This window comes from Raphanus sativus, chromosome 1 (assembly GCF_000801105.2).
Source record: "Raphanus sativus cultivar WK10039 chromosome 1, ASM80110v3, whole genome shotgun sequence".
NCBI lineage: Eukaryota > Viridiplantae > Streptophyta > Magnoliopsida > Brassicales > Brassicaceae > Raphanus > Raphanus sativus.
In genome coordinates, this window is record NC_079511.1 from 18,552,878 (window position 1) to 18,624,966 (window position 72,089).

Consider the following 72,089-nt stretch of genomic DNA (forward strand, 5'->3'; position numbering starts at 1 on the left):
ATTTTGCCAATGTGTTGTAGATGTGGATATATAAATTACGGATAAGAATTTTGTTTGTTGAAGAAAATATGGATGAAAGAGTTGTGTACATGTAAATTGTATATTTTTTTGAACACGAATACATGTATGTTGTATAAAAATTCAAATTTCATAGAACCTCTAACTTGGATTGATTATATGTTGATCGAATTGCATATGTTTGTTCAAAGGTTAACATATCATCTTTTAATTCAAGAGTGTGGATTTAGTTAGAACATTAATCTGAGAAAATATGGATTGTAAACATGTAAATAGAAAAAAAATGATTGAAGAAACGTTGGCAGTTGAACATGGATATAAATTTTATCATATAAAATAGGATTTCTATCATGAAAACTATAGATCCTAGAATTGAGTGTTTTTTTAATATTTTGGAACAAAAAAATGTGGATGGTTATTAATAGACAATGAATGTACAAAAACAAATTGTGGAGCAGAAAAATGTAGTTGTTAATAGTTGATTATTAAGACTTTAAAATATTTAGCCTCTTATTTTAGTATATTTAGACCAGATATGACTGTGGACAAAAATTATGAGCTAAAAGCATTAAACATGCAGATGGTTTCCTATAGATCACGAGCATGTAATTAATTTGTAAAATTTGCATATACGAGAGGGTGCATCCACTTGTAAATTTTGTAAAATTTGCATACACAAGAGGGCTTGTAGTGATAATCAGAAAATATGGGGCAAAACATAGGACCACTATTCATGATAGGAGGTTATAAGGGTGAATTCGTAGAGGTCCAAAAGTTCAGGGACCAAACTTGCAAAAAAACTTAAAGCTGTTGATATCTTGCATATTTTCATGGTTTTAACCATCATTTCTTGTTCATAATGATCATGTAGATTAGGTATTAGGCATCTTTAGGATCCATAGTGTATTCATATGTCTTTATCAGGTGATGGAGTGTCTTATGGATTGACTGGAGATGTTTGGGAACTTTGTGATCCAAATTGGGGTGAAGAATGGAGTTTAGTCAAGCCACACATGAAGTTGGATGAGTCGGACCCGGGTAGAATGACCCGGGATAGCTTACCCGGGCGCAGGCCTCACCATTGGTCGACTCGGGTTGGAGTGCTCGGGATACCTTACCCGGGCGCACGAGCTGGACGTGTCGAGGCCAATCTGACGCGGGTAGAAGGACGCGGGCTGCCCTACCCAGGCGGCATTGCAAGAAGCTGGTCGATTACTGACACGGGTTGGATGACCCGGGTTGTCGACCATGATTCCTACCCGGGTCAAGTCATTTACTTGCTCGAATTTAGACATTTTAAAAGGGTATTTTAGACATTTTAAAAGGGAACCATTAGGTTTTCTGAAGATCAGATTGATACTTTTGTAATCAAAGGAGGAAAACATCTTTTATCTATTGAAGAACACAAACTCTCTCAAGAAAAACATATCTCTTTGGCTTGATTTGTTATTGTTCTTGTGATCTCTCATCTATTTCTCTACATGATTAATCTGAAATCTATCATGGGTTTAAGAGGAATCATGGAGATTAGTGAGTAATCACCTTTTGGATTCATGGGTTAGGGTGATTAAGGGTGATTAGGCTAGTTCTAGGATATTTTAGGTATAGATCATACTTGTTCCTTGCTAGTAGAGTGATCTTAATGCATCATTTGAGTAGGCCACTCAAAGGGTGATCTCTAGGCATTTCTCACCCGACAGGTGTTTGATGAAATGCCTGAGTCAACTTTCATAGGCTTTTAGTGTACTTGCCAAAGACATTTGTTGTTAAAGATGCTAAGATAGCTAATAGACTTGTTAGTAATGATTGCTTGCATGTTATTCAACCAAGACATTTGATGTTTGAGATATGTTAGCAAATGAGCATTCATCTAGACATAGAGCTTGCTTAGAATTGTGTCTAGGCTTAAGGTTGATAGTTTGATTTATCATTTGCATTCCTTAGATCGAAACCTGATCACCCAAGGTCTAAATACCCATGAGTTCTCCTTTCCAATAGCTTAAGAGTATCATTTTACTGTTTTGCATTAGCTTTAATCATTAGTTTAGAATTCATCAAATCACTGGTTGCACTTAGATTAGGCAAATACTTGCATTCTCTCTGATTTTAAATCCCTCAGATCTGGTTCGACAGCATCTTTCACTATACTATCATTTGACTTAGGAGCCTCAAAACTCCTAACATCAAATTGGCACCGTTGCCAAATTCTGAGTTTGATTTGAACATTGAGATTTAGTAATTTCCTTGAGACTAAGTCATTTTTATTTTTGTAATTTACTAATTCTCTTCTTCACTCTTTGTGATTTTCAGGTGTATGAACTTGAGGAGCAAGGGTACATCAAACCTTGTTCCAAGAGCCGCAGACATCAGAGCTTTAGAGAGAGAGTGTTCTAGAAAGAGAAGACAAGAAGAGCAACAGGCTCAACTGCAGACACTGGAAGCTGCAATGGAAGAACAACAAAATCCTCAGAACCCCAATGGAGTCAACAATGTTCCACCACAAGGGCCTCAACAGCAACCAGCTCGCCCCATTGGCACTTATGACTGCCCCAACATCCACGGCCCTAAACTCACCGGTTGTGGCTGCTAACAACTTTGAGATCAAGTCAGGGCTGCTCAACTGCATAGAGAACAACAAGTATCATGGTCTGGCTGTGGAGGATCCATTTGATCACTTGGATAAGTTTGACAGCTACTGTGGTATGTCAAAGACTAATGGTGTGTCGGAGGATGCTTTAAAGCTCAAGCTATTCCCCTTCTCTTTGGGGGATAAGGCACGTCAGTGGGAGAAGTCTCAACCAAGTGACTCCATCACTACTTGGGAAGACTGCAAAAAGGCATTCTTGGAGAAGTTCTTCTCTACCTCAAGAACTGCTAAGTTGAGGAACGAGATCTCCAGCTTCCAACAGAAGAACTTGGAAGGATTCAGTGAAGCTTGGGAGAGATTCAATGGTTACCAAGCTCAGTGCCCACACCATGGTTTTTCAAAGGAGAGCTTGCTGAGCACATTCTACGGAGGTGCTCTTCCTAAGTACAGAGCCAGACTGGATACAGTTAGCAATTGGTTCTTTTTGGGGAGAACTGAGGAAGAAGCAGAGGCTCTGGTTGACAACATGGTTAAGAGTGATGCAGTCTACAGTGGAGACCATGACAGAAGCAGTAGAGGTGATGACAAGCACACAAGGAATGAGATAAAGGCTCTTCAGGAGAAGATTGACACACTCATTGCTGATAAGGCCACACAAGCGCATGTGAACTTTGTTGGTAACCCACAACAGGAGATACCTTCTACTGTCAATGAGGTTGAGGGTTTGGAAGGGCAAGAAGAATTGTGTTTCATCAACAACAATGGTAGCTGGTACAAGAAAGAACCCAACTTTCAGTAAAACAACTACCAACAAAAGCCCTATTCAAATAACCAGCAGAGTGGTTATCAGCCTAGAAACAACCAGCAGAGCAACTATCAGCCTCAGCAAAATCCCTCTCCTAGCTCATCTGCCCCTCAAGAGAGCAGCACTGATGCCTTACTGAAACAAATCTTAGAGTCTCAGACTAGAAGTGAGAAACATGTGGCTATGAGCTGAAGAACCTTCACTCCAAGATTGATGGGAGCTACAATGAGCTCAACAAAAAATTCTCCCACCTTGCTTCTTCTGTCAAGAATTTGGAGAATCAGTTTGCTTCCATGAGCACCCACCAGAATCGCCAGCCAGGATCTCTACCTGGAAAATCTGATCAAAACCCCAAGGAAGCAAAAGCTGTCACACTCAGGAGTGGTAAGCAAATACCTCCTAGAACCCTCACCGAAGCTGCTGAGAAACAAGGTGAGGAGGTAGCCATCAATCTAGATGATGAAGTGGTCATTGTTGATGAGAAGACAGATGATGAGATCTTGGAGAAGATTGAGAAAGATAAGGGTAAAGGAAAGGTTGGAGAAGAGAAGAAGACAACAAAAGATGGTGAATCTGCTGCTCCTGCAGGTGAGAGCTCTTCTGTCCCTCCTCCCTATGAACCCAAGCTTCCATTCCCTGGTAGATTCAAGAAGCAGCTGCTACAGAAGTACAAGGCTTTGTTTCAGAAGCAGATGAGTAAAGCTCAGGTTACAATGCCCATCATTGATGCTTTCATGCTGATTCCTCAATACAGCAAGTTCTTGAAAGATGCTGTAGCTGCTAAGAAGAAAGAGATGGAGGGCATGATGGTTCTGAGTCATGAGTGCAATGCCATCATTCAGAGGCTTGATGCTCCAGAGAAGCTAGAGGATCCATGATGCTTCACACTACCTTGTGCTCTTGGACCTATGGTATTTGAGAAATGTCTCTTCGATTTGGGAGCTAGTTGATAGTGCTCAAATTACCCAGTAGAGCTTACTCTCTCAAAAAAGAGGTACATCTGTAGTACTTAGGGATCGAATCACGAGGAGCTAGGGAACCAATTAAATAAAATCTACTAATCAATCCTAGGCAAGGTTGGTTTATATGATAGAAATGAAAATAACAATTCCTAAAATGAGCAAGGTAGTTGCTCTAACTAACAATATGATGGGTTGTTTATATGGGATAAAGAGTGCTAGACATAGGGTTTCTATTCAGGAATGGAGATTATAATCTCTATAAATGCTTTAACAAGTTGCTTGCATGATACTATAGATCTCAGCCGCTTAACATATGTGATGAATCACTGGTTAAAATATCTAGATCTCTGGCCACACCTTTCGCATGATGACACAGAAAAAGAGTCGGTCGATGTCCTTTTGAGATATCGAGCGATACACCTTTCGCGGCGCCGATTGATACACCAGTAGGGTTATCGATCGACGGCTTCTAGATCTGCCTAGGCGCGAACCGAATATGACCACAAGGTCTCAAGGAGGAACTGTCGTTCTTCTCAACGGGAAACATGCATCGCTCAAATGGATAATTCAAGATAATCTAAGATCCTAGTGATCTATGTTCTAGTTAGCTAATCTAAAACAAGCATAGGGTACAATCCATTTGATGAGTATCACAACTTAGCAATTATAGTTTGGGGCTAATCCCACAAACCTATTTAAACCCTAAATCTAACAAGTAGACTACTCAGACATAGCTAAGCAATTCGTAACAATAGATAGATGAAAGAATTGCATAGATAGAATAAAGTAGAAATACAAAAGGAGATGAGAAATCTCTCCAATCTCTCTCAAACAAATAAAACTCTAGTCTCTCTCTCACACTCTCTGCTTTGGAGTTGTTAAAAGCTTCAAGCTTCAAGGTTTCAAAACTTGCCGTCAAAAGCACTTAGCAGGAGTATTTAAGCATTTCCATTAGGTTAAAAACTCGTCAGGGGCAATCTTGTAATTTCGTGAAGTCTTGGTGAAGTAGTCGGCTAAACCATTTCGTCCTCGATATCAATCGACAACACTGAATGTGTATCGATCGATTATAATCTTCTAGTACGCGGATCTTCTCAGCTACATCGATCGACAACTCAAGATGAGTATCAATCGATTATAATCGCAATGTTGACTTCCGACTTAGTCTTGAATGGTTAGCTCGTGTGTATCATCTCTTGCACTCCAAATATGCTCCAAAAACATCACTTTCTCACAAAATGCTCCTGAACCTGAAAACATACCTAACAGGCTAGAAAACAGATTAAATATATAATAAAATACTAGTATACCATTGTTAAAAATGGGTAAAATCCATGGTATATCAACTCCCCCAGACTTACTCCTTTGCTTGTCCTCAAGCAAAAACAGTAGTCTTTGGAAAAGGTTTGGAAATAGCAGGAACTCAAGGATTCAATATATTGAAGTCATCACTCTATGGGTTTGCAATCCATGTCTAAACATCCTAATCACAGAAGTTCATCATGCCTTATCCTAGCTTAGCAACTAAACTCATCTAGTCAACAACTTAGCAATTCTCATCTGACATTCCCCTCTACTAACCTCATTTCTTAACATAAAATAAAAGTGCAGGCTTTACCTTGGGAGTATCGATCAAAAGACACATGGATTCAACTCAAACAAGTATTTGAACACACAGGTAGTCTTCTCTAATCCCTTTCTCCCCTCTACTCTCTTCACTGAATCTCTTATTAGTTTCAATTTCAACAGGTTTCGATGCCACATAGGTTAGCTAGTCCATCTCATTGACATTTGCATTGTAACTCATACATTTTTGACAAAGTGTAGCGAATAATGGGGTCGCAGGAATCACTCCTACCCCTCGTTTCCACAATGTGTGATCATTCTTGAGATTTAGAATACTGGGATCGCAGGAGTCACTCCTACCCCTCTGCCTCTCAAGAAATCATTTCAATCTTTTATAACATAAATTTAGATCTCGAGATGCTGAAGAGAGAGAAGGAAGGGAACTAGAAACATACAGACTTTTTACCTTCCAGAATTGTAGGAGGATTCCGATCCAGTGATTTCCAAGCCCCAAGACAAGCAAATAAGTCAATATTAGTGTTGGATGTCAGCTTTGGTTCCTTCAAACAATCTTAACTAGTGAATATAGATGGCAAGTTGATCCACTTTAGCATCTTTAGTACTATCTGCAATCAGTAATCTAGAATGGTGCTAAAGAGTGGTCAGACGATCAAATATAAATCCATATCAATGTTCCTATAATACTTATGCGAAAAACAATTTTGAAAAACAATTTAAATAAAAACCAAAATAAAAACACATATTAGTAAACTCCTCCCAGACTTAAATTACACTGTCCCAGTGTAACACAGCCGGTGGCGAGGTAAATAAATAAAACCTAATTAATAAATATAACAAGTTAGAATGAATAAACCTGATCGACAAGATGTCGATCGATTCATAGTGGTATACGTCGATCGTTAGAAATGGTCGTGTGGTGTCGAGCGATATGAATGATGAATGTCAGTCGATGGAATTATCATTCTACTTGGATCTAATAAAAACTGCAAAATAAATCAAAAAAAATAAAAGCAAAAATGAAAAATAAATAAAATAAAGAAAAATAAAAGAAAACCTAATAGTGGGTTGTCTCCCACTCAGCGCTTGGTTATAGTCATTTAGCTTGACTGTGGTAGGTGAGTGACTCATGGTGTGCAGAAACTGCTGATTACCGGACAGCAATCATCAATCTTGTGTCTCCTACTATTGAACCATTTGGCGACGAAGCTTCTTGTGGCATCATCCGCTTGTAGTTGTTTCTTATCTATCTGGAGGACTGTATCTTGAAGTTTCCTCACAGAATTCTCGATGTATTCGATTTTGTCAACTTTCCTGTCGATGGTCTGGTAGGTATGTACGGACAATAATTTCAGCTCACTCTGTAATGCATCGATCCTGTCCAGAATAAACTGATCTCGGTCTGCTAAAGACTCGGTGTCGATCGATGCTACGAGATGCGCGTCAGTCATTTCGCTGAGGGGTCTGTCGGTCGACTCGGAATCCACTGTGTCGATCGACTGTGAGCATTGTCCTTGGTACTGCAGAGCACGTATATTGCCCTTCATATGGCGAGTAGTTCTCCAGAGGCTGTTAACTCATTCGTTAATAGTGTAGTCAATGGTAATCACAGGTCCCGTTGAGTCTCCTCTCCATAGCATCCATAGCCTCGTACAGCTCATGTTTAAGTTCATCAACTTCTGCTGTAGTGACTGCTCTTCTCGCTGGTGGTGGTTCGGTGTCGATCGATGTTGGTCGAGGCCTGTCGATCGATGCTTCGTTGCTGTCACGAAGATCAATATAAGCCTTAATGATGCTCATATCTCTTTCTAGCTTGTCCAGCTGTCGTGAAAGCGTATCCAGGAATCGCATGATAGGTGAACTTAAAAGATCATGCTTCTCTTCGTACGATTTCATCATATCTTCCAGTTCTGCGAACCTCATGTCGATCGACGACAAAGGATGTGTGTCGATCGATGGAAAAGTAGCATTCTGAGCTTGGTCATTCTAGCGAATTGTGTCCAACTCTTTCTGTAGAAGATCGATCCTCTTGCTCAACCATTCGACATTGTTGTTGAGAGGGCTGTAGACGTCTCCAATCCGTGTATTGATGTAGGCAACTTCCCATTCATCTTTCTTAGGTGATGAACATTCTGGTCGGTCCATGGATGTAGTCTTGCCAATGTCGATCGATGGTACAGGTACTCTGTCGGTCGATACTGGTGGCGTAGCCTCTTTCTCAAGCATGGTCAATATGTTTCCAAGTTCCACTCTTATCCCAGCCATATCATTCTGGAAGTCCTTGTAACTGACATCCAAAGGCTGGAAAGTGTCTTCCACCAATGTTTGCATGTTTGCCTCAAGGTGCGCCTGAGCTCTCCATACATCAGTCACCATATCATCCACCTCCTCTCTACTGTAGGGCACTGGTGATGGTGTGTATGCATGGTAAGGGCGTGTGTGTATTGGAAGTCGTAAGCAACCTCTGTGAAAAAGGGATGCTCTATCCAAAAGTCTCTTTACTTGCTCCTTGGTAACATGGATGATCCCCGGCAACGGCGCCAAATTTGATAGTGCTCAAATTACCCAGTAGAGCTTACTCTCTCAAATAAGAGGTACAGCTGTAGTACTTAGGGATCGAATCACGAGGAGCTAGGGAACCAATTAAATAAAATCTACTAATCAATCCTAGGCAAGGTTGGTTTATATGATAGAAATAAAAATAACAATTCCTAAAATGAGTAAGGTAGTTGCTCTAACTAACAATATGATGGGTTGTTTATATGGGATAAAGAGTGCTAGACATAGGGTTTCTATTCAGGAATGGAGATTATAATCTCTATAAATGCTTTAACAAGTTGCTTGCATGATACTATAGATCTCAGCCGCTTAACATATGTGATGAATCACTGGTTAAAATATCTAGATCTCTGGCCACACCTTTCGCATGATGACACAGAAAAAGAGTCGGTCGATATCCTTTTGAGATATCGAGTGATACACCTTTCACGGCGCCGATCGATTCACCAGTAGGGTTATCGATCGACGGCTTCTAGATCTGCCTAAGCGCGAACCGAATATGACCACAAGGTCTCAAGGAGGAACTGTCGTTTTTCTCAACGGGAAACAGGTATCGCTCAAATGGATAATTCAAGATAATCTAAGATCCTAGTGATCTATGTTCTAGTTAGCTAATCTAAAACAAGCATAGGGTACAATCCATTTGATGAGTATCACAACTTAGCAATTATAGTTTGGGGCTAATCCCACAAACCTATTTAAACCCTAGATCTAACAAGTAGACTACTCAGACATAGCTAAGCAATTCATAACAATAGATAGATGAAATAATTACATAGATAGAATAAAGTAGAAATACAAAAGGAGATGAGAAATCTCTCCAATCTCTCTCAAACAAATAAAACTCTAGTCTCTCTCTCACACTCTCTGCTTTGGGGTTGTTAAAAGCTTCAAGCTTCAAGGTTTCAAAACTTGCCGTCAAAAGCACTTAGCAGGAGTATTTAAGCATTTCCATTAGGTTAAAAACTCGTCAGGGGCAATCTTGTAATTTTGTGAAGTCTTGGTGAAGTAGTCGGCTAAACCATTTCGTCCTCGATATCGATCGACAACACTGAATGTGTATCGATCGATTATAATCTTCTAGTACGCGGATCTTCTCAGTTACATCGATCGACAACTCAAGATGAGTATCGATCGATTATAATCGCAATGTTGACTTCCGACTTAGTCTTGAATGGTCAACTCGTGTGTATCATCTCTTGCACTCCAAATATGCTCCAAAAACAACACTTTGTCACAAAATTCTCCTGAACCTGAAAACATACCTAACAGACTAGAAAACAGATTAAATATATAATAAAATACTAGTATACCATGATTAAAAACGGGTAAAATCCATGGTATATCACTAGTGTCAGCTTGATGCCTTTGTCTGTGGCAAAGAAGCTTGGCTTCACTCAATACAAGAAGTGTAGACTCTCTCTGGTGTTGGCTGATCGTTCAGTGAAGTACCCTGTGGGCATCCTAGAGAACCTCCCTGTGAAGATTGGAGGGTATGAGATACCTACAGATTTTGTGGTGCTTGAAATGGGTGAGGAGGCTCAAGACCCATTGATTCTTGGAAGGCCATTCTTAGCTACAGCAGGAGCTATTGTGAATGTGAAAGAAGGCAAGATTGACCTCCATTTGGGTAAGGAGAACATCCTCCACTTTGACATCAAGGAGAAAATGAGGAACCCAACTGTGTTTGGACAAGCCTTCATCATTGAAGAAATGGCCCCTCCATCTGATGATCACCTTGGTTAGCTACCACTGAGGAAGATGGGGTGTTAACTCCACTTTCTGCACCTACTCCAGCCTGATCCAAAGGAGGCAAAGTCAAGCTAGAGACTTAAAACAAGCTCACTTGGGGACTTAAAACAAGCTCACTTGGGAGGAAGTCTCATGAGTATCCTTGTATATATTGCATTAGCATTTACATTTTCATCTTACTGCATAAAACAATGGGAAAATGAAGTTGTGTGCAGGTGTGGAGCAGAAAATCGGACATCAGAGCGAGGTCATGGAGCGAGGGAGAGAAGTCGCTCCAGCTGGGAGCGACTTGCCCACAGCGACCCCTCCACCTCGCTCCCGTCTCAGGTAACTGGAAACTTCCCTTCTCACAGTTTTTCTTTGCATTTTAGAATTTCATTGGGTACCTCACTCACACAGAGACTATGTGATTTAAGTGTGGGGGAGGTGCCAAGCATTTGATCATGTTTGTTATGATGATTTTGAGTCTCATGCATTGCATATTACATTCTTATTTGCATAGAAAAAACCAAAAAAAATAAAAATTTTGAAAAACACAAGAAGAATCATTTAATTTGCATCATTTGCACTTTTAGGAGAGTCTAGAGCATATAGGTTGCATTCATTTGCATTGGGAGCAATGATTTAAAATGCCTTGTAGAGAGCACTGTCTAGCCTCGTATAGTTCATGCACCTCTCTTGAAAACCTTGTAAGCTTCGTGCCTCGAAAACTCTTCCTGAAACTCGATCTTTTAAGCCAACTGCAACCTTGAATGAACTGAATGAACTTAATTTCTTGCTCATGGTCCCTTGTGTGCTAAGTCATGGATATACACAATAGAATTGTCGCGCCTTTTATGCCGATCTTTTTGACAATCTCTAGTGGCACTCCACTCCCTAAAACCCTCTCCTCCTTTTAAGCCTTAATTGATTGTTGAGTGAGGCTTTTTTCGGAAAGTCTTACATGTGCATAATCTTGAGAGTATTGGGAACGACAATGCTCAGTCTTCATTCTTGCTAGATTGGATACCATATTGTCTAGCCATAGTTGGGGGGTGAGTGTTGTAAAGTTTGACTTGGGAACGTGAAAGTTGAATGGGAATGAATGAACTCTTGTGCTTAATTGTCTTATTGGGAATTGTATAAACCTCTAGCTCAAAGTTATGAAAGTCTTGGTCCCCAAATAAAAAGAAAAAAAAAGATAAAGAAAAGGGGGCTAGCAAGTGAGAATGAGTTTAGAGGTTGTGTTTTAAAAGTTTAAGTCTTTCCCTTGATTAAAGAGTTTCTGGATGTGTTCTTGAGATTTTTTGGGTGGGAGATGTGAGAGGGGTGTAACTTGGGGAATAATTGTGTCACTTGTATGTTTGAAAAAGGGTAGAACAATGAAGATTGAGCATTGTATGCATTAGTTGATCCCTTTATTAGATATATTATGTGCAATGTCAAGGCTACTTGTTTTGAGAGTGAAACCTTGAAGATAATGAGTTGTGAACCCCTTGATCACTAGAATGAAAAAAAAAGCCTTCCCTTACCCAAATGACTTGGACCAATTGACTATTTGCATAGAGCTCACTTGTTGTATTGCTTAATGAATGTGAGAGTTGGCTGAATTGAATGTGTGAATGAATAATGTTGAGTTGAGATAGGCCTAGAGAAGCTAGAGGATAATAAGAGAGAGTGTGCTCGTGCTGAATTCTTATGTTGAAGCGAGTGCTTGTGTGTTTCTCTTGGCTATGAGCTCCGACTTTCAAACTTCTTCCCCTATGAGTCCTAGAAAGTTCACTTGAGGACAAGTAAAGGACAAGTTTGGGGGAGTTGATATCTTGCATATTTTCATGGTTTTAACCATCATTTCTTGTTCATAATGATCATGTAGATTAGGTATTAGGCATCTTTAGGATCCATAGTGCATTCATATGTTTTTATCAGGTGATGGAGTGTCTTATGGATTGACTGGAGATGTTTAGGAACTTTGTGATTTAAATTGGGGTGAAGAATGGAGTTTAGTCAAGCCACACATGAAGTTGGATGAGTCGGACCCTGGTAGAATGACCCGGGATAGCTTACCCGGGCGCAGGCCTCACCATTGGTCCACTCGGGTTGGAGTGCTCGGGATACCTTACCCAGGCGCACGAGCTGGACGTGTCGAGGCCAATCTGACGCGGGTAGAAGGACGCGGGCTGCCCTAACCGGGCTGCATTGCAAGAAGCTGGGCGATTACTAACGCGGGTTGGATGACCCGGGTTGTCGACCACGATTCCTACCCGGGTCAAGTCATTTACTTGCTCGAATTTAGACATTTTAAAAGGATATTTTAGACATTTTAAAAGGGAACCATTAGGTTTTCTGAAGATCAGATTGATACTTTTGTAATATAAGGAGGAAAACATCTTTTATCTATTGAAGAACACAAACTCTCTCAAGAAAAACATATCTTTTTGGCTTGATTTGTTATTGTTCTTGTGATCTCTCATCTATTTCTCTACATGATTAATCTGAAATCCATCATGGGTTTAAGAGGAATCATGGAGATTAGTGAGTAATCACCTTTTGGATTCATGGGTTAGGGTGATTAAGGGTGATTAGACTAGTTCTAGGATGTTTTAGGTATAAACCATACTTGTTCCTTGCTAGTAGAGTGATCTTAATGCATCATTTGAGTAGGCCACTCAAAAGGGTGATCTCTAGGCATTTCTCACCCGACAGGTGTTTGATGAAATGCATGAGTCAACTCTCCTAGGCTTTTAGTGTACTTTGCCAAAAACATTTGTTGTTAAAGATGCTAAGATAGTTAATAGACTTGTTAGTAATGATTGCTTGCATGTTATTCAACCAAGACATTTGATGTTTGAGATATGTTAGCAAATGAGCATTCATCTAGACATAGAGCTTGCTTAGAATTGTGTCTAGGCTTAAGGTTGATAGTTTGATTTATCATTTGTATTCCTTAGATCGAAACCTGATCACCCAAGGTCTAAATCCCTATACCCATGAGTTCTCCTTTCCAATAGCTTAAGAGTATCATTTTACTGTTTTGCATTAGCTTTAATCATTAGTTTAGAATTCATCAAATCACTGGTTGCACTTAGATTAGGCAAATACTTGCATTCTCTCTGATTTTAAATCCCTCAGATCTGGTTCGACAGCATCTTCCACTATACTATCATTTGACTTAGGAGCCTAAAAACTCCTAACATCAGCTGTGCAACAATGGCTCTGTCGGCAACAATGAGCTCCAATCGATCAAAGACCTAACCACTTGATTTGATGCTCTCGATCCAAGTTTAGATCTGTGCTCGATCCAACTCTCATGTTTTCCGATTGAGAAAACTTGGATGAAGGAGATGGCTCTTCACGGTACGGAGATGAGGCGGAACGACGACATGAAAACCCGGTGTAGTCACGGAGGTGCAGTTGCAGAGGAGGAGACTCTTCTTCTTCTTCTTACGATGTGGCGGTTTACAGGCCGAGGATGAGACGCCGTCACGAGAATTAGCTATGGTTGCTCGAGCTTCACTCTACGACTCCAAACGGCCACCACGGCGGATTCCAAGCTCAAATTGATTCGACGATGGCTTTTGATGGTTGACTGTAGATGAGATATCTATGGTTGGTGAATTGGACTTGAGCTTTCATGAGGAAGAAGAAGCCGTACGAAAACACAGTAACCGCGAGGTTCAGAGAATAGCATGGGCCATGGCAATTGAGATGTAGATCACGACAGTTTGAGGTGTGACGAAGGAGAAAAATGTACCAAGTCTCTTGCTTTGGTAGACTGCATCAAATAGATTCAAAGGAAAATTATCATGAATGTGTATATGAAATAGGGATTTTATATTAGTTATAATTTTTTGTTTGCTTAAAATTTGCAGAAACTCTTGATATTATGATTTGAACAGAAGACTGATAAAGACAAAGGATTTCAAAACAAAAATAATTGGATTAGAGTAAAAAAGATAAGATGGACAAATCAGCACTAAAAAGTGTGTCTCAAGTGCAATGTGTCTCTTGATGTAATAGAGAAGTCATAATATGTCTTTGAGTGTAAAAAAAAACCATTTTTTTCATCCCACTCATGTTTTTCTTTTTATTTTTCAATTCTTCTTCATCCAGAAGGCCCAGAAACAAAAAAAAAAAAATTAAACAAGAAACATAATTTGACTCTACAATAATTCTGATACAATTTATAATTGAATCAGCTCTGTAATAGACTAATAGACACAGCAACACAAACGAGGATAAGCTTCACGTTGCTGATCTCAAGAAATACATGATTGATCAAACATGAAGAAAAAACAATGGTACATGAAGAACGCAAGATAAAGCTCGTGAATCACAAATTCCAAATTTGAGGAAAATCTTCAAACTTTACTGACTGTGCTCACAAATCATCTGAGCAATACCTTCTATACAGTATCAAAATTTGGTTTTAAATTATTATAACCTAAAACATGCTCAATCTAAACACACAAGAACCCAATTTTTTTTTTTCAACCATCAAACCCCAGAAATAAAAAATCCACCTTTGCGAACAGAAAATGAGCAATCCATTTGGTAATCAAATATTCCAATGCACCCAAACAAGCGGCCAGGGAGATGAACTTAACCCAAAACCAGATAGACGTCGCTGACCCTAGTGAACATCCTGAATCCCGATGATATGCTTCATTTACTTGTTCTTTTTAGTTTCGGTTGAAGAAGAAAGAAACCAGGCCGGATAATTTTATTTATATATTTAAAATTATATTTTATTTGGTTTAATTAATTTTAACTGGTTAAAATTAGATTTTAGCTTGTCATCTTATATATGTTAATTGTTAAATGGACATGTGGCAGTGACGAGAAATTTAGTAAGGCTTAATATGAGATGTGATAACTACTGCCCAAGATGTGGTGAACCAGAGGAATCAGTAGCACATGCTATTTTTGAATGTCCACCTGCTCTATAAGTTTGGACTCTATCATCAACCCCAATGATTCCAGATATATTTCCAGTACCAAGCATCTATACGAACATGGATTATCTATTCTGGAGAAAGAATATTATAATGGTACCTGAACAAGATAGAGACCCTTATCCATGGATAATCTGGTTTATTTGGAAGGCTTAGAATGACAAACTCTTTAGGGGGATAGATAGGGATCCACTGGAACTAGCACGATATTAGTGAATGTCAGGCTTGATTTGATGCAAACGAGGTGGTACCATCAGTGATACAAGAGAACAATGTTGAGGAACCCCAAGTCATAAGCTTGGGTAATATTTGCTTGCTAGATGGATCCTGGACAGCCAATGATCAGTTTAGTGGTTGTGGATGGGTTTGGATGGATAGTGGTGGGAATACTAAACTCATGGGAACAAGAAATTTACCTTGACGAGAATCAGCTTTGCACTCGGAACTAGAAGCATTGCAATGGGCGATGGAGAATATGCTACAATACTCGACATGTCAGAGCTTCGGAACATACTTTAAGGAGATGATTGCTATGATCAAGGAGCCTCAAGCTTGGCCAAGCTTTTCCACGGAATAGGAGAGGATAGAAGCTACTAATATGTTTCCCAGACTTTGACATCTCTTATGTTCCTCGAGCACGCAATCAGTTTTCAGATTTTTTAGCTAAGACAGCTAGATCCTTCCATACGGAGTTACTTTTTATTGGTTGTTTTATTCCGGTCCGGTTACCTAGGCCACCTCAAGTTTGAGTGATAGAATAGCTGTTTGCCGTATGAAAAAAACAACATACCAGCTAAAACCATGGTCTATTGGTAGTTACGTTTGGAACTATCGATTAATGGAGAAATAAGTATGTTATTTTCAGTTTGGGGAGAAATAAATTTGTAACATTGATCTCATGGAGATCTAACACTAGGTTATAGTTTGATGGAGATCTGATACTATATGATAGTTTTGATGGGAAAATAGATTGTCGACCCTTTAAATTTTTGATCTAAACTTCAATTTGTTGCATAAAAACCTACCTTGACTAACACCGCGTTATTCAACCGTTATATTAGTTAAAACGACGTCGCTTTGTAATGGAAGAAATTTTAAAAAGGTTGTGTTTGCTGGGAATCAAACCTTGTCCTCTGAACTTAATACAATCTTAATTACCACTGTGCTATGACACTCCAATTATTTTTTTTATTAGATTTAAAAGATTTATATTTTGATTGGTATATTCTAAGGAAAAAAATTCTTTTGTTTACAAAAATTATTTAGTACAAATTATTATTGAGTCACTAATTTATATATTTCAAATTTGTACATTCTTAAAGTACTAAATAAAACTAAAAAATATATTTCACAAATTATTCATCTAATTTAAGAAATGAAATTTTAAATATTTATCTAATTTTAAATATTTAAACTTAAAAGTCTATTTACAATAGTTATTTGAATTATATAAACCTATATAATTTTAATTATATAAACCTATATAATTTTAATTATATAAACATATATAATTTTATAACTTTAAAATAAAAACTTATGTTTATTATATAACCATTACAGTGATTTTAATTATATAAACCTGTAATTTTTATAATTTTTTATAACTTTAAAATAAAATTTATGTTTTGTAAAATAAACATAAATTTTTATTTAGTTGTATATAATTTTATTTAGATTTGTGTACATATTTATTTTAAAATTTAATTTTTTATTTTTAAGATAAAATTACAGTCGTTACTATATATAGATTTTTAAAATTTAAATATTTAAAATTAGATAAGAATTTGAAAATTTTCATTTTAAAATTAGATTGAATAATCTATGAAATATCATTTTTGTATTGTAAGAGTGTAAAAAACTTGAAATATATAAATTATTGATGCAATTATAATTTGTACTAAATTAAAATTGTAAACAAGAATAATTTTTCCCTTAGAATATAAAAACGAAAATATAGATGTTTTAAATATAATAAGAAATCAATTGAACTGTCATAGCACAGTGGTAATTAAGATTGTATTATGTCTACGGGACCATGATTTGATTCCCAGTAAATGTAACTTTTTAAAATTTTCTTTTACAAAACTACGTCGTTTTAACTAATATAACAACTGACTAACGCGGTGTAAGTCAAGGTAGATTTTTATGCAACGGACTGAAGTTTGGGTCGAAAGTTTAAATAAATTTTTAGTTCAGGTATGATTCTGCACTTATGATTTGTTTGGGTATAAAAAGATACGACGAGAAATGTTAGGGTCGAAAAGGACCATTTTCCCTCAATAGTTCATCCCTTTGAACCAGCTGATAAAACCAGAAAGAATAAAATGAGCGAATGGAAAATGAAAAACAAAAACAAGTAAGTTTTATTTTCTAGGGTCTTATATATTTAATGCAGTGAAAAATTTATAAGGTCGTAATATTTTATAAGTATGAGTTTTCAATGTAGGAAACTGATGATCAATAAATAGAGAGTAAACATAAAGTGGTTCTCAGATCTTGAAACTCAAGGAAGAAATCTTTCAAAGATGGTTAGACTACATGAAAAAAACTTCTTTATAGACACTTATAAATTTATCTTAGTCTTCTTTGTAAGAATATATGATCTTTTTCCATGCATATTTGTTTCTTTGTTTGTCTCAGCATATTAAAATAGGTTTGGAGTTGGTGAAATTGAGGAAGAGAAACAATTCAGATTTGTTTCTGAACAAAATTGCCTTAGTTGTTGGAGTGAAATTCCTCAAAGAAATAGACGAATTTATGATGATTTTTAGATGACAAGGAAGGTTTCCAGTTCAGAAGTAGGTTTGACAAGTACAATATAAAGAAGAATATCAGCTTCCTTTATTCAGCAATTGCAGTTGAAGAATATTATCGGCTTGGAATTGTAGTCAACCTGGAGAAGAGAAGCATCACAACATTCAATTGTGCAGCATTGGAGTACACAGATGCGAGTGTGGGCAACATGGATACATGTAAATTTGCTGTAAATCTCGTGTCTGAAGGTTTCCCACAGGTAACATGTTTATAGCTGTTTATAAATATTTAAATTTTAAATGTTATATTTGTATTTATAGATGAAAAGGTTAAATTATAAGTTTTCTCCTATGTTCTTAGACCTAGACTACTCACAACTTTTTGTTTTAGGTTCTTAAAATAGAAGACAGTGGGGTTTATGCATTGAAGTTAATAGAATGCCATGCAATGCGTATAGTAGACTTGACAAAGCTGTGTGAAGAAAAGATTGCATACATCAGAAAAAGTTGGCCGTTGATATCTTCTCGGAGTTACAGTGAGTATACATAGGATGATGAATAACATTTATCGTTGCTTCTAGTAATGTGTGAACAACAATCTGTTTTTCAAGTATTTAATGAACTGTTTGTAGAAATTCGAATGTTATATGAGTGCATGAGAATATAACTTCGATTTATGAACTTCTCTTTATGCTTCTGCTTTAATTTATCAAGAACTATAAATAAGTAATGATAGTTACATTACAAAAAATAATGATATGTAAAGAAGCAAAAATAACTGGTTCACAGATTATAACTCCTTATAAAACTTAGATACTATAATACTATAATGGCTTATGAAGTTTTATAAAATTAGTGACAAGGAAATAATGTATTAGAATTTATTTTACATTCATGTTGTAATGTATAAGGATTTATAAAAAAATGCATTATAATTATGAAAAATCACTTATAACCCATTATAAAACTCAATTATATGATATTATAAGGATTTATAAAATGTTGTAAAATGAGTAATAAGGTTTTATAAGTCCCTAATTAGTAAATGGTTATAAACTTGTAAGTATTGAACCAAGAAGTAACATAATAGATATTGCATGGGGGCCCATAAAAATACATAGGCTTTTTCTTTACTAAAATGCTGATGGAAAAAGCAATATAAGAAAACTCGTTTTTATTAACAAGAATGTGATGTGGTCTAGTGGTGATTTGAGGCACCTCAAGCCTTCAGTTTCGTCTAAGCCCAGGTTCAAACCAATTTTCATACAATTAATCTGATTTTAATCATTTAACAACGAAATAGCAAAACATTAAATTTAATCTTCATCATCTTCGTACACGTCTTTTAACAACGAAATAGCAAAACATTAAATTTAATCTTCATCATCTTTGTACACGTCTTCCCCGACATGGTAACACTTGTCTCCATTTTTAGATTTTATTTACTTTATTTTCTTCAATGCTTTCTTCATCATTCTCTATGTTAGGAAATTCCAAGAAGAAGAATCAACACTTATCGGTTTCATTTTGAATCATTATCATGGAGAAGGTAATTGAGTTTCATTTCCCCTTATCTATTTTATCTTTGCTTTTGTATATACACTCTAAATCTAATTGAATTTTTCTTTGGAACCTAATTGATTTACCTAAAATCTCAATTTGTTTCAGTTTGTTGGATGGATGTCTAATTTGATATGAATTCACCTCCCTTCTTTCTTTTCATGATTTTTTTTTTGTTTTCTCCATCAAAAGCTTTGAAATTGTTACTTGTAAGTCACCATGATATGAGATTCAAAGTCGAGATTCTTACTTGTGTGTATTAATCTTGTCTTTTTAATTGATTTTAGTTGATTCATCTTTTTGAATCGAGTTTTGACAAATAGGGTTTAAACCAAGATGAAAATAATTTATAATACCTAAAAAAGATTATGACACTTACGGTATGACTAATCTTTTCCTTATGTTGTAGTTTTGTCTCTTAAGGTTTCAGGAGAAGAAGAGAGTGTGTGAAGTAGAAGTCTATCCTAAAGAAGAAGGGTTCAAAGGTTCTTGGTTTAGAGCTATCTTCGAGAAAAATCCGACGAACATGAAAGGAGAAAAGCTTCAAGTTTGTTACAAAACTTTGCTCAACGAAGAAAGTGCAAATCGTTTCAGGGAAACTACTGAAAGATGCTTTATCCAGCAGGTTCCACCAGAGCGTCTGAGTGAGGGTGTCGTATTCAAGGAAGGGTCGGTGGTAGATGCTTATTTTAGTGATGGATGGTGGAATGGTGTTATCGTAGTTGAAGTGCCGGAATTGTAGTTTTTTGGTTTACTTTGATGATCCACTAAACATAATTAAATTCAACAGAAGCCAATTGAGACTTCATGCTGATTGGACTGGCTCTGAATTGGTCAACATCAAAAACAAGGAATTGTTTTCATTGTATGTTTTAAGTTTTAAAAAATTTAACTGTTGAGCGCTTTAGCTTATATATGGTTGTTTTGGAATTGAAGGAATTGAGTAAAGATATATTTAGCACAGGGAAGTTGGTGGAAATGACTCGTAAGACATTTTGAAAGGAAAGATATTTGGGTCCAAGCATTAGTAGTTAAAGAGATCCAAGGGGGTGATAAAAGAAATTTATGCTCGAAAGATTTACTCGCTCACAGACTTTGAGTGATGATGAGAAAGAAATAATTACAACAGTTGATGTTTGCAAAATCAGGCCATCTCCTCCTCGAAATCTTCTTGCGTTGTTAGACATTGTTGAAGTGTTTGTTGGATATGGGTGGCACAAAGGTCTAGTGAAGGAAATTCTCAATGACAACCAGTACAAAATGTGTTTCGAGGCCACAAAAGAGGAGGTGGTTTTTTAAAACTCTGAAATTAGGCGGGTAATGGAGTGGAAAGATGGTGTTTGGATTCACGCACATATGATAATTTCTCACACATAATTTGTGTTCCATTTTTTTATTGTGAAATTGATACATTCCTTCATAATTTTTCAGGGAAATCTGAAAAGAGGAAGCCAATAAGAATGTTGTTACCCCAGCCATAACCCCTCAAGCACGCCACAGTAACACAACTTTTGTTTTTGAAACCACAGAGGATGATATGATGAGTGATGCTCCCACCGAAATCATAAAACCTCAAGAGAACCCCAACTACACTCATGTAATGAATGATGGTATAAATAATGATGCTGACACCCAAAATATAAACCGTCAGGACTCCTGTCAGGAAACACCAATAGGTAATCACACTTTTCTAACAAAGAATTAGGAATTATAAAGGCTTATAAAATCTTTATAAGGACCTATAAATCTATATAAAATAATTAATAAAGACCTAAAAAAACTTTTTATAAAGACTTGTAAATCTGTATGAAATAATTTACAAAGGTTTATAAATTTATATAAAATCATTTATAAAGGCCTATAAATAAATTATAAAGGTTTATAAATCAATATAATATAATTTATAAAGACGTATAAATAATTTACAAAAACTTTTAAATATATAAAATGATTTATAAAAGCCTATAAACTATTTATAAAGACTTGTAAATCTATATAAAATAATTTATAAAGGTTATAAACTCTTTTAAAAGGCTTATAAATCTATTGAAATAATTTATACAGTTATATAAATAATATATAAAGGTTTATTAATCTATTTTATAAACAATAATTTAGGATTTATAAAAGTTTATATAAACTAATTAGCCAAATCTTATAAATTTTAAAGCGTTACTTGCACTGGGTTTATAAATGGTCCTTAAAATAGGGTTTTCATCATATTCGCCGTTTCTCCGACTCTTCGGTAATCTCTTCCGTTTTTATTCTGTCGTTTTCATAGAAGCTTCGGTGATCTGATATCTTTTCATTGGTTTTTATTGGTGCTATTTCTCTTCGATTTTTATCGACGTGGTAATGTGGCGCTTCTTCTCTTCTATTCTTCTTCTCATTTCCGCCTAAAATAGATTTATTCATGATATCAGATTTGATTAATGTGATTGTTTCTTCTTGGTGATTCTTCTTCTCACTTTTGTATAAATAGATGTATACTGGAATATCATAGTAAGATTTGACTGATTGGAGGTGATTGGTTGGACTTTATCTCCTTGCTTTAGCTTTATTTATTTTTAAATCACTAAATTTTACCAATCATGTTGTAGCTTTATTTTTAGTAGGTAAAGCCTACATTAAATTTGTATAATTTTTTATCAGTCGTGCTTTAGCTTTATTTTTAAAGCTACAATAAAAAAATTAAAGCAAAATGTTTCTTATGTATTTTAGGTATAAAACCTAAAGCTTTCTTTTTATAGGGTGTAGAATATGTAAAGTAAAAGAATATCTGTAATATCAAATAAATTAGATAATAATAATTAAAACATTTTAAATATTTAATTTAATTTTGGGTGTTTTTAAAATTTATGAAATATTTTAAATGACATCGTTATTATTTATAGATCACATTTTAAATAACAGTAAACTTTGATAATTTTTTTTTTGATGAAATTTCAAATTTATTCATCCATATAGGGAAGAGACATTTACAAAAGAATTGGGAAGACTGCTATGCCTATTTTAAAGTGTGGAAGTGAAGAGAAAAAAAAAACTAACAACTACATGGTATGATAGAACCATCTTTGAAGTAATCCTGAGTATTTATGCCCCGCCTTGTACTTGAGTGATGAAATGCGATTCCTCATTGATTTATCTATCAATGTGCGCATTGCATCAGTAGAAATCCAGCTTGTGTGGTGTCTTCGCGCGTTGCGTTCTCTCCATATATGATAGACTGTCGCCTGGAATAGCAGTTTGAGGAGGATATTATCGAGCGTACCGGTTCTCATCCCCTGCAGATGATCAAGAGTTACTGCCAATCAGGGTCAGTGTGAGCTTCAGGAATACGATTTGCCATGCTGTGCCATACTGTGAAAGAGTATGGGCAAGCAAAGAACAAATGGTCCCTTGTCTCATTAATCTCTCCACAGAGCGTGCAACATTGAATCATTCCCCAAGAACGCATCCTATCACCAGTGGATAGCCTGTTCTTGACCGCTAACCAGGTAATGAACGAGAATCTAGGAATCCCTTGTGCAAACCATACAACCTTGCTCCACACTGTTTCCTTCCGCAATCTGATTTGATCCCATGTCTTAGCACTTGAGAAACTGTCTCGATAATCATCTTCACCATGTTTCCATAAGACCACATCCCTGCCAAGGTGAGGATCAGGGAGTGGCTGTGCAACAACTTCCGCATAAAGATCATGGTGATGACGACTGCGCTGTCCTCTTATAGCCCAACCAGTCTGATTCATTGCCTCACTAACAGTGGCTCTACGAGGTAGTCCTAGGTAAGTGGTACCTACTGCTCCAGTGATATCAATCAATCTCCCCTTTCCAAGCCAGTCATCAAACCAAAAGTGCGTTGATTTCCCGTCCTTAACCTCCATCCTGAAAAAATCATACGCCACCTCCCTTAGCTTTAGCAGTTTCCTCCACATCCAAGACCCCTTGTTTGTGTCCTTTATATCCCAAAAGGAGGAGTTACGAAGAAGATAATACTTGATCCAACAGACCCACAATGACGTATGTTGAGTAAACAGCCGCCAAATAAGTTTTAAGGCAGAGACTTTGGATGAGTCTCTCATCTTCCTTACCCCCAAGCCACCCTCGTTTTTTGGGTAGGTAAGTTCAGCCCAGCTTACCTTTGCTTTATGAGTCTGAGTGGGAGAGCCTGACCATAAAAAAGCGCAGCACATAGACTCTATTGTATCAAGGCACTTAGCGGGTAGTATGAATGCAGAGCTCCAGAAGTTCACTGTACTTACAATGACTGAGTTAATATGCTGCCACATAAAACTCTTTCGTGAACCCATCAGGACCAGATACTTTATCGTTTGGCAGTGATATCAACGCAGCATAAATTTCATGTGCTGTAACAGGTGCTACCAAGGAGGCTGAAGCTGTAGTAGGACATCGATAGGTCAGTAATTGCTGCAGTGCACTAATAGATATCTCCTCTGTTTGCTCCTGAGCCTGTAAGAACCTTTGAAAGTGCCCCACAGCTTCCCTTTTAATATCCACTGGAGTAGTTAGCACTTCCCCTCGCTCAGTTACCAGTCTACGGATCATGTTACGAGCAGCTCTAGACTGAACTGATCTGTGGAAAAAGGTGGTATTTTGATCCCCTGCCTGGAGCCAGCGAATACAAGACTTCTGCCAGTAGAACTTCTCCTCAATACGAGTCAGTTTATTCCACCTATCAGACGCTGCAGCTGCCTGCACGACGTTCTCAGTAGAAGGGTCAGCTAGAACTTTATTCTGACACTCACACAGATCCTCGAAAGCTTGCTTGGTTCTGTTGGGAAGGTCACCATAGTGCTCACGATTGAGAGCTCGGAGTACTGGTTTCAGCTGTTTGAGTTTCCTGTGAAAATCAGTGAGAGCAGTACGTGAGTGATACAGCCGGGTTGTAAAGTTCCATGACTCCTGAATTCTTGGGAGAAATTCGTCATCCTCTGCGAGAAAATTAAAGAACCGGAAAGGTTTCCTCGTTTCCTCTTGCTCGCTAGACAGCTTGATCAGCTCGTTTATAAACTTTGATAATTTATAAAAAAAATATTAGTATATAGTCTTTAATTGATAAAAATTAATTATTTTATATATACATTACATATTTCACATATTTTATTTTAAAATATTTAGAGTCTATAACTTACAGGTACAGCAAATTTAACTATAGCAAAAGTCTCTGCAAAAATATTACAGCAACAAATTTACAGTTACAACCAATTTACCTACAGCTAAATTTTTTTAAAAAAAGTCGAACCAATCATCACATTTGTTAGAGTTTGAAGGTATCACCTGGATTGCTCTCACCTGCTCTGGGTTAGCTTCAGTGCCCCTCTGAGTGACTATGTACCCTAGGAACTTTCCAGAGCTTACTCCGAACGAGCATTTTGAAGGGTTTAGCTTCATATTGTATCTCCTGAGAGTGGTGAAGGCTTGTTGAAGATGTTAAATATGATCTTCGACGTCTAGGGACTTTACCAACATGTCATCAATGTAGACTTCCATGGTCTGCCCTATCTGGTCGGCGAACATCATGTTGATAAGCCTTTGGTAGGTCAAGCCGGCGTTCTTCAACCCGAAAGGCATAACCTTGTAATAGTAGATACCCCTTGAGATCATGAATGAGGTCTTCTCTTGATCGTCAGGGTGCATTAGGATCTAGTTATATCCAGAGAACGCATCCATGAAAATCATCAGCTCGTGGCCTGCTGTTGCGTTGACCAGCTTGTCAATGTGAGGCAGAGGGAAAGGATCTTTAGGACAGGACTTATTAAGGTCCGTGAAATCGATGCAGACTCTCCACTTCCCATTCTTCTTCCTGACGACCACCACGTTGGCTAACCATTCCGGGTATTGCACCTCTCGTATGAATCCAGCATCTAGTAGGTTCTTGACCTCTTCGTTGATTATCTCATCCCTTTCAGGGGCGAATTTTCTCCTCTTCTGTCTGACAGGAGGATGCATTAGATCCACCTTGAGTTGATGCATGATAACATCGGGATCAATTATAGGCATGTCTTCGTGAGACCAGGCAAAGCAATTGGAGTTGGATCTTAAGAAATCGACCAGTCTCCTTCTAAAGCCTTACGGCAGCTTGGAGCCTATCTTTAAGTTTCGACTCGAGTTCCCTTCCGTGAGTGGGACCTCATCCATTTCTTCCACTTCCGGCTCTTCGGTATGTGGGGCCGGAAGCTTCTTCTGTAATTGCTATAAGACCTGAGTCTTTTTCCCCTAAGGGTAGTCTGATAGCAAGACCTAGCATTCTCCCGATCCCCCTTGACCGCTCTGATGCCCCAAGGGGTTGGGAACTTGACTAGCTGGTGCAAAGTTGAAGGTACAGCTCCCATGTCATGGATCCAAGGCCTTCCCAATATCACGTTATATGATGAGGGGCAGTCGACGACCAGGAACTTCATGGCTTGGGTTACCCCTTCGGCATACACAGGAAGAAAGACTTCTCCCAAGGTTTATTTGACTTCTCCACTGAAGCCTACGCGAGGAGTTGCCTTTCTGGTTAGAGCTGTAGGTTCCAAACCCTGGTCAGTGAAAGCCGAATGGAAGATTATGTTGCTGGAGCTCCCATTATCTACTAGTATCCGCTTAACCAAGCAGTTTGCTATGGTAAGTGAAATGACGAGAGCATCATGATGAGGGGTGAGGACCTTCTCCTGCTCCCTTGTAGTGAAACTGATCTCATCTGTTCCAAGGAGTAGGCCCTTGGGACCCTCGGCCTCTTGGCTGTTCCTGGCATTACGAGTACTTTTCTTGGCTGCGGCACTGCTAATTCCGCTCACCTCTGATCCGCCGGTGATGACGTGGATCACCCGATCTTGCTGTGGTGGCAGTGCATGAGCTACTTCGATAGGGAGACTGGGACCTTCTTTATTTATAAGTTTCTTGGCTTTATCCAAGAGGAATTCCCGTAGGTAGCCTTTCTTGAGGAGCTCGGCGACTTCCATCTTTAGGGCTATGCAATCCTCCGTAGTATGACCATGATCGCTATGGAACTCGCACCATCGCTTGGGATTTCGATTAGCCTCCGCGGCCTTCATCTTAGGAAGGCCACTTGACTTGAGGACCCATTTGTCGTAAGACACCGATCAGCTCCGGTTTGGATATCGCGAGATGGGAGATGTCAGGCCAAGTAGACACCATCATCCCTTCGGATCAAGGCAAAGGTCGATGCTGATACCTGCCCTTGTTCGGGTTACCAGTCTCCCTAGCGGGTTTAGAGTGAGAAGGCTTGTCGCGTTCACTCCTTGTAGGCTTTGATGTCTTCTGATCATACTTCGCACAGGCTTTAGCCCTACTAGCGACATCTTCTTCCCATCTTACTTGAGCCCAAGCACGAGACAGCACATCTTCCATAATTCTGCATTTGTATTTGGTCAGCTCCTTGTAAAGGTCTCCCTCTGGAAGTAGACCCCTCTTGAAGGCTGAGATAGCCGTATCAGCGTTGCACTCAGGAATAGCTACCTTCGCCTGGTTGAAGCGAGCTATGTAAGAACGAAGGGGATCATTCCTATGCTGGAGGATCTCATAGAGATCATCCGAATTCTTCTCAAGGTCACGGCTGCTAGCGAACTGCTCCATGAATTTATCGCTAAGGGCCGCAAAGGATTTGATGGATTTGGTGGGCAAGTTGGTATACCACTGAAGAGCAGGGCCGGTCAAGGTCGATCCGAATCCTTTACACATGGTAGCTTCCCGTGCATCACGAGGGATTGCTACTGCTAGCATGTGTTGCTTGTACTGAGCAATGTGATTGTCGGGATCCCCAGTACCTTCGTACATCTTTATGCTTGGGAAAGAGAACTTTCGCGGCATCTCTACCGAGGCAATCTCTTCCACGAAATGTGTATCGGAGTAGGACCCCTGATTGCTTCTTCGAATGGGAGGAGCTGCTCCTGGGAGCCTTTCTACCATAGATTGAATGGTGCCGAACCTTTCGGAGACCACTCTTTCTAAGTAGGCTGCTAGGGCTGGATCAGAGATCTCGAGATCATTGGGTGAATATTCCTCGTCCTCCGTATCGGAATCGCTATCTACTTGTACTCGGGTCCTATCGTTCGCGGCTCCTCGGCTCTCGGGTTCGTCTTCGGTTAAGGCGGGTCAACGAGGTACCTCTTCACTGTCTCGCGGAGTGTAGAGTGAAGCCATGTGTCGTATCTTGGTCCGGAACCGCTTTTGCTTGTTGCTAGCTTCACCAAGGGTATGGTTCTCTTATCGGAGGATAAGATTCTCCGTCTCTATGGCGTCTAGCGGCGCTTTGCTGTAGTTGCTCTCCAAGTTGGTCTTTTAGGGTTTGAACTTCGAGGAGAAGTTCAGGACCTCCGGATGTTGCCTCCCGACCTTTGTGAAGGTCGGTGACTTGACTCTAAAGAGACTCAAGCCTGTTGAGGAGCTCGATCTCTCTCGGAGTCATCTCCGTCTGGTTAGCGTCGTCCTCTAATGCCATCGTCACGTAGTTGGATCACTCCCCTCCTTCTAGCGCCACACTGTTAGGGTATTTTTGTGTAGGATCGTTTAAGTGCTACGGAACACTAGAGGATTTGTATGAAGACAAGAGAAATCGTAAACTAGAAGATGTTATTGAGTGTTTTGATCGGGACTACAATGTTTGGGTGTATAAACCCTAGTTCTAGTCGCCTAAACTCTAATCTTCTAGTCTCCGAAAGTCGATCCCTTATTCTAGGGTTTGGGCTCCCCTTTTATAGTTGTAGATGTCGGCTTCAAGTAATAGAACTCTTCCATAATCAGAAAAATGAAAGTTTCCCCTTAGGTAGAAAACTTCTATTTTACTCCAAGGGATCGGTCTGATCGAGGGGTCGGACCCAAGGCAGGGGTCAGTTTCTGGTTTCTTCTTGAGCAAGGGTCCGGAAGTCGAGGACCTAGCCGGAAGCTGGAGAAAACTCATGCCTGGATATTTTTCTCCAACAACCAACATAAACCACAAAGTAATCATATGTACATGTTACCTTATACTTGATCTTACTAGATCTTGTGCTTCCTGTATCATGTCTGGCCATACTCCTCCATTGCACGCCTCTATCAAGTCTTATCATATACTTCTAGTATTGATAAGAACCAATCATGGATCGCACCCATCATCCATTTTATGGAACTTCCATGAAACCAGTTTCTGCACTGCATCCACCTTCAAGGCTGTTCATGCCTTTGAGAGTGGAGTCCGGCCTTCTCCATTCTCTTCTGGCCATTTGCGTGTGTCCCTAAGACACAGAGGAAGCCTAGGTTGTGTTCATCCATGATTAAACACCACACAAGGGTCGTCCATCACTTCTCACTTCAGTGCCCATGAAACTGCCTTTTTACACACCACTGCCCTTAAGGCTGCTCCTGGCCTTTTTCGTGTGTTGTAAGGATGTAGAGGAAGCCTATGGCGTGTCAAACCACAATTAAAACACACCAGAGGGTCGTTCTCAACTCCCCTCTTGATTGCCATCAAAACTGCCTCTTTGCTGCCTTCAAGCCTCTCTTGGTCTTGGATTGTGTAATCTGACCATCTCTCTGTTTTTCTCTGTTTTTCTTTGTGTTTCAGGAAGAAGAATGAAGCCATGGCGTGTCTGCAAAGGCACGGACTTGCCCTCCTTTAATAGAAGAATGGGCAGTTGCCTTTCCAAGAGTTGCACCTTTTCGGTATCATTTCTGGCCATTGATTTAATCAATGGTCCAGATCACACCTGTTCGCCTAGGGCAGTTACCAGACGTCCCTGACAGCCCTAACTGCTCCTAGACACATCACACACAAGCCTAGGCTGGTTGCCCAAGCCCCTGGTTCAACCACAAGTGCCCACCGGCTCACCGGCACACCCGGGTGGTCCACATAGTCCGACCACTGTCTGGACCTGACCAACTGCCCAAGACTTGAACACTCAGTCCAGCTGAGTTGAGCTGATCCCCAGCTGACCCAACTGAGTGAGTTAGTCCATCCAGCTCAGGAAGCTGACACATACTTCAGTGAGTTACACTGAGCTGCACTACACTTCTCTTAGCTCGTCGAGCTTGCTCACCGCATCGCCCAGCTGCCATACACTTGTACAGTTCCTTTATACTTGTCTCCTTCTTGGTTTAGCTGAATCTTAGATTCCTGATGCCTTTAACCTTACTTCCAGGCCATGATACCCTTGTGTTTAGGTCACATGACCTGACTGGTGCGTCTCCTCGCACAATGGCTGATCCTAACGATCATTTCCAGGAACGGGGACATGACACATTAAGTCTGAAAATCAATCATATTAAAACACAAATACATCAATCGGATACATTTTCGTCATTACTAGGAACATCTTCATCTTCATTAAACTCGTCTTCAACAGCTTCGTCTGTGCCATCGTCGGTAAGATCTTCGTACTCATGATTATGCGGATCAATGAGAAGAATGTCATCAATTTGTTGTTCAGGTTCCTCGACTTCATTTATCTGTTAGTCTTGCAATGGTGGTTTTTCTCCACTAATGATTCGTCCTCGAGGTGTAACTTTGATCACGGATAACCAAATTATTCTCGATTCTCTCATCCGAGGGTATGGAAGGTAGCTAACTTGATCTGCTTGTGAAGCTAAGATGAAATGATCGAATTTGTTGTACCTGCAAAAATAAAGAAAACATAGAAGTAAGCTTATTCTGCTCATGTATGCCAAATAAAGAATTTGTTGTACCTTCGTCCACCATTGACATCAACTACATCGAATTTGTTAAACCGAACACCTCTGTTGACGACAAGGTCGAACCATTCACATTTGAAGAGGACGCATTTCAGCTTCAATATCCCTGAAAATTCCACTTCAATAATCTCCGTCAAGATACCATAGAAATCGGTTTCCCCTTTCACACATATTCCATAGTTACTGGTCGCCCGCTGTCTACCATACTCATATGTGTAAAAAGTATAGCCTCGTGTGAAATACATATGTGAGGTGGTGACCTTTACATGTGGAGATTGAATTACTTCATGTAACCACTTAGGATAATCTGCATCGTGGTCACAATCAACCTGCAAAAACAAAGTGAACGTTAAAATACAGATCATTTATGAATAAGAGTTTGAGTAATTAATACATGATTCTTCAACCACTTTATAAAGTGTTGATCTTTACTTTTGTCTACGTCACTTGTGGATATACGTGGGAATGTTTCTTCGACTTATGAAACAAATAGGCTGTAAAATCACATTTTATACTAATTAATATTTGGAAATTATATATATATATATATATGTGTGTTAATTTAGAAGTGTCCATATATGTTACCTTTCAAAATAACGAATCAATGGATCCTCCCAATTGAGTAGAATATAGGTGTGTGCACTATGAGCGTCTTCTTCACTCGACCACCAAACCTCTTTTGATTTTCCACCCAGTCGCCCAATCTGGCTAAAGATGTCTGGAACACCAGCAACTGCGTATGTTGGCGCGACACCACCATCATTATATCTCCTTGGAGCTCTTTTCCGGGTACGTACTTTTGACGCAAAGTAGTACGATGTGAAGTGAGAAGTTTTTTCCGTCAAACTTCCATCAATTATAGAACCTTCAAATTTTGCAAGGTTCTTTGTTTTTCACTTCAAATATTTCATGGCTCGCTCATACTGATACATCCATCCGTAATGTACAGGTCCACAAAGCAATGCCTCATATGGGAGGTGGACAGCTAGATGCTCCATGACGTCAAAAAACCCAGGAGGAAATATCTTCTCCAAGTTGCACAATAAGATGGGAATGTTCTCTTGAAGTTGTTCCACGACTTCTACTTTAAGACTGCGCGTGCTCAGATCCCTGAAAAATGTTCCAATGCCTTATATATTCCAAAAACAATTATACACATTATTAGTCATATATTATTGCAAACTAAATCATTATATATAAAATTACTGCAATATATAATATAGTACCTGCAAGTGCTTCATGTACGTTTGTAGGAACTAGCTCCGCAAATGCAAAGGGAAGTAGTCGTTGCATAAAAACATGACAGTCATGACTCTTCATCCCGGAGAACTTTTGACCCTTTTCAACGCATCTAGACAGATTTGAAACATACCCATCGGGGAATTTCACTTCTGATGCTACCCAATTGAACAACACCGATTTTTTTTCTGAAGACAATCTGAATATCGGAACAGAAACTTGCCCATTGCTGTTTATATGTAACTCAGTTCTTGAGAAAATATCCGGCAAGTTTAACCTCGATTTTATGTTGTCTTTTGTATTCCCCGGGACATTCAATATTGTATTCATGATGTTCTCAAAGAAATTCTTCTCTATATGCATCACATCAAGGTTGTGGCCCAGAGGAAGATCCTTCCAATATGGCAACTCCCAAAATATACTCTTCTTGTGCCAGCTGTGATGAACACCGTAAGAATCAGGCATATTAGGGGGGACATGCCAATTACCACCACGAGGAACTGTTTCCAAAGCTCCATAGTAATTGAGTTGCTTTTCAGTTTCTTCTCCAGTTAAATATGGAGGAGGAGTGTCTCTCATAACCCTTTTGTGCCTAAACAATGTCTTGTTTCTTCGGTACGGATGGCAAATGGGAAGAAATCGATGATGACAATCGAACCAACTTGTCTTCCTCCCATTCTTCAGTTGAAACGCATCTGTCGCTCCATTACAATATGGACAAGCTAATCTCCCATGTGTAGGTCCATCCCGACAACATCCCATAGGCAAGAAAGTCACTTATGGTCCACAAAAGCATCGCTCGCATCGTGAAATTCGTCTTCGTTGAGCAGTCATACGTCCTCACCCCTGTTGACTACAAATCCTTCACATCTTTTATCAGTGGTTGCAGGAAAACATCCAGTGACCTTTTTGGATGTTTCGGACCAGGTATTAATATGGTCAAGAATAGCAACTCCCGTTGCATGCACATCTCCGGTGGTAGGTTGTATGGCGTAAGAAAGACTGGCCACAATGAATATTGTCTCCCTGACATTCCGAATGAACTAAATCCATCTGTGCATAATCCGAGATACACATTGTGGATATTGCTAGCGAATTCCGGATATACTTTGTTAAAATGTTTACAGGCTCTTGCATCTGATGGATGTGTCATCTCACCATCCGTCTGAGTCTGCTCGGCATGACATCTCATCTTTCCAGCAGTCTGCTCTGATTGGTACAATCTTTTTAATCTGTCTGTAATTGGTAGGTACCCCATCCTTTGGTACGGTACCCTATTACGTCCCCGTCCTTGCGGCTTGAATCGTGGCTTCTTGCAGAATCGACATTCTTCTAACTTCTCATCATTTCCCCAGTAGATCATGCAGTTGTCGATACAAACATCTATCATCTCCGAAGGCAACCCAAGACTATAAACCAGTTTCTGAATTCATAATACGAATCAGCAGACACATTGTCTTCCGGCAAATACTCTTTAAACAAGTCTACCCATTCATTCATGCAACTTTTAGGTTGATTGTGATCAGTTTTAATATTCATCATTCTAGCAGCCAACGACAATTTAGAGAGACCTTCTCTACAACCACTGTAAAGTGGTGGATTCACCGTATTTAACATTTCATAAAACTTTTTTGCGTCTATGTTAGGTTCTTCATCTTCATCATGAGCTACGAATGCATCAATTACCATATCATGAACCCTATCAGAATCTACCATCTGCTCCTCCTGATGGTAACTATGTTCATTATGCAAATGATGAGCAACCGGTTCTTCCTGAAAATTGTTGTTACAACTACTAGCTTTATTCTAATCATAATTATTATAACCTTCTCCATGTTGAAACCAGATATAGTAATTTGGCGTGAAACTTCTATTTATTAAATGCTTCCAAACATTTTCACGATTTGCCAATTTCGAATTGTTGCATTTCCGACATGGACAGAACATCTTACCGCTTTCTAGGGCGAGCGGTGTGGAATCTGCTTGATGCATAAATGTCTCCAGTCCCGCAATGTATTATTTCGTCACTCTCCCGTTAGCATCTCTATGCATATACATCCACCTCCGCAACTCGTAGACATTCCCGGAGCCTGACATTTTTTTTCCTTTCACGTTTTTCTTTTTTTTTCTTGTTGGTGTGTTTAAAATGATGTTCAAACTTCCATATTTATAGAAAAATTTTGAATCTGGTAGTTGAAGTTTTGCGAGGAATTTACGAGGAATATAGGTAGGTAGCCAAAAAAAAAAACGTGCTTCATAATTCCTCGTTAAAGCCACGTAAATCATTTCCTCGTAAAGAAGACGCAACATTTATGTTGAGTTTACGAGGAAAGAAGATTTCCTCGTTAGAACCACGTAAATTTACGTTTACTTTACGAGGAAATACTTTCTTCGTTACTTTACGAGGAAATAACGACGTTTTCTTTTTTCCTTGTAATTTCCTCGTAATGTCGACGTAAATTTACGAGGTTTATATTTTCTCGTTAATTTTCCTCGTCAAAGTGTTGTTTTCTTGTAGTGCTTGTTCATGGCGTTCAGTGAACCACCTAGTCATAATCATCCTAATAATGTCAAAAGACAGACTATCGGATACTCAAGACTCACTTACAGAAAAGAATTAATAGATTCAACTTCTTGAAGTCTGCTTTACGAAGATAATCTGATACTTCAATTTCGGACGCCTAAATCTCATAAAAATAATAATCAAAATCCTCCTTGGTATAGGCATAAGCAGCCTAGAAAATCAATGGGATAAGTGTTGAACTCTTAAACTTTTCCAGCACATTCTTTCCAAAGTGGAAGATGCAAATTCCATGGTGAGCAAGCGGATAATGCTGTAAAATAGTATTTTCAATAGAGGATGTACGATCAGAGACAAAAACCAGATCCTCTTCATCAGGAATGATGGTTTTCAGACACATCATAAACAACCTCCATGAGGCTTCATTCTCAGAATCTACTATAGCAAAAGCTATAGGATACAAGCGAAAATTACAATCTTGTGCTGTGGCAGCAAGTAAAGTCCCTTTATTCTTGGATTTCAGATGGGCGCCATCAATAGAAAGTACCTTCTTCATCAACTTAAACCCTCTGATAGATGGACCAAATGACAAAAATGCATATTTAAATTTCCCCACAGAATCAACATCGGAAAAGTCACAGAACCTGGATTCTTTTCTTTTAACATGTGAAACCAGGTGGGCGTGCTCTTGACACCTCCAAGCCTTTTAATATGAAATCACAACACCATGATAATTTTTTGCTTTCTCCATGATCTGTTTAGGTCTCAGCCCAATCTTTCCTCCTTCATAATTATTTCTGACCATACTTCCCAACAATTTTTCAGTAGCTTGCCGATAACACTTCTCAGAGAAGTTTCACATGTATGTTTTGATATATAATGGCGCACAACAAAACTCTGAGATCCATTGACTGATTTTGCACGAAAAATCCAACTGCGTCTTTCAGCCACACAACTAAGAATATAGCGACTTCTGTCTGAATACTCTGTGTGGAAATCAAAGCTTTGACTAACTTCTTGTAATCTCAACTTTGTGCTCATTTCCTTTTTATCATTGAAAAACTTCCCGCATAACAAATCTTCATCATCATCACATTGATTTGTAAAACAAATTGGAGACAATATTTCTGAATGGGAATGTGAATCCTCTCCCATGCTTTCTCTACCACATCTACTAGAAAAAGATGACAATTTTGACTTTTCAGATCCATATACAACAGGTCCGGTTGAGTACAATGCTCTCTAAAAAAACATGAAACATTTACACTAAACTAGAATTTATAAACCATTATAAGAATTTGATTAAAATCATATGTATTTATGTTAAAGAAAGTTATATGTACCTTATTGCTAACACGACCACTTGAAGGAGAAATAAGGCTATCTCTTATACGAGTATCATCAAATCTCTGAATGTTGGTCCATTCAGTATCAGGGTGAGGTTTTATAAATGTAAAAGTTGTAATAAATACTGCTAGAACATACTTCCAGCAAAAAAAAAAGCAAATTATGACTACTACATACGACCTTGTAAAATAACTGATAACTCTTATAAACGAAATTGTTAGCAAAGAGTTTCATGTAGTTGCCTTACTGGTTACACATAGATGAATACATCAATTCTCTTGAATTTTTTTCACATATGATGTTACTTGACGATCATTCCTAATAAATACTAGAGGAAGCTCTTTTGAACCAAAGTTTAATTTTGAAGGTGAGACATAGCTAACATTTACACTATTTCTGTTGTCATAAATTTCAAAATCTTCTAAAACAACCCCAATCAAATCATTGTAGCTTATGTCTTCACGAATCATACTAAGAGAAGATCCTCGTTCATTATCGACTATGAAATTCCAGTGAATTCCATTTATTAGTTTCCATTCTCCAAATATATAACACGTTTCGAACATCATAACAAGATATATAAAAAATGATAATAGATAACACTATGTTCCTCATCGATAAAAATATATAAGGTTTAATAAATTTGAGATTTAAAAACTTCATGAGAAAATCTTCGTCTTCCTTCCCAAAAACTGATCGATTATGAGAAATCAACCCAAAATTACAGAAAGAGACGAAAATCACCATATATTATCCTCTCAATTTTGTTACGCGTTTGTGGTGAAAGACCATCTTGTTCTGTTCGTTTGAACTTGTAGTTTTCGCCAAATCTCGTCGGAGATCAACGTCGTCAAATCTCGCCGGAGAAATCGTCGGAGTCGTCAAATCTCACCAGAGAAATCGTCATAATCGTCGAATCTCACTGGAGAAATCGCCGGAGTCATCGAATCTCGTCGTTAAATTTGAAAAAAAATTAAATCGTGTGGGACAAAGACATAGGTTTATGTTTGATTAGTTAGGGGTACAAAAGTACTTTACCTACTAAAATTTTAATAGTAAAGTTGTTAAGGTATAGATGAAATGTGATATTAAAGAGTGGTATTTTTGACAAATTCCCATAAATAAACCCTAAATTATACGAATAAGTTTGTTTAGTGTTAAAAAATACTAGATATACAAATATATTGTGTGAGGCTTTAATATAAAATATATATGAAATTATTAGCGAAAATTTTCTTTTGGTTTATTATTTTGATGTTAGGACTGGGGACGAGTACTCGCTATTTTACATCTACTTGCTACTTTACTTGCCTTGTACGAGATGAAATTTTCGACTTGTACTTGACTTGTTAAAAATGAGTACTTGCTATTTTGAGTACTTGATCAAAAATTAATTTATTGCAAGTTACTTGCCCCGCTCTATTACTTACTATTTACGAATACTTGTAAACTATTTACGAGTGTTTGTGAACTATTTACGAGTTTATCTAACTATTTAAGAACTACTTACTAAATAATTTTATTTTAGAAATAGACATGAAAGTTTGTTTTGTTATTATACTTAAAATAACATGTGAATTACTTTAAACAAAATATTTGTTCATATTATAAAGAAGAAAAATAAATATATGTGAATACTTTGATATATAAGCATTGTTTAATGATGAAAAAAGGTCTTCTCTAAGCAAATAACAAGTAATAACAAGTCATATAGCTAATTTCATAAATGTTCTTACTATAAAATACTTGACTAGATGCCGATGAGTATTTAAAAATCAAAATGGATATGAAACAAGTAATGACTATAAGAAGAGTAATGAGTATTTTTGTCCAATATTAAATGCAAGTAAAACAAAAGACAAACATGAACAAGTATTTAATAGATCATATAACAAATATCAAGTAATGAAGCAAGTAACGGGTACGTAACGAGTCAAGTCCTAAAATAATAATGATACTTGATATTTGATTTGGTCTTGCAATTAATGAAAATTGTTTACTTGTTACTTCCCATGACAACACGGAGTATTTGTATTTTCAAGGCGGGTAGGTCAAGTAGCAAGTTTAAACCTATTAGAATTTTATAATTCTCCACATTTGTGCTATGAAGATTGATATTTCTAAGAGCATCTCCAACAGCACTTCATCCCTTCATTTTTTAAAGGTTTTTGCACTCCAACAGCCCTTTATCCCTTCAAATTTTAAAGGGGTGAACAGTACACCTTCAAATATGAAGGGGCACTGTACAGACCTTTAAAACACTGTTTACTTTTCACTTTAGTCCTTCTATTTATATATGTTTAATGATTGTGTACTTATTGTTTTTTATTTGGCATTCTACTATTATAATTATATTGACACTTAAATATTATGATTTTGGTCTTATAAATTTATTTTAAAATAATAGTAATATATTAATAAATATTATATACCAATATATACTAATATTCAATAAAAAAATATAAACATATTATTTCACACATTATATTTTGGAAAATTTTACACAAATACAAAATTATATTACAATCATAATATTTTACATCAAATAAAAGTTACATAAACTGAAATATTACACATTAAAATATATCTTACAATACTAATATTCAGATAAATCCATAAGCTGAAAAATTACACATTGAATATATATTACTAATATTAAGGTAAATTTGGTCTTGAACCTCCAAAATCACCAAAGTATTCTCGATATGAATTTTGAGCATTCTCTTCGGTTTGTTGTTGCTGAGTTCTTTTTGTATATATATATATATGCATTATAATGCATAACATGATAATTGAAGATGAACGAGATATCAATGCACCGATTCGAGATGCAAGACCGGCTCTGCCAATAAATGTTGAGATGGCCATAAACGAAGATATGCGTTTTCAAAAAATTTTAGCATGTAATCTTCGAATAAAAAATAAGGATGCTCATTTAGCACTTAAAATGCTTTGATTGAGCATATTTGGGAGCATTACGGAAATAATCGTATTGATTAGTTTTGTATTTTTAAATATATATATATATATATATATATATATATATATATATATATATATATATATATATATATTGTAATTTGAATTGTTTATGTTTATTATTATATGTAATTTTATGTTTTTATGTTTTTTATGTTTTTTATCTTTTATTATAAGTAATTTGATGTTATAATTAAATATTTTTACTAAATATGTCAATAATAAATATTAATATATGTTTACTGTTAATTTATAAAAATTTAATGACTATAATGAACTATTACTGAAATTGAGGACTAAAGTGTAAAATATAAGCTTTCAAGAAAAAAAATTTGAAGGTCATCATTGGAGAATCACCCCTTCAACCCTTTATTTTGAAGGTGGACCCTACAAAAAATGAAGAGGCTTGTTGGAGATGCTCTAAGGCTTTTGATTATGTACAATAGGACTTTCTTCTACCCGATGGAATTTGTGATGGCTTTTATTCACTTGATAAGGCTATGAATCCCCACTCCTTCCTTCTTTGTCAAAGTTAATCTAGACCTTGCAGATTATTTTTAAAGTGGCAGAGGTCTGAGACAGGTCTGCTCATTCTCCCCATACTTGTTCGTAATTATTATGAATTTTATATTTCTTAAGATTGATAAAGCTGCGAAAGAGAAACAATTTGACTATCATCTTGATATTTGATTTGGTCTTGCAATTAATGAAAATTGTTTACTTGTTACTTCCCATGACAACACGGAGTATTTGTATTTTCAAGGCGGGTAGGTCAAGTAGCAAGTTTAAACCTATTAGAATTTTATAATTCTCCATGTTTGTGCTATGAAGATTGATATTTCTAAGGCTTTTGATTATGTACAATAGGACTTTCTTCTACCCGATGGAATTTGTGATGGCTTTTATTCACTTGATAAGGCTATGAATCCCCACTCCTTCCTTCTTTGTCAAAGTTAATCTAGACCTTGCAGATTATTTTTAAAGTGGCAGAGGTGTGAGACAAGTCTGCTCATTCTCCCCATACTTGTTCGTAATTATTATGAATTTTATATCTCTTAAGATTGATAAAGCTGCGAAAGAGAAACAATTTGACTATCATCCTCGACGTAAATCTCTCTCTCTCTCTCTCTCTCTCTCTCTCTCTCTCTCTCTCTCTCTCTCTCTCTCTCTCTCTCTCTCTCTCTCTCTCTCTCTCTCTCTCTCTCTCTCTCTCTCTCTCTCTCTCTCTCTCTCTCTCTCTCTCTCTCTCCTCTCTCTCTCTCTCTCTCTCTCTCTCTCTCTCTCTCTCTCTCTTTTTTTTTCTGATGATCTGATGGTTTTTGCTCAGAGTTCTCAGAAATCTATAAAAGACGTTATTTCGGTCTTTGGTGATTTCGTGAGATGGTCAAGCTTACAGATCAGTGTGGATAAATCCACTCTATACATGGCAGGTGTACAAGAAGCAGCAAGACACTTAGTCCTTCAAAATTTTCCATTTTACAGAAGGTGAACTCTCGGTTAGTTACTTAGGCTTTTTTGTTGCTAACTAAATAAATGGGGAAACAAGATTATCTTCCGTTGGTAGAAAAGATTCGAGCTAGAATTAATACATGGACCAGCCGGTCTTCGACTCATTTGTTGTGTTCTTTTGAGTATAGTTAACTTTTGGGCCACAACAGACAGATTCCCAAGGCAATGTATGAAAGAAATAGAACAACTATGTTCTGCATTTTTGTGGTCGGGTCCGGAGCTGAAAAGTATAGGGGAGAAAGTATCAGGGAAGATGTTTGTATTCTAAAATCAACGGTGGATTGGGTCTAAAGCCACTAAAAGAAGTCAATCTGATGAATGGTCTGAAGTTACTTTGGAGAATTCTATCATCCTCTTCCCTTTAGGGACAATAGGTGCATATGAATCTGCTCAAAAAGAAGAGTTTCTGGGAGTTAGGTGAAAAAAACAAGTCAAGGGTCTTGGATGTGGAGAAAAATCTTAAAGTTAAGGAACACTGCCAAAACTTTTCATAAAAAAAAAGAAATTGGAAATGGAAGGCATACATCCTTTTGGTTCGAACGATGTGTGAGATAAGTTTTTTGCATGACACCTTAGGAGATCATGGTATTATCAAGTTGGGTATAAGGAGGTGTGCAACTGTCGAGGAAGTGATGAACATTCTGAGAAGGATCTGTCACCGTTGGTCTATTATTTTGAAAAATGTGGAAACAGAGATTGGGTATGTTCGGAAAAACCAGAGGAATGAGGTTTCAGAAAGGGACCTTTGGAAGAGACATTCAGGTTTCAAAGCAGAATTTCTCAGCCAAGAAACTTGGAACTTATTGCGAGAAGACTGAGCACAATGTGCTTGGACAAAGGGAGTATGGTGCAGGCTAAACTAAAATACTCCTCATACTCTGGATTACATTGCTGGACAGACTCGACTATGGATAAGGTGAGAAAGTGGAGCATAGGAGTTAATACATTGGACCAGCCGGTCTTCAACTCATTTGTTGTGTTCTTTTGAGTATAGTTAACTTTTGGGCCACAACAGACAGATTCCCAAGGCAATGTATGAAAGAAATAGAACAACTATGTTCTGCATTTTTGTGGTCGGGTCCGGAGCTGAAAAGTATAGGGAGAAAGTATCAAGGGAAGATGTTTGTATTCTAAAATCAACGGTGGATTGGGTCTAAAGCCACTAAAAGAAGTCAATCTGATGAATGGTCTGAAGTTACTTTGGAGAATTCTATCATCCTCTTCCCTTTAGGGACAATAGGTGCATATGAATCTGCTCAAAAAGAAGAGTTTCTGGGAGTTAGGTGAAAAAACAAGTCAAGAGTCTTGGATGTGGAGAAAAATCTTAAAGTTAAGGAACACTGCCAAAACTTTTCATAAAAAAAAAAAGAAATTGGAAATGGAAGGCATACATCCTTTTGGTTCGAACGATGTGTGAGATAAGTTTTGTGCATGACACCTTAGGAGATCATGGCATTATCAAGTTGGGTATAAGGAGATGTGCAACTGTGGAGGAAGTGATGAACATTCTGAGAAGGATCCGTCACCGTTAGTCTATTATTTTGAAAAATGTGGAAACAGAGATTGGGTATGTTCGGAAAAACCAGAGGAATGAGGTTTCAGAAAGGGACCTTTGGAAGAGACATTCAGGTTTCAAAGCAGAATTTCTCAGCCAAGAAACTTGGAACTTATTGCGAGAAGACCGAGCACAATGTGCTTGGACGAAGGGAGTATGGTGCAGGCTACACTAAAATACTCCTCATACTCTGGATTGCATTGCTGGACAGACTCGACTATGGATAAGGTGAGAAAGTGGAGCATAGGAGTTAATGTAACCTGCATACTCTACCATAACACTGTTAATGCACCTATACATCTCATATATGGGAGATGCTTTCTAAAGGAATTATGCAGAGGCATTATGCAACAGATTGGCAAAGCTTCAGCACTATAATTGTCGATCAGAGTATGGTTCCAACAAAAAAAATTATGTCTTCATTATACTTTTCAATGTTCAGTCCATGCACTGTGGAGAGAAATGTTTAATCTTAGACATGGGAAAGCTATATATATATATATATATGTCTTTAGGGTTTTATCTATTCTGTAGCATGGATCGTACTCTTGAAAGCTCGCCTCCATCAATAAAGTACTCTCTTTGCTCGTGGACGTAACCCTAGGGGTGAACCACGTTTAATCTCGTTGTCTTTTTTATTGTTCATCTAATCTGTTAATATGTTTCTTCTTCACATCCGTCATAACAAACTGGTATCAGATCTTCGGGTTCAACCTGATGAGAAAATGTTTGGCATCAACATAAAGATCGACAAGTTTTCTTGAAGGGACAGTTTCAGTCTCTGGAAAATCAAGATGAAGATGTTGCTAAAGCAACAAGGTCTTTGGGAACGGTTTTCAAGGAAGAAGGTCGAACCTGTTACAACTCAGATGGAGGTTGCTGGAGAGAAGGTGTATTCAACGATTTTGTTGAGTCTGGTAGATGAGATCATCTTCGAGGTTTCTGGTGTTGATACTGTAGCTGGTTTGTGGTCGAAGTTAGAGAGTCTGCATATGATGAAGTCTCTGACTAAGAAGCTACTTCTGAAAGCGTCTTTTTGCTCTGAGGATGCAGGAAGGTACACAACTTCAAGATCATCTTGATAGTCTAAATTTCATTATATTGGATCTGAGGAATATTGATGTTAAGGTGGAGGATGAGGATGCGTCATTGTTGGTATCACTGCCAGCTCTTATGAGAACTTTGTTCATTCATCTATAGGGAGTAGGGATACAGTGAGTTTGGAGGAAGTCAGGTTGGCAATTCACAAAAAGGAGTTGCGACACAAGGCATCAGGTTCTGGTACAGATGACCAAGCTTATGGGTTGTGTGTAGGTGGTCGAAAAAACTTTGGAAAAGACAAAAGGTCGAAAGAAAAAAGGTCATTCTCAAGGGGTCCTAAGCCAACTAATATTTGCAATTATTGTAATGAAAAAGGATACTTGAAATCTGATTGTTTTAAGAAGAAGAAGAAGAAGCAATCTGATTTTGCTGCTCTAGCAGAAAATGAAACTAATTTTTATGATGATATTTCTCTAGTTTCTCATGGAAAACACATTCTAGAAATGTGTGGGTTCTAGACACATGAGCATCTTATCATATGTGTCTAAGGAGGGAGTAGTTCTTAGAGTATGAGAAAGTGATTTATTCGATGGCAAATAACTTTGCTTGCGATGTTGCAGGTCCTATAAATCTCAGGACACATGGTGGTAGAGTTTGCACATTGACCAGAGTTAAACATGTTCCATCTATGTCCAATAACTTGATCTCAATTAGTCTTTTCGATAATAGAGGTTTCAAATATTTATGTGGAGATGGGTTCTGAGTATCTACATGAGTTCATATGTGATCCTGAGAGATTTCATTTATGGTACTTTGTATTTGCAAGAAGGTTCTACATTTCAGCGAATAATCTGGAATTCTATTTATCAGAGTTCAATCAATTTTGTAAGGATTGTCCAGCTACTAAACATCTTACAGTTAGGGATTATGTGTAGCAGAGTGAAGTGCATGCTTTCAAATGATGGTTTGGAGAAGAAGTTGATTTCGACAAGCAGGTGTAACATCTTACAGTTGGGGATTCTGTGTAGTAGAGTGCGGTGCATGCTTTCAAATGATGGTTTGGAGAAGAAGTTGATTTCGACAAGCAGGTGTAGCTCCAAAAAATCTAGTCAGATTATCCAGGATCGATTGACCAGTTATACTGATGTAGACCAGATGGGGGATCGATCGACCAGTTATACTGATGTAGACCAGATGGTTCGAACATCAGTATAACAATGTTCGAATTTTTCATTCGGTTTAATTATATGCAACAATTGAGCATATTCATTTGTTTCAAATAATGTTTAATCTCAACAAATAACAAAAGTTCTATATTTAATACAACAAAAGGAAAAACGGACAACGCACAGAAAGTTCAAACGCGTCTAAACCACCAAATCAAATCAGCAGTTTCCCGGTTTTTTCCCATAATATAACATTCTTCAGACAATACTTGGAGGATCCCCAGCCCAACTACAAGTGGCTCGTGACCACCGAGTTCTGATACAATCCACCAATGGTGCATGCTGTGGCGGCTTAGGCTGGTTAACTTCTGAGTCCTTCTCAGAGCTGCTGGTCATGTACTCTTCTGGTGTCCATTTAGGAGGAACAGAGACGTTTAGTTTCGTGAGCCTTGGCCTTTGCATAGGAACCGTCCCACCTTCCACAGCCATAGCTTGACCACCACCGTTTATATCTGATTTAGCAATCCCATTGAAGTGATAAACATCAAACACTTTCTTTCCCATCATCCCTGATGAATCTTTGATCCCTCCCAAGTTTCTGTCTAACTCCAACATCACTTGCCATAACTCGCTCCACACAATGAACCCCATGGCGCATATCTCATTCATCTTCTCAGTTGGCAGTCTAATGTTTGTTTCCTGAACAACTTGTTGAAAGGCCTCCACGCTGATGAAACCTCCCCCTCCGCTCTGGTCTCTTGCATCAAAAGCTCTTCTTATCTGAGACTCTCTCAGCTCAAGTTCGTTTTCTTCCTGGACAGACGGATCGAGTGCAAATAGCACGGTGTAATGTGACTCGCTGCCAACGACCCATATTGGCCATTTGGGAGATTTGAGATTCTGACCGACTTTGCAGAAATTGAGAGACTCCAGCAACGTCAGGAAGCCCACCTCCACATTCTTAGGTATGCCTTTCAGAAACATGCCACCTCCCAGATCCATCCTTCCATCAAACACATTAGGAACCGCTTCACCACACAATAACAGGTTTACAATTTCCTAATCAAAAAAGGCGCACAGAGAAAAATCAGTATTACTCAATGACAAAAGAGAGTAGAAGGACAAGTTATAGATCAAAGTGGATTCTGGAAATGTGTTCGTTCTATTACCTGGGAGGCATGTCCAAACGGTGCAGTTACAAGGGGGAGGTTTGGATCATCCCTGTCGTTTTGAACAGTATCCTGTTTATGAAAAAAATTGATTATATACGGCTACAACACTAGCAAGTAAAGCATCCTTCGGGCTGACATAAATAATAGAAATGAAAAATCTAGCACAACGATCCAATCTGCAACTTGATATTCTGATTCACATCTGAATCAAAGAATAATCTTGAAACCTAAACCAAAAACTCTAAATGCTGATATGGTCTTAACACAGTAAGACTAGCTTGCCTTGCATATCAGATGAAGATTTTATCTATAAATTCTATTTCTGGCTATAACGTCAATTGTAAGGTCCATATCACCCAAATAATCCCAATTGTTACAAAAACTGAACCCTATCGTGTGAGTGAAATGTCAAATTCAATCCCCTAATCTATCACTCATATTATCATTTTTCTTTAAAGTAATAAAGGAACAAGGTTGCGTCAATACCAGTCCACGGGAGAGTAAAGCGGAAATAAGGAATAGCAAAGCACCCATTCGACTCTGGAAAGCAGCTATTGTGCCTTCTATCTTGTTAAGAGCAGTGGACTGAGTTGTGAATGTCTCAAATCTTAAGATCTTGTGCAAATCTGAAGCAGACTCAATGGGAAGCCCAGCAGCCATTACCTGCAACGGTGAATTAGGGACGCAACATAACCAGTGAAGTAAAACTAATTACGTACTTGCAAACCAAACATGGAAAAGTAACTTACCTCATCTTTCTGATTAGTATTGAGATCATCAGAATCAAGGAAACTCGCTACTACAGCACGCTTATTGTTTCCACACATAAATAGAATCTCACACATGCTTCTAACAAGGGCCCTGCAAAATCAGGAAAATACAATGACAGATGGTGAGATCATGATAACGAAAATTCGGACTTGAGTCATAGTCTGAACAAATATTCTTGATAAAAATCACCTTGTTTTTACTTCTTCTGGTACAGAAGAGAAAGAGTCTGATGCGACACAATGGTTTTTAGATGTTCTAAGACCCAAACTCGGGGAATCTTTTCCTATGTCATCCGGAAAGTAAAGAAGGTATTTAAGAACAAATGCCTACACAGAAAAAATGGAGCACTGTAAGAAAGTTCACATGCTCCAGACAACAACTTAAACGAAAAAAAGAGAGTTACTTGTAATGCTGCTAAAACACCGCAGGGCCCACCTTCATGCTGCACTAACCCTATAGTAGTTTCAGGATCAGGGCTAAACCTATAACAAAATTGTCAACACACTTTAATAACCAATAAAAAGCGAGATACAAGATATGGGAGTAAAAAGGACATTATGTAAATGGAAATTTAGACTGAAGAAACATGTTGGAATATGGCATGCCTGACACAAACAAAATACGGTCAATATAGTCAGATACGAGAAGAATAACCTAACATTTTTGGAGGCTATGCAAATGATTTCTGAAATCAGAGTTGAAATATATATAATGACAAGCAGTGTAATCATGTATTTAAAGCGTTTTCCAAGTTTTAGCCATCAGAATGGAGAAAGCCTAATAGGGAAATGGATCTAAAGGGTTTGATATTGATGAGAAGATAACAAAACTAATGCCTTAAGTGGCCATATAACAAAAACTAGCTTTTGTGTTCACTACTACCCAAGGGCTTATAGTTAAGACACAAGGCTAATCGAAAAGCACAAACTTGGAATCAATCAATGGTACCTTATGCCTTGATTAGTCCACTGTGCAAGTATACTTCTGGAAACCTCATTCCCAAACAACATTGTGAAGAGCTGATTAGACTCTTCGGGCGATAACTCCAAACCCCCACCATCACCGGATCCCATCTCTTTAGCGACCGTCGTAACTGGCGAAGAAGCCAGAGGTCTGGGCTTGGGTTGAGCAGGAGGAGGAAAAGACATCATTCGTTTCTCCGCCGCAGCAGCCATGAGCTCCCGCTGCAACCGCCGTGTTTTGGCCTCAGGCGATTCACCAGATCCGGATCCGGTTTCTTCAATGGGTTTGCTCCGTTTGGGCTCTGGGGGATTGGATTGCATACTCATCTTGAGAGCCAATTCCAAATCCTCGTCGTCGTGATGATCGGCCATTGAGAATACCACCCCGGATCTTAAGATTATGATTAAGAATCTGAGGACCGTAAGATCACAAAATAAAAAAAGGGATGAGGAAAACCCAATCCGAATCAATGACTACAAAGTCCCCAAAGGGAAAGAAATCATAATGGTAGCATAGGACCGAATTAAAGGCTTCTCTTTTCGATTTCAACAGTTTTTAGGGCAAAGACAAACTCCACAAGGGGGATACAACTTTATATCAGTTTGTTTTTCTTTTAGGATCCGTTTCACGAGTTGAATTGTTTCCTTCTCTTTTTTCTGTTAACTCACTCGGTTATTTTATTTTAATTTCAGTCGATATATTGCTCGTTTTCTAATGACCCTTACTAAAAAAAATAGGCAAGGCGTCCAAAACTTAAGCGGATACTAGCGGTGTCAATTTGGGTTGGTCCAGTCCAACTCGGTCCAAACTCGTTAAGTCCGTAAATACTTGAACTCAGTTTCGATTGATCCAAAAATATTTTAGGTCTAGAATTCAAAGTCGGCCCAGCCTTTATAAGGTTATAGGACTTTTCGGGAATTTCGAGTTTTTCAAAAAATAATTTGTCATTATCGTTTTTAACATTTTAATACATATGAATTTCATAAAAAATTAGTTTAACATTTTTTTTTAAAACGTAAAGTGGATTTAAACTTTTCTTATTTTTTAAAAATATTTTACTTTTTGTATGCTTTAAAAAATATTATAAATTAACCAAATTTAATAAGATTTAAATAATTAAATATAAATTTAAACTAAACATGTAAGAGAATAAAAATTTATGATAAATAGGATCAAATGTTTCAGACTTTTTTTGTTGAAAAAAAATGTTATCAAAGAAGAAGTTACATTTGCATATTTTAAAATATGACATTTTGTAATTATTAAACAATAAGTTGCATTAACAACTTTTATATTTTTAGAATTTAGATTAAAAATATGTTACTAGTATGTTAATACTAATAAAGATTTTGATTGTAAAAATGATAATATTTAAAGTAAAATACAAAGTTTCGGGTTTTCGGGTCGGTCTTAGCTAGACGGGCTTAAGCCCAAAATATCCAAAGCACAAATGGTCATAGCCTGAAAGGCCCGATTTTTTTGGGCTTATAAGACTAAACCAAACCCGGTAATTTTTAGGGTCAAGCGGGTTCAGGCGGCGGGCTTCGATCCTAGTTGACATGTCTAGCGGATACCCATTTAGATACTGATCTATTCTTTTAGGTATTAGTTTCTTGGGATTTAAAAAAAAAGTCCAATACAAACCTAACACTATTAAAAAGAGAATATGGTGAGTTCTTAAGCTGTCCACCTCAGCATAAAAAATCAGCCAATTATGTGCTTCTGTTTTGCCACCGTTACATATAGGTCTGGGCATCCGGGGCGGGTTCGGGTCGGGTCCTATCGGGTCCGGGTCCTTCGGGTCCTATAAATTTAGACCAATATAAGTACCCATAGTTTTTCGGGTCGGTTCCGGGTCGGGTCTTGTCGGATCCGGGTCGGTTCGGATCCATAATTTTAGTACCTGTAAAATACCCATAATTTTTCGGGTCCATATCGGATCCGGTTCGGGTATTTAAGCTCTGAAAAATATATGACACACTCAAATTTACTCAAATTAATCAATATTTGTCATATATATCTAAATATTTACAAAATAACTTAAATTAAACTATTAATAATTAACATAAAACATTTTTGAAATATAAATTTTATATTTTAAAATTTCATATTACTTAAAAATGTTACAAAATAATAATAAATATTGTTAATAAAAGATATTTTAACTAAATAAAAAATAATATATATATAAAAAAGAACACAAAAGATCATAATTTTGAATATACAAGTTTTTAAGTCGGGTACAAATCGGTTCTTATCGGGTCGGGTCTATTCGGGTCGGTTCTTTTCGGGTCCGGGTCTATTCGGGTCGGTTCTCTTCGGGTCCGGGTCTATTCGGGTAAAAGAAATTTAGACCCAAAAGATACTTATAAACGTTCGGATCGGGTTCGGGTCGGATATTTTTGGACCGGTTCCGGATCGGATCTTCGGGTCCAGGTTAAAAACGCAGGCCTAGTTACATACTCTTTATCGACATGGGCCAAATGTTTTGGTTTTCTAAAATTTGTTTGTAGCCCGTTTGAGACCCATATTATGCTTTCCGAAGAAACCCACGTTTTTTTCAAAAGTCTCTTACGATTTATCTCCACCGCCGTCGTTTCCATTCTCTCCATATCTCCGTTACTTTGCACTACCTACCACTCAAATCATTTATTCTGCCCTTTTCACCTTCTTACAAGGTGTGTATCCTTTCACCTCCCTTTTTTTTGTTTTCCTCATGTATAATCTCTTTTTTGATTCTTAAATATACCGTAATCTACAGCTTCTTTAGTTGAAGATCAATCTATGGCCATGAGATCTATTACGATCTGAGATCGAGAGAGAGAAGAGAGCAAAGAGATAAGAAAATTTTGTTACAAATGAAAAGATATTTCTCATTAGTTTGAATCTCTGTACAGTACAACGTTTATATACAAATTACATTAGACCAAAATTGAGGTAAACCAGCGAAAGGAAACCGGATTAAACCGTTAATATATTTAAACTCAATAGTCCCCCTCAAGATGTGCAGAAGATGTTGCGAATGCACATCTTGGACTTCAAATGTTCAAACTGATGACGGAATAACGGCTTAGTAAGATTATCAGCTACTTGATCTTCCGTTCGAACATGAAGAGGCTTGATCAAACCCTTGTCAATCTTCTCTCGTACTGTATGACAATCAAGCTCAATATGTTTGGTTCGTTCATGAAAAACGGGATTAGTAGCGATATAGATGGCTGCAGTACTGTCAGAGAAGAGAATAGGAGTAGCCGTAGAAGCTACTCGTAACTCACGAAGTAAGATCCGTAACCACATCATCTCACAAGTAGCCAGAGCAAGTGCTCTGTACTCAGCTTCAGCGGAGGATCTCGAAACAGTTGGTTGTTTCTTTGATTGCCATGATATCAAAGAATCTCCAACGAACATACTGAATCCTGTAGTGGAACGGCGACTATCAACACACGCGGCCCAATCTGCATCTGCAAATCCCTTCAAGTTGAGATCGGAATGAGCAGAGTAGAATAGGCCTTGACCAATAGTACCCTTTATATATTGCAGAACCTTGTAGACAGCACCAAGATGAGCAGTTCTTGGAGCTGATGAAAACTGACAAAGCTTGTTTACTGCAAAAGTGATATCAGGTCTTGTTATAGTCAAATACATCAACCGTCCAACCAGTCTTCTATACATCTCTCGATCTTCAATCAAGTCACCATCAGACTTTGACAACTTCAAGTTTGGAGTCATGGGAACCGAAGATGGTTTGCAGTCAAGCATATCAGTAGAAGTTAACAACTTCAATGCATACTTGCGCTGACAAAGTGATATACCATCAGCAGTTCTCGAAATCTCCAAACCCAAAAATATTTTAAACTCCCAAGATCTCGCAGCTTGAAGAATCCTTTGAGATCAAGTATAAGTCTTGTAGCGACATCATTATTTGTAGAGGCAATAATAATGCCATCTACATAAACCAACACTGCAAAAAAGTCATCATTTGTTTGTCTCACAGACAGAGTGTGATCACCATGAGCTTTCTGGAAACCAAGCAGAAGCAATGAAGCAGAGAACTTCTTAAACCATTGCCGAGAAGCTTGTTTCAGTCCATAAATGGACTTTTTCAACTTGCAGACAGCATTAGATGGAATCTCAGTCAAACGATCTTCATAACCCTCAGGCAACCGCATGTAAATTTCTTCATTAAGCTCACCATTAAGGAAAGCATTAGAGATATCCAATTGATGAAGAAACCATTGTTTTGATGCAGAAACCTTCAGTAGAAACTTGACTGTAGCCATCTTTGCTACATGCGAGAAAGTCTCATTGTAATCCAGCCCCTCCTTCTGTGTATAACCTTTAGCAACCACACGAGACTTACGCCTCTCTAAGGTTCCATTTGCATTAAACTTCAAAGTATGTACCCATCTACAACCAATAGCCTTCTTCCCTTTCGGCAATGAAACCACATCCCATGTATCATTTTCTTCCATAGCATCAAGTTCCTTATCAGCTGAAGCAGTCCATTTTTTAGACTCCCGCACCTCAGCATAAGTTTGTGGAATATGAATGTTGGTAATGCTATTGATATAAGCAAGATGATGTGAAGAAATTTTAGAGTAGGAAAGAGAAGAAGAGATTGGATAAGAAGGATCATCAAGTGACTAACAGTGGAAGTCCTTAAGATGAGCAGGAATTGTTCTCTGTCTTTTAGAAATTTGTGATGGTAAAGGTGAAAGAGGAGAAGATGAATTTTGTGATGGAGCTGAAGGTGCGGTAATCTTTGAAGGAAAGAAACGTAGAACTGAGTCATCTGTTTTATGTTGCATAGCCATAGGAAAGATGTCTTCATGAAAAGTGACATTCCGAGATATGTAGATAGTGGTACTCTCCAAGTCAAGCAGTTTATAACCCTTATAACCCGACGGGTAACCAAGAAACAAGCAAGCACGAGACCTTGGCATAAACTTGTGACGTTTCTTAGGAGATGTTGAACCGTAACACAAGCATCCAAACGTCCTTAGTTGATCATAAGCAGGAGGTTTGCCCATGAGAACTTCATAAGGAGACTTGTTGGATAACAGAGGAGAAGGAGTTCGGTTAATGAGGAATGCAGCGGTGAGTATACAGTCTCCCCAATACTGTAAAGAGACCTGAGATTGAAACATCAGAGCACGAGCAACGTTAAGTAAGTGCTGATGTTTCCTCTCCACTACCGAATTCTGTTCTGGTGTCTCAGGACATGAATGATAAGAAATGATCCCCTTCTCTTTGAAAAGCTCTGTAAAACGAAGTTCAGGAGCATTATCTCTGCGTACTGCTTTGACTTGAGTGTTGTACTGAGTCTCAATTTGTTTGATAAATGTAGGGAAAACGTGGAGAACATCACTCTTGGTTTGTAATAAGTAAATCCACGTTGCACGAGAGTGATCATCAACTATGGTAAGAAAATACTTTAAACCGTCTATTGTTTCCACTGAAAAGGGTCCCCAAATATCAATCTGAAGCAACTGAAAACTGGAAGTACAAACATTGTTTTGAGAAGAATAGGATAATTTCTTCTGTTTGGCAAGATGACAAACACGACAATGAGCTGCTTCTTTATTCTTGTGCTTAGTAGTTCCCAAAGCTTCAGATATTGCATCCAATCTTGTGTAAGATGGATGACCAAGTCTCTTGTACCATAAACCAATATCCACCACTGCATTGATCTTGATTGGTGAACACTTGACCATCAAGCACATAGAGATTTGCAACGCGTCTACCCTGTCCAATCGTCCAACCCTTGGTAGGATCCTGAATCGCACAAGAAGACACATCAAAGACAACCCGTGAGCCAATATCATCTGTCAAGCTACTGATACTGAGAAGGTTGAGTCGAAATTCTGGTATATATAAGACATTGTGGAAGACAATATGTTCATTAAGTTGAACAATTCCCACTCCACTAATCTTAACCATCATTCCATTAGGTAGATTCACATCACTGGTGATAGAAGAATCAAGAGAAGTAAAACAACTTCGATCATGGTAAACATGGTGAGTCGCTCCAGAATCGATCACCCAAGTTTCATTGGCTAGAGTGTGACGAGCAACAGTCAACATACCAATGAAAACAAGAGTTATGGAAGCAAAAGAGATACCAGTGTTATCCATAGGTTGTTGAGAAGTACTTGCAACGTTTGGACCAGTAGATGTGACAGTAGGTAACTGTGAGCTAAAGAGAGCAATGAACTGTTGAAGTTGTTCTTTGCTGAGATTGCTCACCAAACTATCCATAGTCGCTTGCTTATGTTCAGAACACAGAGGACCAACAGAGACCTGAGCTGCAACAGGACGAGGCTTAGGATTCTTATCACCAGAGGTCTTGGTATTCTTAGAAACAAATCTAGGAGGAAAACCGTGTTTCTTGTAACATCTCTCTGCAATGTGACCAACACGATTGCAGAAAGAGCAAATAGGTCTTCCTTTGTTCAGACCATTCTGAACATAACAGACTGCCGGTTCAACCATGGCTGAAGATACATTCTCAGTGACGTTGAAAGCCGCAGGAGTAATAACATTAGAGAAACCCCGTTGACTATCATCCTGATCGAGAATGTTGTAAACTTCAACCAGAGAAGGAAGAACCTTCTTCATAATGATCTGTCTTCGAATAATGGCATAAGAATCATTCAATCCAGCTAAAAACTTGACTATCTTAGCTCGATCAGCCTTTTGCTGCAACTTAGCTGCATTACCACAAACACAAGGCGAAAGTGGTTCATCAACATTCTCTAAATGATCCTAAAGCGTCTTCAAAGTCGTGTAGTAGTCAGAGAGCGACATAGAGCCTTGCTTAAGATCTTGAATCTCCTGAGTGAGATTAAACGTCCTCGGCAAGTTAGTCATATGAAAACGACCATGAAGATCACGCCAAATATCAGAAGCATCAGTGAGAAGTAGAATACTGCGATAGATCTGTGGTGAAACAGAGTTCAATAACCAGGATTTCACCATACTATCACAACGAGACCACAAGCGAAAAGTAGGATCCAATGTATCAGGTCGAGTTAAAGATCCATCTATAAATCCTATCTTATTTTTCGCATCAAGAGCAATTTTCATAGCAGCACTCCAATCATCGTAGTTTGAACCATCCAAACGAAGAGAAATCAGCTGCAAACCTGGATGATCAGAGTTATGCATAAACAACGGAGATTGATTTGGATCCATCGAATCTGAGATGATCGCAGCTCGCGAGGTGCCGATATTGCGTTGTGCAGCTACCGGTGGAGAGTGCGGAGGTGTATCATCAGCATCGGAGATGGATCGAATCGGACGACGAGCAATACGAGTTGATCTTCGCGGAATCTTCTTCATCGAAACCATTGTAGAGGAGGAGAAACGAGTAACGAACACGATTCAAGCTCTAACAATGGAGGAATCAATTGAAAAATAGCTCAGATGGTTCTGATACCATATTACGATCTGAGATCGAGAGAGAGAAGAGAGCAAAGAGATAAGAAAAGTTTGTTACAAATGAAAAGATATTTCTCATTAGTTTGAATCTCTGTACAGTACAACGTTTATATACAAATTACATTAGACCAAAATTGAGGTAAACCGGCGAAAGGAAACCAGATTAAATCGTTAATATATTTAAACTCAATAAGATCTGCTAAGTCCTCCGGAAATTCTCATGTCGCTGTGTATTTCAACAACCTCTCCCTGGGTGCAGCGGATTCAGAACGACGCTTCCGGTTAACCATCTCTGGGAGGCTAGAAGAACAGTTGAAGGTGGTCTGCTTATTGGTTTGGAGCTTCTCCTTACAGACAAATAGGTATCAGATTCTTTACTTCTTCTTCTATTGATCCAAATCAATCTAGGTAACAACTTCTGGATTTATTTTTCTACACAAGTACTATTCTTCGCACTAAAACTATGATTCTAATGCAGTAATGGCTACGCACAACTCGAAATCTACCGCATCAATACCACAACCAGTTTACTTCCCCTGTTTGCACGAGCCTCTTTGGTTTTCAAATCCAGTTAAAGCCCGGTTGGTCATCACACTCTACCTTCTTCTCATTGATTAAAAAGTTTTGGTTCATATTTTTGTCCCGTTCTTAGTGGTTTGTAAATTTGTGGTTTCATCGCTCCAATGCCACAAAGAAACTATTTGAATTACATTTTGTGGCACTATACACAGGTTTAGCAGCTGCGGTTTAGACATGGCTGCAACATATCTTTTTTTGTTTAAACAGCATCTAGAACATGAGATCAAGTCCATTTTTCCAGGCATCCAGATCAAGTCCATTTTCCCAGGTATTCTTTTGTCTTTAATTTGGATTGGGGCAACCACAGGTATTATTTTGTTATTCAAAGAGCTGAATCCACACAGCCTTTAGGAGAAAGAAGCAAACTTTTCCCTGAGAGAAGTTTTACAACAGCTTCGTGCGTAGGTTTTTTCTTATATGCTAGCATATGTACGCAGGTGAAACTTTGAACACCTAAAGAGGGCGATTTATGTAAGGATTGCATCTGCCAAAGTCGCATTTGAATCTGTAAGTTGCGCACACCTTGCTCCTCTTTAGTCTTTACATGTTTAAGAAATTCAAACTGGCTTGAAGTTGACTGTTTATGAATCTCTTTAATCTTTGTAGTTATTGTGAAGGTTTCCTGCTGAGTTTATTGCATAGGTCCATTTTCATGTGTGGGTTGTTTCAACAAACCATCATTAAGACGCTGTCTTGGCTATCCGCAGACAGATTGAGGATTCACTTGCATTTGCTCCTAAACTCAAACGAAAAGCAATACTCTCTATTCAGAGATCATGGGGAGAGATCCCATAGATTTTTACACAGATTTCTATCATGGCCGCTGGAACTGGAATCACTGTTCTCTTCGCTGTGATTTATAGCCTTGCTTCAAGGCGTGTACCCTTTTGGGCAAACAAGTTCTTCAACACTGGACCGTCTGGACTTGGTTTCAGTTTGTAATTACTGCTTTGGGCTGTGGATAGACTCGGGAGGGGATACTTAGTGCATACTTCTTCCATGGGTAAGACATTTTGATGTCTGATTGTGTTGTTCTTGCGATCAGCAAGCCTTAATCATAGCTCCTTCTGGTAACCCCATCTTAATCTGCAACCATTTCTGATATTTCTGTTGACATGCAGGTTATGGCTTCTAAGTTAGCAACGAGAACAAGAGTAATCTTCGAGGAAGCAAAAGCAACTACCAAATTCTTTATTTTCTTATAGGAAACATCTTTGCACCTATGTAAATTATATGTTTCTCCAGTGACCTGAAGAAATAAATTGGTTTTGTGAAAACAAACAAAAAGTTTTGAATATAAAACATGTTAACGAAGACATTCTTTTTTTTTTTTTTACAAAGATTTTCTATTGAAATACAAGAGTTACAAAACTGTTTACAAAGGCTGCAAAAAGTACAGTCACACCAAGAGAAGAAGCTAAGAGGAACAGAGACAAGCCAAAAGAAAACAAAGCAGATGAACCTCAAGAAGCATACTAAACCCAACCCAGCAAGAAGGTCTGGCCAGAAGGAAGAGAAAAGAGAACCACTTCACCGGTTGCAACCGAAGACAGAGCAAAGCGAACCTGAACCACTTCCACCTCCCACTAAGACAGAAGAAGCCAATGCGACAGAGAACCCTTACCACAGGAGAACCAAAGACCCAATCTACTGACCAAGCTCAAACAACCTGAAAGTGACGAAGACCAGAAGCAGCACTACATCACGCAACTGAGAGAGGGCAAACCACTTACCTGCGCCATCCCCACCTTGACCCAAGAAGAGGAGAACTAAGAGAAACCCAAACCAGCGAGAAGAGCGAAGGCGGCAAGGAAAGAGCGCAGACCCACACACGACCAGATGGAGACCACCGGAAGCGGCAAAGAAAAGAGCACAGACTTTAGGTAGACACAAGGAGACCCTAGCAACAACCACCTCTCAAAGAAAAAAGACCACTAGGAGCCTATCTTCAAAGTCAGAGCAGGTAAGAGAGCCGATTGATGGTAAAAGAGAAGCCATGCAGAGAAGACCACACAAAGGGGACACAGCGGCAAGGAAAGAGCTCAGACCGTGCTCGGCGGCAAGAGAAGAGCGCAGACCGAACTAAGAGGGCCTCGCCAACGAGAAACTCCAAACCACAATCAAACAACCAGGACACAAGCAGCTTGACCAAACCGAGAGAAGAAACTACAAAAAAAAAGACAACAAAGGAGACAGAGACTCACAAAAGGACCAGCAGAGGCCAAAGGCAGAGGGTTCTAACTGGAGTAAATAGGAGGCGAAGCACCACACAACAAAGAGGTAACTGTTACCGCAGCTACAACCCGGAGCAGGCTAAACCACCTACGCTAGATCCGCCAGGAACTATCTGAAACAGAAGCGGAAGCCAATTGAAGAAGGAAACCGCCGTCTTCAACCTGATCTACAGAGCTCCAAAACACTAGTCGACAAGTCCCCAAAAACAACCAGATCCAGAGCAAATCTAATAACCAGCCTCCAGAATCAAAGACCTGAAGCCTATTTCTAACTCCTCCGGTGAAAATTGAACCCAAAAACACTCCAAACCTCCAGAAGTCAGATTGCAAGACGACATCACAACACGAACGAGAAGAAGGAAACAGAAGAGGGGAAGAGAAGGTGACACAGGTGAGAGACGCTGGCGCACCTACTCTTCCCGGAGAGAATCTACGGCGGCGACCTCTTGGTGAGAAGAGAGACCAGAGAGAAAAGCCCTCTCTCTCTCTCTCTCTACACTTATTTCAGCTTTGACATTCTTTTTAGTTTGAACTGTACATGATGGTAAAAAAAAAATAGATGATTTGCAACATAGAATGAACAACCAATTTTAAGAATTTTTTTTGCTAAATATTTTAACAGAGATTAAGAGTCTAAGACTAACACCCCAAACAAAAATCCACTTACCCCAAAACAAATCAGACTCGAATCTATATTAACAAAGCAGACATATGCTTTTGGAGTAAAAATAACGGGTCATGTCTACAGTATTGTATAATGTGTTACCGTTTAAAGTATTACTAGATCTTGACCCGCACAACCGTGCGGGTGATTATTTTCATTTTTATACTTGTAACTATCTAGGTTACATTAGTGATATATAATTTTAATATTTATCAAATTATTAATATCTTTATAGCATTTTTAAATATAACAATTTTATAGCTTGCATGCAGTAATTTATTTATTTTTGTTTCAAATTATTAATGATATATCTCTTATTAAAACATGAACACTAATTAGAATAGCACATTCTTTGATATTTACGATAAAATCCATTCAAATTAATATTAACTTAGATATTAATTTCCTTAAAAGTATACTTGTATTTTAGGTTTTGATCATACATATTTGTTAATCGAATTATTTGTACGATTTAAATATTTGACTGAATAAATGTAATTTATGTTAATGACAAAAAATGGTATAATATCTATTGCATATTCAAATTGCACAAGATAAAAGATACAAAACAATCGCATTAATGAATAGTATATGAATATGGTTTATATAAAAATAAACTTGATTATATTTTTGTAAACAAAACAGTCATATACTTATATTATCAAAATATGAAATAAACCATCTATTAAATTTAATAACATTTAAAATAGCACTTAAAATAGAAACTGAATGCACTTTTAAAATAACATTTGTAGACCTAATGTTCATATTGATGACATATTTTTCAATGGGAAAATTGTCAAAACGGAACAAAAATTCAGCATGGTTGTCCCTATAGTATAAAACCATCATTTAGTTGTCTTTTTAGTATAATTTTTTTCATAATCCCAAAACTAACCCTTGATTAATCTAATTAAACACATTAAGCTAATAAAATTTTTTTAAAATAATAATTAAAACGTTTTAAAATGGAAAATAAAAATAATTTTTTTTAATAAAAATAAACTTTGTAAAACTTAATAAAAATAAAAAAAAATAATTTACAATTTTTTTAAAATAAAAAACGTTAAATCAACCTAATATAAAACAGTTAACAAAGCTGTATTTTTTATAAAAAGTTTAAAATGTTTGTAAACTTTTTAATTTTATCAAATTTTTTAATAAAAAAAAATTAATGTATTTTTATAAAGTTTGTTTAAACTTTTTATTAAAATTTTTTGTAAAGTTTTATTTTATTTTTATAAAGTTTACAAATTTTATATAGTTTGTTTAAAGTTTTTATTAAACACATTAAACTAAAATAATTTTAAAAAATAATAATTAAAAACGTTTTAAAAAGGGAAAATAAAATAAAACTTTTAAAATTTTATTTAATAAAAATAAACTTTGTAAAAATAAAAATAATTTACAATTTTTTTAATAAAAACGTTAAATAAACTTATTAAAAACATTTTACAAAGTTTTATTTTTATAAAAATTTTAAAACGTTTTTAATAAAATTGTAATTAAATAAAAATTTAAAATTTATAAAAAAAAATAAAACTTTACAAAAAATTTAATAAAAACTTTAAACTAACTTTATAAAAAAACATTTTACAAAGTTTTATTTTTATAAAAAGTTTAAAACATTTGTAACCATTTTAATTTTATCAAACTTTTTAATAAAAATATAAATTTTAAAAATGTTTTTAATAAAACTTTTAATAAAAATAAAATTTGTAAACTTTATAAAATATAAATAAACTTTACAAAAAATTGCACCTAATTTCAAAATACCACATGTTGTATAGATATGTATCATAGAGAACAATAGTTTGTGAAAAAATCAAAAGAAAAACTATGGAAAAACCATAGATTAATGAATAAAACAAGGGAGAATCATTTTAAAAATATTTTGACAAGCAAAATCGAAAATAACACGTTTTAGGAAGTTAGAATATTTTTAGGAGATTTTTAGAATATTTCCTTAACTGAAATTTTCATTAATTTTCGCAAAAATCAGGTAATCTTATCCGTAGAATGCGCCTTCTAAAAGTTTAGAACATTGAAAAAAATCCAGAACACGCTTTCTACTTTTAGTAAATGGAAGAGTACATTTTAGAAAACACATTCCGCGAAATTTAGAATACTTAATAAAAGTAGAAGATGCTTCCGAACGAAAAGTAGATAGCTTTAGGATTAGTAGAATGCGCATTCTACTTTTTTAGAAAATTAGTAAATAGTAGAATGTATGTTCTAAAAATAGTAGATGAACGTGTTTATTTTAGAAATCGCTTTCTACTATACCATTTTCTGTAGAAGGCACATTCTACCTTTAGTATAACGTATTTTCAAATTCTTATTTATCAACTTTAAAAAAAAAAAATACCAGCATGTGTATATAGGTGTTTTATTAATTTTTTATATTTATAATATTTTTTTGATTCACAAAAGTATTTATTTCATTAGTTTTCAGAAATACAAAATGTAAAAAGGAGAAAAATTGGACAAAAAATGATTTATACCAAAGGGACAATACCCTTGTTTTTTTGTTCTCTATTGGCAATTTTCTCTTTTTCAATCATGTGATACAAATATTAACAAATCTTAATTGTTAGAGATCAAAGATTTAAATGAAAAATATTATATAAATTTATATCACAAACTAATACAAAATTGTACATGGGTTTAATATAATTACAAATTAATTAGATACTTAAAATGTTTATTTTAATAAAAATAAAATATACATTTAGTCTATTATTAATTAAGAAATTAATTACATATTCAAAAGATTGTAAAGTGAAAAACGAATTATAACATTAATGTTTTAAATAAATATGAATATATATTTATATAGTAAATAAATAAATTTGAAAAGATTTTATTTGGATGTAATTAAGAGAAAATCTAGGAATATCTATTTTTAATTTATTAAAGAAACAAATATGTCTATGTATATCATTAATGAATGAATGAGTTGTGATTTCTAATAAGGGTTCATTTTATTAAATATCACACATAGATGAGAAGTCATGACTTCTCTTTTAATATAATATATACTAGATTTTGATCCGCGCTTTTGAAGCGCGGAATATTTTAACATGAAAAATTTCACTAATAATTTAACAAATATTTTGGTAATTTTTAAAGAGTGTGTATTTAAAATATTTTTGCATTTAAATCAGTATTTTTAAATTCAACCCGATTGTGATAATACCGGTTAATCTGGAGATCTGACAATTCAATTTATGTTTTCAAAATATTCATATTAAAAAATCACTAAAACCCGAGACTAACCGATTGAACTGATGGATGACCGAAATGTAATCTAATTGGATTTAAATTGTAATCTTATAATCGAAATTTTAAAGTTCACTATTTTGCAATTTATGAAATTATGACGTTTTTACAAAATTTTAAAGAGAAAATGATAGATATAAAATAATTAAGATTAATTATTGTATTATTTGGAAATATTGATAGTAGTATAAAAAATATATTGTTTGGAAATATTAATAGTAGTATAACGAAATAAGTATATTGTTTGGAAATGTTGATAGTAGTATAAAGAAATAAGTATATTGTTTGGAAACATGGATAGTAGTATAAAGAAAAGAGCATTACTGATTTAATGTATGTTTAACTATAAAGTATGAAGGTGTATTTAATTTAAAAACTTACAAAATAAATGTTAGGTCCAACAAAATGTTTTTTGTTTTAATAAGATAGATATATATATATATATCTTAAAATGCTTATAATAATCAAATAATTAGTTAGTAACACTTTTTATTAATATGTACAAAACATTAAATAACATAATATGTATATGTAAGTGCTAATATTTGTATAATGGTAACGTTCTTTTACATCGTGTATATATTACTTTCTGTTCCCACTTTTATTCATGTTGACAGATTTTTAAATTCCTTTGCTTATAAAATAATTCAGTAAAAAGATCAAATATTTATATAATAATTAAATGATGACATGTTTTTTGCATAAATGTTAAATTTCATAACATATTTTTGCCTTCGTGTAACTTTTGGTATGGAATATTCATGTTGTTCATGATTACTGAAACAAAAATATTTATGTTTATAACCCTTTCTCTAAAAAAAAATATTTATGTTTATGCTCTTTTCAGTGTGAACGTTTTTTTTTTTACTCGAAGAAAGTTGAGATACATAGTGTCAATAAGAAACCAAAGACAAAGAACATAAACCAAACAAAATAAAACAAAGACATAAACTGAGTCTAAAACCCATATATGTCCACAAATCTATTCCTTCCACCTTTCGAGAAAAATTCGATATCAATGGAGCTGACCTAAAGAACAAATGTCTTGAGCAGTCCCAACCCTGAAGGGAATATCACCAAGCCATATTAGAACCAGCAACATCAGAAACAATTGAGAGGTCAAATCTTACACCAACTCCAGCAGCTGCTATCCATGTGAAACTTGCATGACCAGAAACCACCACTAAAACTAAGATATAAGGACAAAAGACCTTGAAACGCTACTTGGGAAAACGTCAAAGAAGACCACCAGTTCTTACACGCGGACACTCGCAAGGCAGCCAAGTGACCTACAGAACAAAGACTGCCCACCTCCTCGCAAGAGAAAAACTGAAGGTCAAGTTAACTGCTTCGTCTAGAAACCATCTCCCAAAACCAAAAAGGTCCAAGATAAGGTCTAGTAGATACCTCCACAACGAACATAAATCACAAAAAACGAACCCAAAAAGCTAACTTAGGATGCAACAAAGTGACTGAAACAACAAGAACCAAACAAAAGTAGTATTCCCACGACTTCAAACTAATATTAATTCACCACACAAGAACATAAGTTTCGGTGATCGAGATGGTAGAAAAACCATCCTTCCTAGAGACACAAAGCCGACGATAGAGATGTTAGAATAACCATCCCTTTCCGGAGACAGAAAGCCGGCGGTAAAGAGCTTTGAGAGCCTCTTTCCCCAGAATCTTACCCGCTCTCGGTGGTGGTGAGAACCACCAACCACCGGAGCAAGAGAAAGAAGACCACTGTAACAAATTATGAACGTTATGTCAATAATTTTAACAATTCAAACTACTTTTGAATTCAATTCAAAATTAGAAATGCTTAAATTATAGGGAAATTAGGACTCCTACCAAGACTCTTTAGCGTATTTAGGTATCTACCAATTGACACTATTTAGACACTGTATGTAAATTGTTAATGACTCTGTTATCCCTACCCTATATCTATTCCAGTGCACTATTACTCGAATCTTCAAATGTCAAATCTAAGATATTGATATCACATTACTTGACCATCTATTTTAAATTAATATTCACTTTTCTTCATCTTTCATCTTTCATTTTTATTCTTCTTTCATCTCTCATTTTTTATGCAAATCTCTTTCATCTTTCTTATTTCGTAATTTCTTTTCTCTGTACATAGCTCTCAATTTCTAATAATGAATTTTGTGAAACATGAAAATCTATTATTCCGTCCTGCGGCTATGGTGAAGCCCTCGACCGCTACATCTCCAGCCAAGATCTTCCACCCTGCGTCTCTGGTGAAGTTTCCGCCGCTGCGTTTTTGGTGAAACTCTCGGCTGCTGTGTATTCGGTGAAGCTCTCGGCTACTGCGTTCCGGTGAAGCTCTCCGCCGCTTCATCTCCGGTGAACCTCTCCGCCGCTGCGTATCCGGTGAAACTCTCCGCCGTTGCGTTTTCGGTGAAGTTCTCGGTCTTTGCGTTCCTGGTCTAGCTCTTGTACCCCAGCGTCTCCAGTGAAGCCCTCCACCGCTGCTCTCTCCAACGAAGTTCTTCACCGTTGTGTCTCCATTTTATGTATATATATATGTTGTAGTGGTTGACGTGGCATATACGATCTTCTTGTTCATTAACCGTATAAATATTATATTGATTGTATAACAATTTGATATTAAGAAAATCAGATTTTAAACTCAAGTAACTCATTTTTTAAATGTATATATATAATATTAGCTGTTTAATAATTTTTCGTGATCAAAGAAAACTTGCATAAATATTACTCGTATATTCATTTCATTTTTCATAGTTTTTACTATGATCTTGATTCTTATAAAGTTATGTACCTGCTATATGGAGTCAAACTATTTGGCCGGTCAATATTTACGACCGACGGGTAATTCTAATAATATCCGGCTAAGATGAATTTTAATACATTATCGTTTAGGATGAAAGGACCAGTTATCCGGTTAACAAGATACATAACTGTATAAAAAATCAGTTTTCTAGATAATTTTTTTACACTTACGTGGAAGTGCAGAGGTAGGTTTGGGAATATGTGTGTTATAAGGGTTTAGATAACCGCACCAAAAAATAGTACACCCTAACGTTAATAATAAATGCTTACCCTAAACAATAAATCCAATGCTTTGAACCCTAAACCCTAAATCCAAAACACTAGACCCTAAACTTAATAGAAATTCAGGAACCCTAGAACCAAATCCTAGTGACTAAACCGTAAACAATAAACCTAAAACTCTAACCCATAAACCCAAAATACTAAACCATAAATCCAATAGGAACCTTGGAACCCAAAACCTAATGTCTAATCCCTATTGTATTTAGGGTTTAGTCATTTGAGCTTAGAGTTTAGGGATTAAACATTAGGATTTGGGTTCAGGGGTTTCTATTGGATTTAGGGTTTAGTGACTAAGGTTTGGGTTCCGGGGTTACTATTGGGTTTAGGGTTTAGTGACTAGGGTTTGGATTCATGGATTCCTATTTAGTTTAGGGTTTAGTATTTTGGGTTTAGAGTTAAGTTTTCAGGACATTGGATTTTTTGTTTGGGTTAAGCATATATTAACATGTGTACCTATAATATAGAAACAATCAAATTGGCCGGTCAACAGTTACAACACTCAGTTCATTCAGATATTATCCGGCTAAGCGGAAATTTTAAACGTCATCGTTTAGGTGAACGGAGATGATAGCCGGTTAAATTTATATAATAAACCGTATACAAATTTAGTTTTCTACATGTCCAAACTAATACATGTCCAACTTTTAATTTTAAGGCCAATAATATGTTTGCATGGCTAATGTGAAGACTAAGATAAAGATCTACTACAATTAGCTAGTCCAAGAGAAACCACAATTTAATTTTTTTTTAAGATGGGCCAGATAATAAGTTAACCAGCTAACTTTAAAGTACATAAACTTAAATACTTATTACGAAGTATCTTATTGTAGTTTACATATGTGTTGCACTAAAAATATCTCATTGTAATTTACATATGTTGCAATAAGCAAATCATAAAGCTAAGTCCACTTGCGTAATTTGCATTAAATATTTATAAAACGTGTAGAAAGTAGTAGTTAACAATTTGACACATCGCCTATATTCACTATATCACCACTTGCAGATTGAACTTTGACATGTTACTGTGCCTCTTCATTATCGAGGTAAGTTTATTTTAATAAATCTGACCCAAATCTTTTCATAATCCTTCCAAATCTATGTAAATCTTGTTGTCAGCATATAGTTGTACTCCTAGACTGTGTAAAACAGAAATCAGGCTATAACAGAAGGGGTAGTCTCGACAATTACATTGCCCCACATCACTAATCTTTTTGTATGTTTCACTGTTTTGGGTAGTTTACTAATTCCTCTATTTTCCTTTGTTTTTGAGCAAAATATCCCTAAATTATAATATACTGTAACAAATAATTATTTTGTTAAGTTTTTATTTCTTTTGGTTTTGGGGCGTTGGTCTTTTTGTTTAACAATGAATAAAAATCTAAACAGTTCTAAAAGGTAGTTATGCTAGATTAGCCAAAACAACATGATTCTAATATGATATCAAATGTTAAAGATATTTGAATGAAAACTTAAACAAAGACATATAATAATAATCAATAAATAGTTAAATACTAAGCTGTAGTATCAATTTATAAATCTATCTCGCTACAATAGTTTACTATTTTATCATAATAACATAAATAAAATGCATAAAATGAAACTGATTGTCACTTTTAGAGTTTAACTTATGTTAGATAAATATTGGTAAAATGGTAAACTATTGTTAAAGGAAAAATGTCACAAAATCCCAAACTTTTTAAAAAACCCCAAAAATCTCAAATTAAAAAGTCATTTTAATCATTAACTTTTTAGTCAAACATGAATCTTTTGGTTTCGTTTTTTTTTTTGTCTTCTTTGATTAGGCTCAAAGGCCATTACAACGAATTGGGCTTTTATCATAAGACCCAAACATAATTAAATAACATAAGTTGAAGATCAAGTAACCGACTCAAACTCAGCACTACACGCGTACAAACTAAGCACTCTACCAGACACGTGTCGAAAAATAAAGACTTTATGCAAGCCTCGTTTTCTCCGCCGCTTCTACACCGTGTCTCTGTTCTTGCCGCCGTGCTATCAACTTGAGTCGATCTTCATCAGGTTTGAGCCTCTGTGAAAGTCTGGCTGCCTCCCAAATTCGTCGAGTTCAAGTTCCATATGTCTCCGTGATTTCTCCAAACTGATTCAGTGATTACTGGATATAAGCTCAGGATGAAAGTTGAATCAATCAATGAACGGGTTTTTTGTCAGGACGCTTCATAGAAGCCCCAACTCTACTTAACCCGACAGCAAATTGATCAACTTGAATCAACAAACTATTCACCCTTCAATCAACCTACTTAACTCCACTTTAAACGACTTACTAACTACAAAAGAGTAAGATTTATGATTGATTAAAAAGGAATAGGCATGAACCATTAACAAAAGAACCAGTTTTGAAATCAACCGGGATTTAAATAGTTCACGGAACTTGAAAGAACAAAATCGATCTCAAATCAAAGAAAGATAAGAGTGAAGAGCATCTTTGAAATAAGATCGAACCACAACAAAATTCGTCGAAACGAAAAGAATATCGCCAAGCGAAAACAAAGATCAACCATTCGGTTGAAGAAATATCTTACAACAAAACAAAACTAGACTGATCTTGTAACGACCCGAATTCTTTAAACCGAAATTGATATTCGGTTTGATTTAAATTTGGGCCAAGACAATAAACTAATTGCTTATGTATTAAATTGTTAAGTATAAGTCTCCTAAAAACCTAAAGCTATGTGCGTCAGTGGAGATTCAACCTTCTCTAAGCCATCTTCTTCTCCATCTCCGGCCACCATGAAAGAGGAGCCATCACACCATTTGAAAAGAGAGATTAAAGCTCATCAGACACGTTTTGGAAGAGCAGAAGAACGATCAATCAAAACAGAGTATTTCGAATCCAACTTTTGAGGTTATGTTCTAGACTTATAGATCTATGTTTATCAGAAAGCGGATCATCATTTGGATTTTTCATCTAATAGTTATGGACATTTCTTTGGGGCTACTCGTTGTAGATCGGATCCGCCGATAGTCAACTTCATCGGTATTTTCCCGTTGATCTAGAAGGAACCAGCAAACGAGCGAGATATCATCAGAAAGATCTCGTTGTCAGCTTTCCATATCATCTTCCCGATCGTAAAACCAAGGCACGGTTGGAAAGTTATCGACGTTGCTTCTTGGCCAAGGATAAGCTGAAGCTTTAGTGATGCAGATACAGTTCCGACCAGTCTCAGCGTAAAGGCCAAACGGCCGATCTAAACGAAAGCTTTCAATCTGGAAATTTGTCAGTAAGTAGTTCACTCTTTTATCTATCGTCTCCAAGAAGCGGATTGTCATTTCGAGTAATTTTCTGAAAGTTGTGTTTGTTTTCGCGAGAGGTATTACTGCAGTCTTCGTTTGCGACCAGTCTGGAGGAAAAGTTAATTTGGTTAATCAAATGGTGTCCGATCGGAGTAAACTCGGTGTCTATGGACAGAGGACATCTAGGACTACATTCTGACCGTACGGATTGAAAAGTCAACGGTCAGTTCTCGAGATATTCATCCGTTGTCTTTAGAGTTCAGTTCTGCCAGAATCATCACATTCATTTATCTTCAGAGAGTTCCGGAGTTGCTGTTTCAGAGTCGTCAATGTTCATTATGTGTTTTCTCAGGTTATCTTTAGAACCCATGGCAAAGGTGAGGGTCTACTCCATAAATTCCGTACCAGTGTAGAGTTCTTTCTATGATAGGTTTAGACTTCGAAACATGAAATGTGTCTGCTTGAGTCCTTGCTTGGTAGTTAGTTTATTCATTGCAAACCGGAATTAGGGGTCTAGAGGATTCAACCATTGATTGGATTATGTGATGATGAGATATGAGACATATATATATGTATATACATAGTTATAGTAGGGACTATGTGCGAGGGCGGGGGTTCAGGGATGCCTGGACTAGCGACGCCACTGTGGAGGGGCGGGGGCTCAGAGACGTTTGGGCTAGCGACGCAATTTGTGTGGTGCGTGGTGCAGAGACGTTTGCATCTGACGCAGCGATCGAGGGCGGGGGTACAGAGACAGACTGTACTAGCGACGCCACGTATGTATATCCATATGCGGAGATGCGGGGTGTGTGGTATATCTATGCACTATCAGCGCAGTGTTTGTTGTGTGTGATGCTTTAGGCGTCTTGCTTGTTCATGTTAGAGCTAAACTTCCATAGCGGGAGTTCTGTTTACTTAAGTCAGTGGTTTGTGGATTAGCATCCCATACCTCACTGAGTGACTCCCCTGTTACTCACCCTCTTTTTCCCCCTTTCAGGTGAGCTAGCCGAGCAGGAGTGATTGCTTTCGGTTTGGTGCTTTGGGAGTTTTATTTCTTATTTTCATACTTCGATTTTACGCTTTTATCGATATTTTCCGGGATTTATTTTATTTATGCTATTATTGGATTATGGTGTTGAGTTTGACTTTTGAGAAGTAATAAATTGAGACTTTTATGAGATTATTATTTATTATATTATTTTAGAAAATCGGGGTATTACAATTTGGTATCAGAGCGGGGTTCCGTTCCGGCTCTGACCCGGGATGGCGATTTGTGGGACTGGATTCTAATCGGTTTTAGAAGTTTTTCGAAATATTTTGGAAATTGGGGGATTTTAAAAATAAAAGTAACTAGCACCTTTCTGTTCGATAACTTCTAACCCAAATGTCTTTTTATGACGATGAGTTTACTCATCGTTATCCGTTTTCTAGCAAACAGGGTTTCAGCCAGATGTTTAATAGATGGAGGATGTCACAGTTTGTAAGATTGCTCAGCTGTTTATCAGTTTCGTCAACCGTGTTCAGAGATTGCAAGTGGATTTATGATGTTTCTACCACCACCTAACTTTAAGCTGTCATTCTACGAGTTTTTGGTTACTGAAGCTTATTTGGTGTGAGAGGTGAGCCATTGGTTGGCATGTCTTATTCTCGTGTATGAGTAAATTGACTATTTTGGAGGTATGATCAGTTTGTAAATTCGTGGGGATCGCTTTTGGATTGGGGTTGCGGCATCTTGTGTTTTGTATATATTGGAGTTATGCTTATTTTTGTTTGCCAGATTTTGGCGGTATTGACAGTTTCAGATTGTGGTCAAGCTATTAAGATTCAGTCAGCCGGAACACAGAGATTGGGGACCACTAGCGTTCATCGAGATGTACCAGTTCTACTTGGTGGGGTCGATTTCATCGGAGGCTTAGCAGAGATGATGGAGCTTCATTATTATGATGTTATACTTGGGATGGATTGGCTGTCACATCATCGAAAGGTACTAGATTGCCCGAGGGCAAAAGTTCATATTTCTAGAGGTGATGGGAAGATCGCATTTGAGGGTACTCCTGCGCAGAGGGGAATTTCTATTGTCTTCATGTTGCATGCTGAGGATCTATTGGAGAGGGGAGCATAGGGATTTCTGGCGACTATCGAGATGGTTAAGAATGATGGACATCATGAGTTGCAGGACATTTCAGTGGTTGCAAAGTATGAGGATGTATTTGAGGCTTTTTGAAGAACCACCAGCCAGAGTAGACGCTCGTATGATTGAGTTGGAACCAAGGAAAGAACCGGTTTCACAAGCGCAGTACCGTTTAATACCAGCAGAGATAACTGAGTTGAAAAAGCAGCTGAATGAACTCTCGGATAAGGTTTTCATCAGGTCGAGTACTTCACCATTGAGAGCTTGTACATAAGACGGGATTTTGTACATGTTATGGACATTATGAGCTCGTGGTGATGCTGATTAGGTTTTCGAAATGCATCGGTAGCATTCAAAAATATTATGAGCGAAGTCTTTCGTCAGCACATGGATAAGTGTGCGATTGCCTTCATCGACGACATCGTAATTTATTTTTTGAGCAGAGAGGAGCATGCGAAGCATTAACGGATTGTGTTGGTTAAGCTGGAGAGCATCAATTATTTGCTAGCTTGGTAAGTTTTTCTTTTGGCAGGAGAAAAAAAAGGGATTTTGGGTTATGTGGTTCCGGAAGCAGGAGCTGCTCAAGATTTGGAAAATATCACTACGATTTTAGCGTGACCGACATCTAAGAGTTATAGAGAAGAAATTTTTTTTTTATTGGCCTGGTATGAAGAACAATGTTGCTACAATGTATCGCAGTGTCAAACATGTCAGATGGTTAAGGTTGAGAATCTTGTGCTTAGCGGGTTACTGAATGATCTGCCATTGCCATAGTGGAAATGGTACTTGGTGACTATGGATTTGTGATTGTGTTACAAAAAAAAAAGCTTCATGTGGAAAGAATCCTATTGGGTTGTTGATGATAGATTCACCAAGTCTGCTCATTTTCTAGCGTTTATGAAAACAAATGGAGCTGATCAATTGGCGCAGATGTACATCAGAGAGATTACGAGGTTGCATGGAGTTCTCGTAAGTATTGTATCAGATCATGATGCAAAAGTTCACATCGACATTTTGGAGAGCCTTTCAGAAGACACTTAATACAAAATTTCACATGAGTACAACTTATCATTTGCAGACATATGAGCAGTCAGAGAGGACTATTCAGACTTTGGAAGATACCTTTAGGACTTGTATTTTGGATTGAGAAAGGAGCTGCAAAAAGTATCTACCTTTAGCAGAGTTTGCCTACAACAACATCTATCATTCGAGTATGAGATGGCACCATATGAGGCACTTCATGGTAGGCTTGTCGTACACCACTTTTTGGACATAAGTGGGGGAGAGACGAGACTTGAATCAGCAATGTTCAGGAGATGGTAGAGCAAGTTGAGGTGCTCAAGGTTCACCTTAAGGAAGCCCATGACCGTCAAAAGAGTTATGCAAATCAGCACAATAAAGATTTGGAGTTTCAGGTGGAGACTTAATATATATGGAAGTGAGGACATCTCAAGAAGGATCTAAGATTCGAAAGCTAAAGAAGTTTAAACCAAGATATATGAGACCATACCCCATTGGAGAACGGATTGGAGCAGTGGCTTATAGTTTAAAGTTATCAGCAAGAGTTGTCAGGGTTTCAAGACGTAATCCATATGTCAGTTTTGAGGAAGGTCAGGAGAGAGAAAAAAAAATTATTTTGCAGTAGTCGCCAAGTGATCATGGTAAAAAAAAAAAAAAAAAAAAAAAAAAAAAAAAAAAAAAAACTTGTTTGCACTTTGACAGTCAGTTGAGATTATACAACCGGCGAATAAAAAAATAAGGTTCAGAGGATGATGACCATGTTGGTCAAAGTTTGTTGAGAGAGACAAGATCCAAGAAGAGATCTGGGAGACCGAGAATCAAATAAGGATTTAATGTTCAGAGCTTTTTCGGATGGTATTGTACAGCCGACTCATGATTTGAATTCGGGGACGAATTCTCTATTAGTAGGGGAGAATTGTAACGACCCGAATTCTTTAAACCGAAATTGATATTCGGTTTGATTTAAATTTGGGCCAAGACAATAAACCAATTGCTTATGTATTAAATTGTTAAGTATAAGTCTCCTAAAAACCTAAAGCTATGTGCCGTCAGTGGAGATTCTTCTCCATCTCCAGCCACCATGAAAGAGGAGCCATCACACCATTTGAAAAGAGAGATTAAAGCTCATCAGACACGTTTTGGAAGAGCAGAAGAACGATCAATCAAAACAGAGTATTTCGAATCCAACTTTTGAGGTTATGTTCTAGACTCATAGATCTATGTTTATCAGAAAGCGGATCATCATTTGGATTTTTCATCTAATAGTTATGGACATTTCTTTGGGGCTACTCGTTGTAGATCGGATCCGCCGATAGTCAACTTCATCGGTGTTTTCCCGTTGATCTAGAAGGAACCAGCAAACGAGCGAGATATCATCAGAAAGATCTCGTTGTCAGCTTTCCATATCATCTTCCCGATCGTAAAACCAAGGCACGGTTGGAAAGTTATCGACGTTGCTTCTTGGCCAAGGATAAGCTGAAGCTTTAGTGATGCAGATACAGTTCCGACCAGTCTCAGCGTAAAGGCCAAACGGCCGATCTAAACGAAAGCTTTCAATCTGGAAATTTGTCAGTAAGTAGTTCACTCTTTTATCTATCGTCTCCAAGAAGCGGATTGTCATTTCGAGTAATTTTCTGAAAGTTGTGTTTGTTTTCGCGAGAGGTATTACTGCAGTCTTCGTTTGCGACCAGTCTGGAGGAGAAGTTAATTTGGTTAATCAAATGGTGTCCGATCGGAGTAAACTCGGTGTCTATGGACAGAGGACATCTAGGACTACATTCTGACCGTACGGATTGAAAAGTCAACGGTCAGTTCTCGAGATATTCATCCGTTGTCTTTAGAGTTCAGTTCTGCCAGAATCATCACATTCATTTATCTTCAGAGAGTTCCGGAGTTGCT

The 72,089-nt window shown here is 37.2% G+C and overlaps 4 protein-coding genes, 2 long non-coding RNA genes and 1 other non-coding gene across 7 annotated transcripts in view; 2 read left to right on the plus strand and 5 right to left on the minus strand.

Annotated features, from left to right (window-relative positions):
- Positions 1-2,894: 2,894 nt before the first annotated feature.
- LOC130497931 (small nucleolar RNA R71) lies at positions 2,895-3,001 on the minus strand. The gene has a single exon (XR_008936976.1). It is a non-coding gene; the product is annotated as a small nucleolar RNA R71 (small nucleolar RNA).
- A 19,814-nt stretch (positions 3,002-22,815) lies between these two features.
- On the minus strand, positions 22,816-23,451 carry LOC108844960 (uncharacterized). The gene has a single exon (XM_018618244.2). It carries the CDS (start codon positions 23,449-23,451, stop codon positions 22,816-22,818), a length of 636 nt encoding a protein of 211 aa, XP_018473746.2.
- Positions 23,452-25,989: 2,538 nt separating this feature from the next.
- LOC130497426 (uncharacterized) lies at positions 25,990-26,574 on the minus strand. Its single transcript, XM_056990204.1, has one exon. The coding sequence runs from the start codon at positions 26,572-26,574 to the stop codon at positions 25,990-25,992; it is 585 nt and encodes a 194-aa protein (XP_056846184.1).
- Positions 26,575-26,689: 115 nt separating this feature from the next.
- On the minus strand, positions 26,690-27,448 carry LOC130497427 (uncharacterized). The gene has a single exon (XM_056990207.1). It carries the CDS (start codon positions 27,446-27,448, stop codon positions 26,690-26,692), a length of 759 nt encoding a protein of 252 aa, XP_056846187.1.
- Positions 27,449-43,665: 16,217 nt separating this feature from the next.
- Positions 43,666-47,119, minus strand: LOC108811109 (uncharacterized). Its single transcript, XM_018583165.2, has 7 exons — positions 46,454-47,119; positions 45,909-45,987; positions 45,695-45,831; positions 45,484-45,595; positions 45,221-45,397; positions 44,732-44,803; positions 43,666-44,621 (listed from the first exon to the last, which is right to left on the minus strand). The coding sequence occupies exons 1-7, from the start codon at positions 46,837-46,839 to the stop codon at positions 43,821-43,823; spliced, it is 1,764 nt and encodes a 587-aa protein (XP_018438667.1). The 5' UTR covers positions 46,840-47,119; the 3' UTR covers positions 43,666-43,820.
- Positions 47,120-54,502: 7,383 nt separating this feature from the next.
- Positions 54,503-55,778, plus strand: LOC108857819 (uncharacterized). The gene is made up of 4 exons (XR_001950388.2): positions 54,503-54,755; positions 54,925-54,994; positions 55,195-55,490; positions 55,609-55,778. It is a non-coding gene; the product is annotated as an uncharacterized LOC108857819 (long non-coding RNA).
- Positions 55,779-71,294: 15,516 nt separating this feature from the next.
- LOC130495620 (uncharacterized) overlaps positions 71,295-72,089 on the plus strand; it is a 1,664-nt gene continuing 869 nt past the window's right edge. The window contains exon 1 of the long non-coding RNA XR_008934792.1: positions 71,295-72,089. This exon is cut by the window's right edge and continues 63 nt beyond it. This is a non-coding gene — a long non-coding RNA (uncharacterized LOC130495620).

Bases quoted from the DNA above. Each gene is read 5' to 3' on its own strand.
- LOC108844960 (XM_018618244.2), bottom strand. From the start codon at position 23,451: ATGTGGAGGAAACTGCTAAAGCTAAGGGAGGTGGCGTATGATTTTTTC.
- LOC130497426 (XM_056990204.1), bottom strand. From the start codon at position 26,574: ATGAAGGCCGCGGAGGCTAATCGAAATCCCAAGCGATGGTGCGAGTTC.
- LOC130497427 (XM_056990207.1), bottom strand. From the start codon at position 27,448: ATGGTAGAAAGGCTCCCAGGAGCAGCTCCTCCCATTCGAAGAAGCAAT.
- LOC108811109 (XM_018583165.2), bottom strand. From the start codon at position 46,839: ATGGCCGATCATCACGACGACGAGGATTTGGAATTGGCTCTCAAGATG. The intron at 45,398-45,483 runs GTAAGTTACTTT...TCACCGTTGCAG, and splicing joins ATACTAATCAGAAAGATGAG to GTAATGGCTGCTGGGCTTCC. The intron at 44,804-45,220 runs GTATTGACGCAA...TTTCATAAACAG, and splicing joins CTTTACTCTCCCGTGGACTG to GATACTGTTCAAAACGACAG.